At 44.1% G+C, this 70,920-nt stretch overlaps 3 protein-coding genes, 2 long non-coding RNA genes and 3 other non-coding genes across 9 annotated transcripts; 4 read left to right on the forward strand and 4 right to left on the reverse strand.

The window, feature by feature from the left end:
* Positions 1-5,584: 5,584 nt before the first annotated feature.
* On the forward strand, positions 5,585-7,000 carry LOC108704350. Its single transcript, XR_001933574.2, has 2 exons — positions 5,585-6,340; positions 6,835-7,000. It is a non-coding gene; the product is annotated as an uncharacterized LOC108704350 (long non-coding RNA).
* A 2,880-nt stretch (positions 7,001-9,880) lies between these two features.
* On the forward strand, positions 9,881-10,825 carry sp4-c (sperm-specific basic nuclear protein). Its single transcript, NM_001087761.2, is given in 2 exon segments — positions 9,881-10,173; positions 10,668-10,825. Coding segments are annotated over 2 exon segments (240 nt in total). The 5' UTR covers positions 9,881-9,947; the 3' UTR covers positions 10,682-10,825.
* Positions 10,826-13,679: 2,854 nt separating this feature from the next.
* Positions 13,680-15,115, forward strand: LOC108704372. The gene is made up of 2 exons (XR_001933578.2): positions 13,680-14,458; positions 14,953-15,115. It is a non-coding gene; the product is annotated as an uncharacterized LOC108704372 (long non-coding RNA).
* Positions 15,116-16,870: 1,755 nt separating this feature from the next.
* On the reverse strand, positions 16,871-27,739 carry parp12.L (poly(ADP-ribose) polymerase family member 12 L homeolog). Its single transcript, XM_018240842.2, has 12 exons — positions 26,685-27,739; positions 25,263-25,398; positions 23,539-23,830; positions 23,320-23,406; positions 22,558-22,678; positions 21,884-22,052; positions 21,619-21,739; positions 19,066-19,162; positions 18,874-18,952; positions 18,642-18,772; positions 18,358-18,509; positions 16,871-18,219 (listed from the first exon to the last, which is right to left on the reverse strand). The coding sequence occupies exons 1-12, from the start codon at positions 26,978-26,980 to the stop codon at positions 17,951-17,953; spliced, it is 1,950 nt and encodes a 649-aa protein (XP_018096331.1). The 5' UTR covers positions 26,981-27,739; the 3' UTR covers positions 16,871-17,950.
* Positions 27,740-31,527: 3,788 nt separating this feature from the next.
* LOC121401758 lies at positions 31,528-31,747 on the reverse strand. Its single transcript, XR_005966487.1, has one exon. It is a non-coding gene; the product is annotated as a small nucleolar RNA U3 (small nucleolar RNA).
* Positions 31,748-35,319: 3,572 nt separating this feature from the next.
* LOC121401752 lies at positions 35,320-35,541 on the reverse strand. Its single transcript, XR_005966482.1, has one exon. It is a non-coding gene; the product is annotated as a small nucleolar RNA U3 (small nucleolar RNA).
* A 2,669-nt stretch (positions 35,542-38,210) lies between these two features.
* LOC108704373 (protein mono-ADP-ribosyltransferase PARP12) lies at positions 38,211-58,399 on the forward strand. Of its 2 annotated transcripts, none has more exons than XM_018240879.2 (12): positions 38,211-39,201; positions 48,500-48,635; positions 48,721-49,036; positions 51,523-51,621; positions 51,867-51,987; positions 53,375-53,576; positions 53,864-53,990; positions 55,394-55,490; positions 55,641-55,719; positions 56,311-56,441; positions 57,780-57,931; positions 58,022-58,399. In XM_018240879.2, the coding sequence occupies exons 1-12, from the start codon at positions 38,333-38,335 to the stop codon at positions 58,282-58,284; spliced, it is 2,592 nt and encodes an 863-aa protein (XP_018096368.1). In that variant the 5' UTR covers positions 38,211-38,332; the 3' UTR covers positions 58,285-58,399. The 2 variants fall into 2 exon arrangements, with proteins under 2 accessions (XP_018096368.1, XP_018096369.1); XM_018240880.2 differs by having other exon boundaries at positions 38,212-39,201; positions 53,393-53,576.
* Positions 58,400-60,049: 1,650 nt separating this feature from the next.
* LOC121401750 lies at positions 60,050-60,269 on the reverse strand. The gene has a single exon (XR_005966480.1). It is a non-coding gene; the product is annotated as a small nucleolar RNA U3 (small nucleolar RNA).
* Between the last annotated feature and the right edge of the window lie 10,651 nt (positions 60,270-70,920).

Below are 70,920 nucleotides of genomic sequence, written 5' to 3' on the forward strand. Positions count from 1 at the left end.
TAATAAAAAAACACAGCTTTGTGCGTGGGACTAGAACTCTGATGGAAGCTGGCAGGGAAAGGGGCAATGAGTCTGTGACTCAAGCAGTGGGTGGGACTACAACACTGATGGACCAGTAGGAGGTGCAATGAATCTGACTCAAGCAGTGGGTGGCACTACTACACTCTGATGGTAAGCGGTAGTGCGTCTGCGACTCAAACAGTGGGTTGGACTAGCATATGCTGATGGGAAGGGGTAGGGACTCTGTGACTCTAGCAGTGGGTGGGATTAGCACACTGTGATGGGAAGGGGCAGGGAGTATCTGACTCAAGCACTGGGGGCGGGACTAGCACTCTGATGGGAAGGGCTAGGGAGTCTGTGACTCTAGAAGTGGGTGGGACTAGAACACTATGAAGGGGTATGGGCAGGAAGTCTGACTAGGAGTGGGTGGGACTAAAACACTATGAGGGGAAGGGGCAGGGAGTCTGCGACTCAAACAGTGGGTGGGATTAGCACACTGTGATGGGAAGGGGCAGGGAGTATCTGACTCAAGCAGTGGGCGGGACTAGAATTCTGATGGGCAGGGGTAGGGAGTCTGTGACTCTAGAAGTGGGTGGAACACTATGAAGGGGAATGGGCAGGAAGTCTGTGACTAGGAGTGGGTGGGACTAAAACACTATGAGGGGAAGGGGCAGGGAGTCTGTGACTCCAGCAGTGGGTGGGACTAGAACACTCTACAGCAGTTTACAGTGAAAGGGACAAGGAATCATTGGAAACAGCAAAGGGCTGAAATAAAACGAGGTGCATATAGAAAAAACTAATTTTATTTGCAGGAACTCATTGATGAAATACAGACCACACAGTGATATTTAGTACATTATTACCATTATAATACAAAGGAATCTCTTGCATGAATTGAACTTGTATTTAAACAATCTGTTCTCATTTGCAGCCCCCCAATAATGGCAGAGATTTACTGAACCCCCAAAACAAACAATGTTTTTTACTGGGTTACACAATTCTGCCTGAGCTCAGTAAAACCCAGACCACAGAAGTGATTTACAGTAGAACCCCCAGTTTAAGTTTTTCAGGGGACCAACATTAGGGAAATGCATTATGTATTATATATTGGAGGCACCGAGAAAAAAAGCTGCGTAAAATGAGGCGACAACTGAAAATCAGGGGGATGTAACTGAGGTTTCACTGAATATCCCCACAGTAGTCAGTTCTGAGCTCCAGCCACTAGATGGCGCATTATCACTCATCTGTATCACAATAACTACAATTCAGGGGTGTCCAAACTTTTTGCAACGAGGGCCAGATTTGGTGAGGTGAAAATGTGTGGGGGCCGACCATTGAGTCTGACATCCATTCCAAGGTAACTAACTTGTGATCAGGGTCATTCACTCCTGGAGATGGCGCTTACACGGCTTTAGGAAGTGGAGTCTGTTTGGACTTATTCTCCTCATTTAAACAAGGAATCGAGTAGCCGTAGCATTGATATTTGGGCACATTAGTGAAATGATCTGCCACTTGGTCTATACTGCTGCCTGTGAGCTGAAGGTGTTAATAATAGACACGTAGTGGAACGTAGAGACGCACCGCTCTCATATACTTCTTTAGGGCTGAAGGTGCAATAGACGTACTGACGTGCCAGTACAGTAAACTAAAGAAGTATATGAGAGTACGTGTCTGCGCGATTCCTGATTGCCCTGTGCTGGGGGCCTCATTATTATTCATTTTATAACAGAGGCTGAGGGCCTGTGTAAATTTGAAAAAGGGCCAATTGGCCTGCGGGCCGGACTTTGAACATGTCTGGACTACATGTATCTGAATGATTTGCCTTCTTTTTCTGATGCTGTCCAGTTTTCAAATGGGGGTCACTGACCCCAGCAACCAAAAATCAAATGCTCTGTGAGGCTACAATTTTATTGTTAGTGTTACTTTAAATTACTTACCTTTCTATTCAGACCTCTCCTATGCATTCAAATAACTCCTTAGTTGCTAGGGTAATTTGGACCCTAGCAACCTGATAGCTGCTGAAATCCCAAACTGAAAAGCTGCTGAACAAACAATGAAATTTAAAAACACACACACAAATAATAACTATGGGAAGCACAATTCATCAGGAACAGCCCCTAAATTTGCTTATTAACTGTACAGAGAGATCCCATAAAATTATGGCAGCATAGGTATTCCCTGTACTAAGCACAATTCAGCAGGAACAGCCCCTAAGTTTTCTCATAGTCTGTACAGAGAGTTCCCATAAAAGTATGGCAGCATAGGTATTCCCTGTACTAAGCACAATTCAGCAGGAACAGTCCCTAAATTTGCTCATAGCCTGTACAGAGAGATCCCATAAAAGTATGGGAGCATAGGTATTCCCTGTACTAAGCACAATTCAGCAGGAACAGTCCCTAAGTTTGCTCATAGTCTGTACAGAGAGATCCCATAAAACTATGGCAGCATTTACATTACAGTTATATTATGCAGTTTTGGTCTCCGGGCATTAAAGGGACATTACTGAAATAGAGGAGGGTGCTTTATGGGGGTACTGGAGGTGCTATAGACAAAACTCCCAGAGGGGATTTGCTGGGCACAAAAATGGAGGGGCTGAACTACAGCTCCCAGTATGCTTTAACCCTTTATAATATATTGGAGTAAGCAGGGAGTTTTCCAGATATATTTAGTAAGTCACAGTTGAGTAACAATATTATATAAGGTTTATATGCCCTTGAATCCAGTATCTTAATGACAAGACTAGGTGCTTTCACCCACATTTGGTACAGTCCAATATACACTCATTGGGCCCCATGTGACTTTAGTGTGGGTGACATCACTAACTGACAAGTGACACAACTGTTACAGAGGAGCATTTACCTGCCGAGCATTTCCAGCAACTCCCTCAGACCCAGAAGCCTCTTTGTCAGAACCAAAACCAGAAAATGAGCAAAGTGAGTGGCGGGTCCAGAAGAACCAGGGCAAGGAGGCCAATGAGCAACCGGAGAGGAAGGCGCAGCCAAAGTGCAGCTCACCGTAGCCGTGCTCAGCGCCGCAGGAGGAGAACCGGTACCACTAGACGGGCCAGAACCAGTACAGCCAGACGGGCCAGAACCAGAACAGCCAGAAGATCTGATCTCACCAGAATGATGGCAAGAGACTATGGCTCAGGTATGTTTCTTATAGACAGGTTTCTCCCTAGAGCTGCTTGTATTGCAGATACAGAAATCTCAGATCACAGCTATAGGATGTACCCAGTCTGTAGTGTAGGCTTTTTTCCCCTTTATTTAGGGTTTGAAGCCCATTTTTTGGTTGATTTTGGTGCTTTCCTGCAGCAGCCTCCTCATTGGTACCGTTTGTCAGTTGTACATTTGAAATGTCTGCCTCAATAGTGATGAGTCCCAGTCTCTCCCTTTTTATTCTCTGCACTGGTGGTTGTGACTCCTGAAAGAGTCATGCAGTCATGTTACAGTTTTCAGGAGTCAGAAATAAAATAAGGAAGGGGAGCTACAGTAGCAAGCATTATATATACATTTATAGCATAGAGACATAGATTGTAGCAAACAGCTCTGTCACTAGGGGGCGCTATTGTACAACTCTGGATTTACTTGTAGCTGTGACTGATTGAACTGAAGTCTCACACTGATTCTGGTTTCTTTCTTACAGATTATCGCAGTTAAACCACTGAGGAGCCTGCGGGGTCCCCACTCCCATGAGCCATGAGACACTGTGATCTGCTGCTGTGGCTGCTGCGCAACATCCAAAGTCCACATCAATGAAATCACCTCTGTTCCCCACCAAACAGCACAAATAAAACTGACAGCAAATGCAGCTTGTGTTACTCAGTCATTTCATACCCTAGGGGTAAGGTCACACTGGGCATTTTGGGGAGATTTAGTCGCCAGGCGCCCAGTGTGACCTTACCCTTCAGGGGAAAGTAAATCATATAATTTCTATTTAATAAAAAAACACAGCTTTGTGCGTGGGACTAGAACTCTGATGGAAGCTGGCAGGGAAAGGAGCAATGAGTTTGGGACTCCAGCAGTGGGTGGAACTAAAAAACTCTGATGGAAACTTACAGTAGGAGGGTCAAGGAGTCTGTGACTCAAGCAGTGGGTGGGACTACAACACTGATGGACCAGTAGGAAGTGCAATGAATCTGAATCAAGCAGTGGGTGGCACTACTACACTCTGATGGGAAGCGGTAGGGCGTCTGCGACTCAAACAGTGGGTTGGACTAGCATATGCTGATGGGAAGGGGTAGGGACTCTGTGACTCTAGCAGTGGGTGGGATTAGCACACTGTGATGGGAAGAGGCAGGGAGTATCTGACTCAAGCAGTGGGCGAGATTAGCACTCTGAAGGGAAGGGGTAGGGAGTCTGTGACTCTAGAAGTGGGTGGGACTAGAACACTATGAAGGGGAATGGGCAGGAAGTCTGACTAGGAGTGGGTGGGACTAAACAGTATGAGGGGAAGGGGCAGGGAGTCTGTGACTCCAGCAGTGGGTGGGACTAGAACACTCTACAGCAGTTTACAGTGAAAGGGACAAGGAATAATTGGAAACAGCAAAGGGCTGAAATAAAACGAGGTGCATATAGAAAAAACTATTTTATTTGCATGAACTCAATGATGAAATACAGACCACACAGTGATATTTAGTACATTATTACCATTATAATACAAAGGAATCTCTTGCATGAATTGAACTTGTATTAAGACTGACAAAGCAAATGCAGCTTGTGTTACTCATTTCATACCCTAAGGGTAAGGTCACACTTGGCATTTTGGGGAGATTTAGTCTCCTGGCGACACACGCGGTGATTCGTTTTCCGAAGTTGCCTCACGAGGAAACTTCGGGCGACTTCAGAAGACGAATCGCTGCAAGTGATTAGCGCCGGCGATTTCTAATTTTAGCCAACGCAGAGTGAGGGAAGGCGTTTGGGGAGATTGGCCGACGCAAAGACTAGTCGATTAGTCGCCAGGTGACTAAATCTCCCCTAAAACGCCCAGTGTGACCTTACCCTTCAGGGGAAAGTAAATCTAAAAATATTACTAACACCTTCAGCTCACAGGCAGCAGTATAGACCAAGTGGCAGATCATTTCACTAATGTGCCCAAATATTACTGCTACGGATACGCGATTCCTGATTGCACCGTGCTGGTGGGCCAAATTATTATTATTAATTTCATAACAGAGGCTAAGGGCCGTTGTAAATTGGAAAAAGGGCCACAATTGGCCAGCGGGATGGACTTTGGACATGCCTGGACTACATGTGTCTGAATGATTTGCCTTCTTCTTCTGATGCTGTCCAGTTTTCAAATGGGGGTCACTGACCCCAGCAACCGAAAAACAAATGCTCTGGGAGGCTACAATTTTATTGTTAGTGTTACTTTAAATTACTTACCTTTCTGTTCAGACCTCTCCTATGCATTCAAATCACTCCTTAGTTGCTAGGATAATATGGAGCCTAGCAACCTGAAATCCCAAACTGAAAAGCTGCTGAACAAACAATGAAATTTAAAGAACAAACACACACAAATAATAACTATGGCAGCATAGGTATTCCTATGTACTAAGCACAATTCAGCAGGAACAGCCCCCTTAGTTTGCTCATAGTCTGTACAGAGAGATACCATAAAACTATGGCAGCATTTACATTACAGTTATATTATGCATTTTTGGTCTCCGGGCAGTAAAGGGACATTACTGAAATAGAGGAGGGTGCTTTATAGAGGTACTAGAAGTGCTATAGACAAAAACCTTTGGCAGAGGGGATTTGCTGGGCACAAAAATGGAGGGGCTGATGTTGCTTAACTACAGCTCCCAGTATGCTTTAACCCTTCATAATATATTGGAGTACACAGGGAGTTATCCAGATATATTTAGTAAGTCACAGTTGAGTAACAATATTATATACGGTTTATATGCCCTTGAATCCAGTACCTTAATGACAAGACTAGGTGATTTTACCCACATTTGGTACAGTCCAATTGAGTCTCATTGAGCCCCATGTGACTTTAGTGTGGGTGACATCATTAACTGACAGAACTGTTACAGAGGAGCATTTACCTGCCAAGCATTTCCAGCAACTCCCTCAGACCCAGAAGCCTCTTTGTCAGAACCAAAACCAGAAAATGAGCAAAGTGAGTGGCGGGTCCAGAAGAACCAGGGCAAGGAGGCCAATGAGCAACCGGAGAGGAAGGCGCAGCCAAAGTGCAGCTCACCGTAGCCGTGCTCAGCGCCGCAGGAGGAGAACTGGTACCACTAGACGGGCCAGAACCAGTACAGCCAGACGGGCCAGAACCAGAACAGCCAGAAGATCTGATCTCGCAACAATGATGTCAAGAGCCTATGGCTCAGGTATGTTTCTTATAGACAGGTTTCTCCCTAGAGCTGCTTGTATTGCAGATACAGAAATCTCAGATCACAGCTATAGGATGTACCCAGTCTGTAGTGTAGATTTGTTTTCCCTTTATTTAGGGTTTGAAGCCCATTTTTGGTTGATTTCGGTGCTTTCCTGCAGCAGCCTCCTCATTGGTACCGTTTGTCAGTTGTACATTTGAAATGTCTGCCTCAATAGTGATGAGTCCCAGTCTCTCCCTTTTTATTCTCTGCACTGGTGGTTGTGACTCCTGAAAGAGTCATGCAGTCATGTTACATTTTTCAGGAGTAGGAAATAAATTAAGGAAGGGGAGCTACAGTAGCAAGCATTATATATACATTTATAGCATAGAGACATAGATTGTAGCAAACAGCTCTGTCACTAGGGGGCGCTATTGTACAACTCTGGATTTACTTGTAGCTGTGACTGATTGAACTGAAGTCTCACACTGATTCTGGTTTCTTTCTTACAGATTATCGCAGTTAAACCACTGAGGAGCCTGCGGGGTCCCCACTCCCATGAGCCATGAGACGCTGTGATCTGCTGCTGGGGCTGCTGCGCAACATCCAAAGTCCACATCAATGAAATCACCTCTGTTCTCCACCAAACAGCACAAATAAAACTGACAGCAAATGCAACTTGTGTTACTCAGTCATTTCATACCCTAAAGGGGAAAGTAAATCCAAAAATAAAGTTTTGCCTAATGAAAGAAAAATATATTTCTATTTAAGAAATAAACATCTTATAGAGGGCAATGGGTGGGACTAGAATGGAAGCTGGCAGGGAAAGGGGCAATGAGTTTGGGACTGTTGCAGTGGGTGGAACTAGAACACCCTAAGGGGGAGGGAGCCTGTGACTCCAGCAGTGGGTGGGACTAGAACACTCTGATGGAAACTTACAGTAGGAGGGGCAAGGAGTCTGTGACTCAAGCAGTGGGTGGGACTACTCAACTCTGTTGGAAAGGGCTAGGGAGTTTGTTACACAAGCAGTGGGTGGGACTAGACCACTGATGGGAAGGGGTAGGGAGTCTGACTCTATCAGTGGGTGGGACTAGTTGAGGGGAAGAGGTAAGAAGCCTGTGACTCTAGGAGTGGGTGGGACTAAAACACTCTAAGGGAAAGGGACAGGGAGTCTGTGACTCCAGCAGTGGGTGGGACTAGAACACTCTACAGCAGTTTACAGTGATAGGGACAAGGAATCATTGGAAATGGCAAAGGACTGAAATAAAACAAGGTGCATATAGAAAAAAATAATTTATTTGCAGGAACTCAATGATGAAATACAGACCACACAGTGATATTTAGTACATTATTACCATTATAATACAAAGGAATCTCTTGCATGAATTGAACTTGTATTAAGACACTGGGGTCCATTTATCAACACTGGGCAAATTTGCACATGGGCAGTAACCCATGGTAACCAATCAAATAGCTGCATTCATTGTTCTACTTGCAGCTGGCTTTAAAAAGCTACTCACTGATTGGTTACTATAGGTAACTGCCCATGGGCAAATTTGCCCAGTTTTGATAAATGAGCCCCAATTTGTTCTCATTTGCAGCCCCCCAATAATAGCAGAGATTTACTGAACCCCCTAAACAAACACTGTTTCTTACTGGGTTACACAATTCTGCCTGAGCTCAGTAAAAGCCAGACCACAGAAGTGATTTACAGTAGAACCCCCAGTTTAAGTTTTTCAGGGGACCAACATTAGGGAAATACATTATGTATTATATATTGGTGGCACCACAAAAAAAGCTGCGTAAAATGTGGTGAAAACTGAAAATCAGGGGATTTTAAATTGAGGTTTCACTGTATATCCACACAGTAGTCAGTTCTGAGCTCCAGCCACTAGATGGCGCATTATCACTCACCTGTATCACTATCTGAATGATTTGCCTTCTTCTTCTGATGCTGTGAAGCTTTCAAATGGGGGTCACTGACCCCAATGGCCAAAAAACAAATGCTCTGTGAGGCTACAATTTTATTATTAGTGTTACTTTTAGTTACTTACCTTTCTATTCAGACCTCTCCTATGCATTCAAATCACTCCTTAGTTGCTAGGGTAATTTGGACCCTAGCAACCTGATAGCTGCTGAACAAACTGGAAAGCTGCTGAACAAACAATGAAAATTATAAAACAAAATTATAAAAAAAAACCCCACACACACAAATAATAAAAAAAAAACGCAGAGCAATTGCAAACTGTTTCAGATTATCTCTCTGTACGTCATAATAAAAGTTAACTAAAAGGCCAGTCCCATCTGGAGTGTTTTTTTACAGATTATTTCCCCTTTGTCATATACATAACTGATGGAACAATTAAGCAAATATCAAAATACTTATAGGTAAACCCCACCATCATTGGACTATCTCTTGCTACATAGAGGCAAATGGATTCAGACCTGGGGTGGGGTATATATATATATAATTATTATAACTTAATTATAGGATTTATATTACAAAATATGCAAAACCTTCTGTGTCCCCCAGAGACTAAACTGTGGGAGGAGTCAAGCCCACAAGTAGGAATAAGAGCACAGCATAGGCATTCTCCTGTACTAAGCACAATTCAGCAGGAACAGTCCCCTAAGTTTGCTCATAGTCTGTACAGAGAGATCCCATAAAACTATGACAGAATAGGTATTCCCTGTACTAAGCACAATTCAGCAGGAACAGTCCCTAAGTTTGCTCATAGTCTGTACAGAGAGATCCCATAAAACTATGGCAGCATAGGTATTCCCCTGTACTAAGCACAATTCAGCAGGAACAGTCCCTAAGTTTGCTCATAGTCTGTACAGAGAGATCCCATAAAACTATGGCAGCATAGGTATTCCCTGTACTAAGCACAATTCAGCAGGAACAGTCCCTAAGTTTGCTCATAGTCTGTACAGAGAGATCCCATAACACACAATTCAGCAGGAACAGTGTAATTTCCTGTTGTTTCATAGAAACTGAGCATGTTAAGGATCTTCCTCTTAGTATTATGCCTTTTCAATGGTTCTGTCCCACTGTTCTGGGGCATTAATAGTAAATATGGAAATTACTTTGTGTGCATTTATAATACTATGTAAATAAAAATCTCTATACAGTGAGTGTGTTCTTGTGTATCTTCATGTGAAACTTGTAGTTCCATTGTACAGTTTTGGGCCCCCCGGGCACAATAGGGAACTTACTGAAATAGAGGATTTATGGGGGTGTTATATACAGAAGCCCTTTGGCAGAGAGGATTTGCTGGGTATGAAAGGGGAGGGACTGATGTTGCTGAACTACTCCTCCCAGTATGCTTTAACCTTTTATAATATATTGGAGTAAGCAGGGAGTTATCCAGATATATTTAGTAAGTCACAGTTGAGTAACAGTGTTATATACCCTTGAGTCCAGTACCTTAATGCCAAGACTAGGTGCTTTCACCCACATTTGGTACAGTCCAATATACACTCATTGGGCCCCATGTGACTTTAGTGTGGGTGACATCATTAACTGACAAGTGACACAACTGTTACAGAGGAGCATTTACCTGCCGAGCATTTCCAGCAACTCCCTCAGACCCAGAAGCCTCTTTGTCAGAACCAAAACCAGAAAATGAGCAAAGTGAGTGGCGGGTCCAGAAGAACCAGGGCAAGGAGGCCAATGAGCAACCGGAGAGGAAGGCGCAGCCAAAGTGCAGCTCACCGTAGCCGTGCTCAGCGCCGCAGGAGGAGAACCGGTACCACTAGACGGGCCAGAACCAGTACAGCCAGACGGGCCAGAACCAGAACAGCCAGAAGATCTGATCTCACCAGAATGATGGCAAGAGACTATGGCTCAGGTATGTTTCTTATAGACAGGTTTCTCCCTAGAGCTGCTTGTATTGCAGATACAGAAATCTCAGATCACAGCTATAGGATGTACCCAGACTGTAGTGTAGGTTTGTTTCCCCTTTATTTAGGGTTTGAGGCCCATTTTTGGTTGATTTTGGTGCTTTCCTGCCGCAGCCTCCTCATTGGTACCGTTTGTCAGTTGTACATTTGAAATGTCTGCCTCAATAGTGATGAGTCCCAGTCTCTCCCTTTTTATTCTCTGCACTGGTGGTTGTGACTCCTGAAAGAGTCATGCAGTCATGCTACATTTTTCAGGAGTAGGAAATAAAATAAGGAAGGGGAGCTACAGTAGCAAGCATTATATATACATTTATAGCATAGAGACATAGATTGTAGCAAACAGCTCTGTCACTAGGGGGCGCTATTGTACAACTCTGGATTTACTTGTAGCTGTGACTGATTGAACTGAAGTCTCACACTGATTCTGGTTTCTTTCTTACAGATTATCGCAGTTAAACCACTGAGGAGCCTGCGGGGTCCCCACTCCCATGAGCCATGAGACGCTGTGATCTGCTGCTGTGGCTGCTGCGCAACATCCAAAATCCACATCAATGAAATCACCTCTGTTCCCCACCAAACAGCACAAATAAAACTGACAAAGCAAATGTAGCTTGTGTTACTCAGTCATTTCATACCCTAAAGGGGAAAGTAAATCCAAAAATATAAATATAAAAATAAACATCTTATTGAGGGCAATGGGTGGGACTAGAACTCTGATGGAAGCTGGTAGGGAAAGGGGCAATGAGTTTGGGACTCCAGCAGTTGGTGGAACGAGAACACTCTGATGGAAACTTACAGTAGGAGGGGCAAGGAGTCTGTGACTCAAGCAGTGGGTGGGACTAAATCACTCTGGTGGAAACTTATAGTAGGAGGGGCAAAGAGTCTGTGACTCAAGCAGTGGGTGGGACTACTCAACTCTGATGGAAAGGGATAGGGAGTTTGTTACACAAGCAGTGAGTGGGACTAGAACACTGTTAGGCAAAGTGGCAGGGAGTCTGTGACTCTAGCAGTGGTTGGGACTAGCACAATGATGGGAAGGGGTAGGGAGTCTGACTCTTATCAGTGGGTGGGACTAGAACACTATGAGGGGGAAGGAGCAGGGAGTCTGTGACTCCAGAAGTGGATGGGACTAAAACAGTCGGAGGGGAAGGGACAGGGAGTCTGTGACTAGGAGTGGGTGGGACCTAAAACACTATGAGGGGGAAGGGGCAGGGAGTCTGTGACTCTAGAAGTGGGTGGGACTAAAACTCTCTGACGGGAAGGGACAGGGAGTCTGTGACTAGGAGTGGGTGGGACCAAAAACACTATGAGGGGGAAGGGACAGGGAGTCTGTGACTCTAGAAGTGGGTGGGACTAAAGCTCTCTGAGGGGAAGGGACAGGGAGTCTGTGACTCAGGCCCGGACTGGCAATCTTTCTCTTCCGGGCAAATGCACGAGGGGCCGCTCTATAGTTTGTTGAAATGGGCCGCTCCTCACCTGGAACACAGCACTGATTGCCTCCGAAGTTTTTTCATTACACCCGGCGGGCTCTAGGACCGGTCCTCCATCCTATATCCCATCCTGGCACTTCCCCTCCCACTCCTCACTTCTGTTCTTGTGCTGCTGCTGAGTGAGTGTCCCAGCTCAGCATGGAGTACTCAGTGAGGGAATTAAGGCCCCCGCAGTGGGGGTGGGGAGGAAGTTCTGTCCATTCCTGTCCTGAAGGGCCTGGGACCACCTCCGCACTGCAGAGTCACCAGGTGCCTTCTTTACGCCACTGCTCAGTGCCCAGGCTTCTCTGTGCCCGGCTCACACGACACCTATAATCTTCTAGCTCAGCCCAGGATACAAATAGTGTGCGGGAAAACTGCGGCTTCACTCCTCGTTATATATGTAATGTACCACTACTGTAACTGATACGGATATCAGAAGTCACTGAGAGGTTGTTCTGTGACCATATAAAGGCACAAGGCTGCAGGCTGAGTTATACAGGGAACTCTGAGTATCACTCATGTATTATAAGGGATAATGTACCCCCTACTGTAAATGATAAGGATATTAGAAGTCACTGAGGGGTTGTTCTGTGACCATATAAAGGCACAAGGCTGCAGGCTGAGTTATACAGGGAACTCTGAGTATCACTCATGTATTATAAGGGATAATGTACCCCCTACTGTAAATGATAAGGATATTAGAAGTCACTGAGGGGTTGTTCTGTGACCATATAAAGACACAAGGCTGCAGGCTGAGTTATACAGGGAACTCTGAGTATCACTCATGTATTATAAGGGATAATGTACCCCCTACTGTAAATGATAAGGATATTAGAAGTCACTGAGGGGTTGTTCTGTAACCATATAAAGGCACAAGGCTGCAGAATCTTTAACATATTTTACATGAATTCCACTTAAGTGAGAAAAGCAGCTCTTTAGGCGCATCATTTTTTTGCAGTTTTACCCCAATATATGAGTGGATCTGTACAAGATAATCACATGATTACATGTGGGCTGCTTTGATTTTTTTGCCCGGGCTGCTTTTTACCACCAGTCCAGTCCACAGTGACTCCAGCATTTTAAATTGAGGTTTCACTGTATATCCACACAGTAATCAGTTCTGAGCTCCAGCCACTAGATGGCGAAATATCACTAACTGTATCACAATGACTACATGTATCTGAATGATTTGCCTTCTTCTTCTGATGCTGTCCAGCTTTCAAATGGGGGTCACTGACCCCAGCAACCAAAAAAACAATTGCTCTGCAAGGCTACAATTTTATTGTTTTTCTTACTTTAAATTACTTAACTTTCTATTCAGACCTCTCCTATGCATTTAAATCACTCCTTAGTTGCTACGGTAATTTGGACCCTAGCAACCTGATAGCTGCTGAAATTCCAAACTGGAAAGCTGCTGAACAAACAATGAAATTTAAAAAAAAAAACACACACACACAAATAATAAAAAAAATGCAGACATATTGCATCAGATCAATCTCAGATCAATCCTCTGTACATCAAAATAAAAGTTAACTGAAAGGCCAGTCCCATCCGGAGTGTTTTTTTTTTTACAGATTATTTCCCGTTTGTCATATACATAACTGATAGAACAATTAAGCAAATATGGCGAAATATCACTAACTGTATCACAATGACTACATGTATCTGAATGATTTGCCTTCTTCTTCTGATGCTGTCCCGCTTCAAATGGGGGTCACTGACCCCAGCAACCAAAAAAACAAATGCTCTTTGAGGCTACAATTTTATTGTTAGTGTTACTTTTAGTTACTTACCTTCCAATTCAGACTTCTTCAATGCATTCAAATCACTCCTTAGTTACTAGGGTAATTTGGACCCTAGCAACCCGATAGCTGCTGAAATTCCAAACTGGAAAGCTGCTGAACAAACAATGAAATTTAAAAAAAAAAAACACACACAAATAATAACTATGGCAGCATAGGCATTCCCCTGTACTAAGCACAATTCAGCAGGAACAGTCCCCTAAATTTGCTCATAGTCTGTACAGAGAGATCCCATAAAACTATGGCAGCATATACATTACAGTTATATTATGCATTTTTGGTCTCCGGGCACTAAAGGGACATTACTGAAATAGAGGAGGGTGCTTTATAGGGGAACTGGGGGTGCTATAGACAAAAACCTTTGGCAGAGGGGATTTGCTTGGCACAAAAATGGAGGGGCTAATGTTGCTTAACTACAGCTGACAGCATGCTTTAAACCTTTATAAAATATTGGGGTACACAGGGAGTTGTCCAGATATATTTTAGTAAGTCATAGTAGAGTAATAGTAGGGTTATATGCCGTAGAATCCAGTACCTTAATGCCAAGACTAGGTGCTTTCACCCACATTTGGTACGGTCCAATATACACTTATTGGGCCCCATGTGACTTTAGTGTGGGTGACATCATTAACTGACAAGTGACACAACTGTTACAGAGGAGCATTTACCTGCCGAGCATTTCCAGCAACTCCCTCAGACCCAGAAGCCTCTTTGTCAGAACCAAAACCAGAAAATGAGCAAAGTGAGTGGCGGGTCCAGAAGAACCAGGGCAAGGAGGCCAATGAGCAACCGGAGAGGAAGGCGCAGCCAAAGTGCAGCTCACCGTAGCCGTGCTCAGCGCCGCAGGAGGAGAACTGGTACCACTAGACGGGCCAGAACCAGTACAGCCAGACGGGCCAGAACCAGAACAGCCAGAAGATCTGATCTCACCAGAATGATGGCAAGAGACTATGGCTCAGGTATGTTTCTTATAGACAGGTTTCTCCCTAGAGCTGCTTGTATTGCAGATACAGAAATCTCAGATCACAGCTATAGGATGTACCCAGTCTGTAGTGTAGATTTGTTTTCCCTTTATTTAGGGTTTGAAGCCCATTTTTGGTTGATTTCGGTGCTTTCCTGCAGCAGCCTCCTCATTGGTACCGTTTGTCAGTTGTACATTTGAAATGTCTGCCTCAATAGTGATGAGTCCCAGTCTCTCCCTTTTTATTCTCTGCACTGGTGGTTGTGACTCCTGAAAAAGTCATGCAGTCATGTTACATTTTTCAGGAGTCAGAAATAAAATAAGGAAGGGGAGCTACAGTAGCAAGCATTATATATACATTTATAGCATAGAGACATAGATTGTAGCAAACAGCTCTGTCACTAGGGGGCGCTATTGTACAACTCTGGATTTACTTGTAGCTGTGACTGATTGAACTGAAGTCTCACACTGATTCTGGTTTCTTTCTTACAGATTATCGCAGTTAAACCACTGAGGAGCCTGCGGGGTCCCCACTCCCATGAGCCATGAGACGCTGTGATCTGCTGCTGTGGCTGCTGCGCAACATCCAAAGTCCACATCAATGAAATCACCTCTGTTCCCCACCAAACAGCACAAATAAAACTGACAAAGCAAATGCAGCTTGTGTTACTCACTCATTTCATACCCTAAAGGGGAAAGTAAATCCAAAAATAAAATGTTTGGCTAATGAAATAAAACATATTTCCATTTAAGAAATAAACACAGCTTATAGGGGGCAATGGGTGGGACTAGAACTCTGATGGAAGCTGGTAGTTTGGGACTCCAGCAGTGGGTGAAACTTGAACACTATGAGGGGATTGGGAACAGAGTCTGGGACTCCAGCAGTGGGTGGCCCAGCCCGCCCTCAAACCTAATTGGCTCCGGCTTCCTCTGAACCCAATTGGCCCGCCCTCCCCCAAATCCGATTGGCCCAGCCCACCACTGAACCCTACTGGCCTATCCCCAAATGGGCAGCCATCATTCCAGCCTCCAGGACAGAGAGAGAGACTACTGCTGCTGCTGCTGTACTGCCCCACAGCACGACCCCTCTCCCCCCCTTAACTGGCTGGGGACTGTGTGTGCTTGTGTTGGTTGGAGACATCACACAGTTCATCAAGATCAGACTGACTGCTGCTCTGCTGCGCCTCCATCTATTTGGTAAAGTTTAACTCACTCACTGACTGCTCAGTGCTCACTCAAGTCAACTCTCAGTGAGTGTGTCTGTGAGTGTGTGTCTGTGAGTGTGTGTCTGTCTGAGTGTGTGTCTGTGAGTGTGTGTATGTGAGTGTGTGTCTGTGAGTGTGTGTCTGTCTGAGTGTGTGTCTGTCTGAGTGTGTCTGAGTGTGTCTGTGAGTGTGTGTCTGTGAGTGTGTCTGTGAGTGTGTGTCTGTGAGTGTGTGTCTGTGAGTGTGTGTCTGTCTGAGTGTGTCTGAGTGTGTCTGTGAGTGTGTGTCTGTGAGTGTGTCTGTGAGTGTGTGTCTGTGAGTGTGTGTCTGTGAGTGTGTGTCTGTGAGTGTGTGTCTGTGAGCGTGTGTCTGTCTGAGTGTGTCTGTCTGAGTGTGTGTCTGTCTGAGTGTGTGTCTGTCTGAGTATGTCTGTGAGTGTGTGTCTGTGAGTGTGTGTCTGTGAGTGTGTGTCTGACTGTCAAGTCAACTCTCAGTGTGTGTGTCTGTGAGTGTGTCTGTGTGTGTCTGTCTGAGTGTGTCTGTCTGAGTGTGTGTCTGTCTGAGTGTGTCTTCAAGCGTGTGTCTGTCTGTGTCTGTCTGAGTGTGTGTCTGTCTGAGTGTGTGTCTGTCTGAGTATGTCTGTGAGTGTGTGTCTGACTGTGTGTGTCTGACTGTGTGTGTCTGTCTGAGTGTGTGTCTGTCTGAGTGTGTGTCTGTCTGAGTATGTCTGTGAGTGTGTGTCTGACTGTGTGTGTCTGACTGTGTGTGTCTGTCTGAGTGTGTGTCTGTCTGTGAGTGTGTGTCTGAGTGTGTGTCTGTCTGAGTGTGTGTCACTCAAACACTGTGAGGGAAGTGGTAGGGTTTCTGTAACTCAAGGGGGCTCATTTATAAACACTGGGAAAATTTGCACCTGGGCAGTAACCCATAGCAACCAATCAGTGAGTGGCTTTTTTCAGCCAGCTGCAGCTTGAGCAATGTAAGCAGGCTTCTGATTGGTTGCCATGGGATACTGCCCAGGTGCAAATTAGCCCAGTGTTTATAAATGAGCCCCAAGGAGTGTGTGGGGTTAGAACACTTTGAGGGGGAAGGGACAGGAAGCCTGTGACTCAAGCAGTGGGTGGGACTAAACACTCTGATTGCAGCTTACAATGAAAGTGCCAGGAAATCATTGCAAATAACAAAGGACAGAAATATACAGAGGTACATATAGCACAAAAATGTTTATTAGCAAGAATTCAAAGCTGAAAAGCAAAGCGCACAATGCTATTTAGTATACTGGTTTAATAAACTTAAATCAGTATTACAGTAATATTATATTAAGGCAATTTGGCATACATTTACTAAATCAGTGCTTTTTTTTTTTTTTTATTGTGTTAAAGAATTCTCCCTGGGTTCAGTAAAGCCAGACCTCAAAAATGCTTTAAATCTACACAGTGCTCAGTGCTGACCTCCAGCCACTAGATGGCGCATTGTCAATAACCTGTATCACAATGACTACGTGTTCTGCCTATATTAGCAGTACCTCCGTTGTGCGCTACAAATGTTACACCTCCATCCTGGTGCTATTTATTGTCCTTGACTTTGTAGTGACTTAGAACGGGGCGGATTGCTCATCATTTGCACCAAAATCGAGTCAGTAAATGGTGAACAAATTAGACGAGGGTAGTTTGACCTGCACAGTCCAATAAAGCCTTAGTAGTTTAGAAAATTCTCCTGGCACTAAAAAACAAAATATAAACTTTAGCAAATATCATGGCACAGAGGCGCTGAGATGGAGAATCAAGCAGAATTGAACTTGAAATAATAGAAACTGAATGCAACATTGACCACACAGCAATAGGGTTTAGGTGCCACCAGCTAGAAAGCCAGGGCAGACCAGTCTGGTATGTTTGGGGTCCTTTAGGCTGATCTCTTGGGAACCTAGTAATATTACTGGATTTGGTTTAGGCCTGCAAATATTTTCAAGGAGAACTAAAGCTCACCTAAAAAAGTAGGGCATAAAAGTTGCACATTATGTTTTGGGGGTTCTGTACCACCACACGGCAACCATGGCCCTTTAGCAGGGAAGATCTGTGCCCTTGAATATGCCTTCTCCCCAGTAGTACCCCACTTTCATTTCACATTCATTTTCAAAGTTTAGTTCTCCTTTAACCTAAACTTCCAGCATCCCCCATGACACACAGCAAGTTCCCCCAAAAAAACATTGGTTACCATAGAACCTTAAAATGTAGGGATTGGGTTCAAAGGGGTGACAATCTAATCTGTCCGTGCTCAGAGATTAAATCTCATTTATCAGAGTACTTGATCAGGTATTCGGGGTAGATCTGGTGCTTCTCAAAAATCACAAAGATCGAGGGGTTACTCTTGCTGTCCACGCAGCTGTCATAGAAGGAGGTGGAGCGAAATTCAGATTTGGAAGGGGGTCGCAGGTAAGAGGAGTGTCCACGGGTGAAATTCCCCACTAGCACCCGGGCCACGAACATGATGTTTGCTTGGGAACTCGAGCGTTTGCAGTAGTTGTGGGAATACGAGGAATCTCGGGCGAAATAGCTGCCTGTAGGGGAGGAAACACTCAGTATCAGTAGATCAGTACAATTAAAGGGAACGTTGACCTCAGGCTCATGAAGATCAACAACTGTCTCTGCCTATGCTCCCTGCCTTTGAAATGTTGGGCACAGATGCTATTCCTCACCTTTCCCATACGCCGTTCCATGAACCCCGCAGATGCGCCAGTCAAAGTTCTGCTGACAAATGGCATCGATCAGTTTGACTTTGGTGCCGTGGAAAAGTTGACGCTCCTCTGGGTCTTTCCCCTCGTTTAATTTCTTCATCTGCTCCTTTTGCCTGTGTAGACAAACCCACCTTAGATATCTCCCCATGGTGGCATCTAACCTTTTCTGTATAATCGATAAACATCCAGTTCTTCTCCAGCAACTCCACCTTGAGTTGTTTTTATAGAAGTTGCGTCTCACTCACCACTGATAGACCTCCCAGAGTGCCAGGTTCTGAATGCGTTCGATGCTGTGGATGCGGATAGTCCTCAATGTACGACAAAACATGGCTTCTATCTTGCTGTACTCTTCAGACAACGGAGAGAGCAGAACCAACTGTGAAGGACACAGAGAAAATATCAAGATGGGACAACAAAGACTCAAGAGTCAATAGAGGAGGACAATTAGGATGGTCATGGGATCATCATGTGACTTACCTTGTATCCTAAGTCCGGCGTCTGCCCTTTGTCCCAATGTTCTGGTGTGTTTTTATCCTCCTTTGAGGGTTCTGATGTGCTGTAACACAGGAGGAATTGGATCACAACCCACAATTGAAGTCTAAGCTCAACCTATGACCCAATTCAGCAGGAAAGAGAGGTTATAAATCCACTTCCTCTATCCCAACCCACCTGGATCTCTTCTTCTTCACATCCTTGCCTGATACAAACACGGGCCTCCTGCAGACCCTCCTCTTCGTCTCATACTGCAAGTTCCTCTGCACCATATCTACAACAGACAGGTTGTATATGTAATATCTGGGAAATATGTATGAGCTTTTTATTGGTTTTTAAGCTGTTAAAGGTATGATTCACCTCAAAGTTAACTTTTACTATGTTATAGAATGGCTAATTCTAAGCAACTTTTCAAATGGCCTTCATTTTTTAATTTTTATAATTATTTGCCTTCTTCTTCCAACTGTTTCCAGCTTTCAAATGGGGGTCTGTGACCCCATCTAAAAAACAAGTGCTCTGTAAAGCTACAAATGTATCATTATTGCTATTTTTAATTACTCAGGCCCTCTTCTATTCATATGCCAGTGTCTTATTCAAATCAATGCATGGTTGCTAGGGTAATTTGGGCTATAACAACCAGATTGCTGAAATTACAAACTGGAGAGCTATTGAATAAAAAGCCAAATAACACAAATAGTAAAAAATGAAATCCAATCATACATGGTCTCATACATGAAGTCAAAGGTGAGCTGAAACCTAAAATAGAAAAGATTAGTTATAATGAAAAGATCATACCTTTAATTGCCCTTTAAAGTGGTGGTTCAGGTTAACTTTCAGTATGTCGTAGAATGGCTAATTCTAAGCAACTTTTCAATAGGCTTTCATTTTTTTCTTTTTTATTGTTTTTGAATTATTTGCCTTCTTCCGACTCTTTCCAGCTTTCCAATGGGGGTCGCCCACCCCCATCAAAAAACAAATACTATAATAAGTTACTGCTACTTTTTATTACTCATCTTTCTATCCAGGCCTCTCCTATTTCTTTTCCAGTCTTTTATTCAAACCAGTGCATGGTTGCTAGGGGAATTTGGACCCCAGCAACCAGATGGCTGAAATTGCAAACTGGGGAGCTGCTGAATAAAAAGCAAAATAACACGCTCTGCATCATACTAAAAGTTAATTTAAAGGTGTACAACCCCTTTTAAAGAGTAAATATAGCCCTAGATTAATAATTAATATTGAATTAGGGTGAAGAATGGTTTAATAAACTTGGACTGTTTTAGGACTATGGGAGGAGAGCAGTCTCAATGAGGCTTCTTTACAGAGGGGCTGGCGTTATATACCCATAACATGACTGGAAGCCCCTTGCAGTAGCATGGGTTCTTTTATAGATAGCAATAAGTGGGGTAGAAAATACAGAATTTAAATGGAAGACCTTGGAGGGTGCCGTCTGTCCATTCTTCAAATGTAAGAGCAGCCCTGTACAACTACAACCCCCCACTTAATGTTACTTTAAAGGGAAATCCCCATGGTGCTTCTCTGTACAGAAAAGGAAGAGCTCTCGTACACCCGTGCTTATCAAATAAGTGTAGAGGTAGAGTTGCTTGGTGCTCAGTGATAGAGATAACGACAATCTCTAATAATCCGTAGAAAGCAAGGCACTGGCACACAAGGCCGTTGTTGCAAGTAAAACCTTGCAAATTTTTTAATTGCACTTAAAACATTTGCAAGGTTTTACCTACAACAGCCTTGTGTGCCAGTGCCTTGCTTTCTACTGTTTCTCTGTACAGGCTATGAACAAATATTGGGGCTGTTCCTGCTGAATTGTGCTTAGTACAGGGGAATCCCTATGTTGCCATAGTTTTATGGGATCTCTCTGTACAGACTATGAGCAAACTTAGGGGGCTGTTCCTGCTGAATTGTGCTTAGTACAGGGGAATACCTATGTTCCATTGTTTTATGGGATCTCTTTGTACAGACTATGAGCAAATTTAGGGGGCTGTTCCTGCTGAATTGTGCTTAGTACAGGGGAATACCTATGCTGCCATAGTTTTATGGGATCTCTCTGTACATTCTATGAGCAAACTTAGGGGACTGTTCCTGCTGAATTGTGCTTAGTACAGGGAATACCTATGATGCCATAGTTTTATGGGATCTCTCTGTACAGACTATGAGCAAACGTAGGGGGCTGTTCCTGCTGAATTGTGCTTAGTACAGGGGAATACCTATGTTCCATTGTTTTATGGGGTCTCTTTGTACAGACTATGAGCAAATTTAGGGGGCTGTTCCTGCTGAATTGTGCTTAGTACAGGGGAATACCTATGTTCCATTGTTTTATGGGGTCTCTTTGTACAGACTATGAGCAAATTTAGGGGGCTGTTCCTGCTGAATTGTGCTTAGTACAGGGAATACCTATGTTCCATTGTTTTATGGGATCTCTTTGTACAGACTATGAGCAAATTTAGGGGGCTGTTCCTGCTGAATTGTGCTTAGTACAGGGGAATACCTATGCTGCCATAGTTTTATGGGATCTCTCTGTACAGACTATGAGCAAACTTAGGGGCTGTTCCTGCAGAAGCCATACCCATATGGTTTCATTTTGCCCCTTTCTAGATGGCGAGACCCAACTAAGTGACATCACTAGATGAGTGATGAAGTCATGTACCCTGATGTGTTAGCCAACTTAAGAACAATGTAGTTTCATGCAAGGCTGGATCTGCAAAGAGAACACACTTTTAAAACTCAGTGAATATTTGTGTTTTCCAGCCTTAAATTTGACATCCGCTGTTTGGTTAGACTGATAGAAGTTCTCCAGGTCACTGCTGCAGATGGTGGAATTAGCATGGCGGTCACTCTGTACGGAGAAAGAAACATTCGGATTAGTCTAATTTCTTGCTAGCAAGGCCCTTGGTGCACGGGATGAGAGGGGTCCCTGGGCCTACAAAAGAACAGCCACAAGTCTTAAGAAAGGTTTACTTTCCCTTTAAACGGGTCTCACCTCTGTCCCGTATTCGACCCACTTGTTGTATTCATCCATCCAGTACCATTTCCAGTCTGTGGTGAAGACAAAGTGCGGAGGTTTCGATGCTGAGGATGGAGTGGAAAGGCGTTTCACCTTATTGGACTGGTAAGTCATGGCTTCAAAGTCCAAATTCACCAACACAGCTCTGGGAAGAAACAATAGTGAGGTTGGTTTTGCCATATTGATTCCCTTAGACAGTACAGTATGAGGGTATAGCTTATTGTGTGCCCAGAACATTCCTTCTCTGTATATTTGTATTTATACATATGGGAGGAGGAGGTGCCATATTGATTCCCTTAGACAGTACAGTATGAGGGTATAGCTTATTGTGTGCCCAGAACATTCCTTCTCTGTATATTTGTATTTATACATATGGGAGGAGGTGCCATATTGATTCCCTTAGACAGTACAGTATGAGGGTATAGCTTATTGTGTGCCCAGAACATTCCTTCTCTGTATATTTGTATTTATACATATGGGAGGAGGTGCCATATTGATTCCCTTAGACAGTACAGTATGAGGGTATGGCTTATTGTGTGCCCAGAACACTCCTTATTTGCATTAATACATTTGGGTTGGAGCTAAAATGTATGCTTTTTCCAATAGTTCTATGATTGTTAATGGAGAATACTTTGGGGGTTCAGCAGTACCTGCTGTTGGGGTCACAATATGATTTCTCAATCATTTCCATGTTATCCAAGTCCTTCCAGGTGCCATTGGTATAGACTTGCCATCGGTAGGGCAGGTGGAAATGTTCCCGCACGCATTTTTCTGAAACAGAAATGCTTTCAGAACAAAGTACCCCCTACTGTAAATGATAAGGATATTAGAAGTCACTGAGGGGTTGTTCTGTGACCATATAAAGGCACAAGGCTGCAGACTGAGTTATACAGGGAATTCTGAGTATCACTCATGTATTATAAGGTATAATGTACCCCCTACTGTAAATGATAAGGATATTAGAAGTCACTGAGGGGTTGTTCTGTGACCATATAAAGACACAAGGCTGCAGGCTGAGTTATACAGGGAACTCTGAGTATCACTCATGTATTATAAGGGATAACGTACCCCCTACTGTAAATGATAAGGATATTAGAAGTCACTGAGGGGTTGTTCTGTGACCATATAAAGGCACAAGGCTGCAGGCTGAGTTATACAGGGATCTCTGAGTATAACTCATGTATTATAAGGGGTAATGTACCCCCTACTGTAAATGATAAGGATAAATATAGTTTATGGCTCTAATGTATTATAAAGAGGTGAAGTTCAGATAAAAGCTTAGATGGCAGAGAGGTAAAGGCTTTTAGAGTGGCTAATACTTATCTGTGGGCTGTGAGTGCAGTAGAGGTGTGGGACCCTGATACAGACATGCTGTAGGTAAGGGGGGTACAAAATGATCATAAAACTCTCACCTTTGAAGCTGCAGCTGTTGCGGATAAAGTACAGACAGATCTCCTCTATTTCCTGGGATGTTCCAGACTTAGAGGGTCCGGGTTTGGCTGCAGCGAGAGAGCAGAGGTCAGAACAGTCTAGTCTTGTGCTGTCACTGCTATAGGGAACCTGTTAAAGGACAGCGGGGAAGACTTTCTCATCAATACAAAGGATTCCAACTGACAACAAGCCAAACTTACTCTTTTTTTCTGCTGATTTTACAACATTTCGTGGGGGTCTATCACAGCTGCTCTTGAGGGTATGGGCATTCGTGTAGGTTTCTAGAAGCCCCGGCAAAAGGCTGTCGCTTAATTGCCACTTTGTCAGCTTCTTTAAAGTCTCCTCCTCGCTGAGGTCATGGCACCTCTTGCATTTCTCCCCAAACTTGCAGTCTCCCTGCAGGAAATGCTGACACACGTGCAGCTTGTTGCACTTGTTCTTATACGTGCAGGAACCGTGGGGCCCGTCTCCTCGATTATAATGTGAGCAGATCTGAGACACAGGAGGGAGAAATGGTTACACTTCTTATTAATCCCCAGCAAACTTAGGGGGCTGTTCCTGCTGAATTGTGCTTAGTACAGGGGAATACCTATGCTGTCATAGTTTTATGGGATCTCTCTGTACAGACTATGAGCAAACTTAGGGACTGTTCCTGCTGAATTGTGCTTAGTACAGGGAATACCTATGCTGCCATAGTTTTATGGGATCTTTCTATACAGACTATGAGCAAACTTAGGGGCTGTTCCTGCTGAATTGTGCTTAGCACAGGTAGGGTTGCCACCTTTTATAAAAAATTTTACCGGCTGCTGGGGGGCGGGGCCTCAAATGGGCGGGTGTGACATCAAAAGGGGCGGACGTGATGTCAAAAGGGGCGTGGCCACACAACAGAGACCCGCGGACGCTAGAAGAGGCAAAAAAAAAGGTAAATTGTAGGGGATTGGGGGCAGGCCGAGGGCTCCTTTTGATCGTATTACAAATTTACCGGCAGCTACATTGCCGGTAAATTTGTAAATCCGGCCCCGGCCTTGACAGGTATTTTACCGGCTAGGCCGGTAAAATACCGGCCGGGTGGCAACCCTAAGCACAGGGAATACCTATGCTGCCATAGTTTTATGAGATCTCTCTGTACAGACTATGAGCAAACTTTGGGGCTGTTCCTGCTGAATTGTGCTTAGTGCAGGGGAATACCTATGCTGCCATACTTTTATGGGACCTCTCTGTACAGAATATGAGCAAACTTAGGGGACTGTTCCTGCTGAATTGTGCTTAGTACAGAGGAATACCTATGCTGTCATAGATTTATGGGATCTCTCTGTACAGAATATGAGCAAACTTAGGGGCTGTTCCTGCTGAATTGTGCTTAGTACAGGGAATACTAATGCTGCCATAGTTTTATGGGATCTCTCTGTACAGACTATGAGCAAACTTAGGGGCTGTTCCTGCTGAATTGTGCTTAGTACAGAGGAATACCTATGCTGCCATAGTTTTATGGGATCTCTCTCTACAGAATATGAGCAAACTTAGGGGACTGTTCCTGCTGAATTGTGCTTAGTACAGGGAATACCTATGCTGTCATAGTTTTATGGGATCTCTCTGTACAGACTATGAGCAAACTTAGGGGCTGATCCTGCTGAATTGTGCTTAGTACAGGGAATACCTATGCTGCCATAGTTTTATGGGATCTCTCTGTACAGACTATGAGCAAACTTAGGGGACTGTTCCTGCTGAATTGTGCTTAGTACAGGGAATACCTATGCTGCCATAATTTTATGGGATCTCTCTGTATGAGAGATGAAACTAAGAGGGTGCTCTTTGTTAGGGGATTATATTGCATAAATTTTTTTTAAAAAAGAGAGACTTTATTTCCCCTTTAAACAATTTCAGGCAGAAATTGCCATAAAGTTCTTCCATGCAATGTACTTACATCAGGCAGCAGGTTGGGGTCATTCTGTAACAGAAGTTGCCGCAGCTCATCGATGGGCATAGAGTCCAGATGAAATTTCTGAAGCACCGAGAGGTTGTGGCCGTTTCGGATGCAGTGATTAAATTTACAAGGGGATCTGCAGAGGCAAAACAGTGATTACAAATATATTATGTTTCATGGAGCTGTGATCCTTCACTCTGCTTTATGCTTGTGGGCTTAATCCTTCCCCCAGCTGTTAGCTGGACAGTTTAGATTGGGGGATATTATTATCAGACATCAGAAGGGGGGGATATAGTGCTGTTTAGGGAGCTGGGCGATCACAGATTCTGATTGGAGGGGGAGGGTATTTTTAAACATAAACGTGTTTCGTAAATCAGTCCCATTGGGGCAGAACCGCACAGCTATTACAGGGCAGACATTGTTTTCAGCGGCACCTAGCAACTAACTGCAACTATAAACATCAAACAGTTTCGGTAAGAGATTTCCTTGTGGCCTTCGGCATTGGCAATGTGATTTTAAAGGGGAAATAACCCTAGTGAAAGAATAAGTCCATATAATATTCCAATATACAATCATTTAAAGATTTTAATGTCTCTCAAAGTTTTGCACTGCTGGTTCTGGCTCTTGGATCAATGTAGCAGAAGTTCATTTGCCTCTAGGTCTATTTATCAGCTGTTTTTTTTTTTTTTTTAGATCCACCAGGGCAGAGAAAATTAAAGTAGGCATACGCCGAATCCAGGTTTCGGTTCCGAATCTTTGTGCTTGTACGAATTGAAAATTCCATATGTAAATTAGGGGGGAAGGAATCACATGACTTTTCGTCACAAAACAAGAAAGTAAAAAAATGTTTTCCACTTTTTCCTTTCCCTCCTCTAATTTGCATATGCAAATTCGGGTTCAGTATTCGGCTGAATCTTTCACAAAGGATTCGGGGATTCAGCCGAATCCCAAATAGTGGATTCAGTGTATCCCTAATTTAAAGGTACCAGTGAAAGCTGAAGCAGTGGTACAGGCAGATACATTAGAAAGCTTTAAGAAAGGGTCGGATGCCTTTTTTGAAAAAAAAAAAAAAGAAATCGTAATTCTAAGCAAGTTCCAACATTGGTTCCACTGATTAATTAATATCATGTTCCTTCCTGCACTACTGGTTCTGACTGTTGAAGCAAAAGCCAGCTCCCGCCTTGTGCAAAGTAGAAATGCCAGGCCAGGCCCTTCAGTTGTTGTCGAGCTACAACTCCCAGCACTTCCACGGTTGTCAGTGGGTGCTGGGAGTTCTGATTCCACAACAGCAGCGGGTTGGGCATCACTTATGTAAAGTGTTACTGTTGCCGTTGGTAACACAGTTAGTGGCACATACAATTTAATACAAATAGAGGACTTGGCTGGCAGCAATCCAGTGCCCATAGCCCTGGCCCCACTCACCTGTTGCAGCTGCCCAGTATGTAGAAGCGGCACAGATGGAGTTGACCACAATCCCCGGCACATTTGGGGGTTTGGCATAAGCGCAAATCACTGCGATACACAGCCACTTTCTGGTCACCTTCCTGGACCCGCAACACCAAGCTGCGGCCTTCCTCCACCTCCACCAGTCTCTCCAGTTGCTGGCCATTTAGCCCCAGTGAGTGGCCCAGCTGCCCCAGCTCCATGCTGCCCCCTGCTGAACAAAGCCGGCGAGACAGTCGCGCAGTGTGGACCATGATCAACTGATTTGTCCACATGTGAAATGATGGTGATGCCCCCTGCAGCCTTGTTCCGTCTCTCTGTATAGCAGGTTTGTTTTTTTTTGTTTTTTAATTTCTTTTCTTTTTTTCTTTCTGTATTGGTTCCGTGGCTTTCCCTGGATTTCTCCAGATCTCCAGGACTCTCCTGTCCTTGATTCCTTTTTTACTTGTCTATGTTTGATCTTTCCTCCCTCCTCTTCTGTTCCTCCTCTCCCTGCATTCACTACTCGCTCTCTGCAGTTATTTCTTCTTTCCCTGCCACAATGTCTCTATTTCTGATCCGTTGATTCTTCCGTCCTTGCTCTGTATTATCCCCAGAGTAACTTTGCCCGTCTCTCTGCCCCTTGCCTGTCTCTTGCTTCCCAGCAGTCTATTCACTTATTATGATTCTGACTTCCGAGCTCTATCCATCTCCTCCTCCTCCCCCTCCTCCTGGGGAGTGAAAGAGAATAGAAACTGAAAGTAACAGGAGAAAAGAAACTTGGTATTTCCCACAAACCATGGGGCACAATTATTTATTCTTTATAAAAACACTGGTGCTTCTTTTCTGTTTTTTTTGTAAATTCTGTGTCCCACAATACTTATCCCCAGACCTAAGTTGGTAACAACTTCCCAAGAGCCATCAAACTTCATCAGTTTTTCCCAGACAGGCAGATCAGAGCCCTGGGATAGACTCCAACATATCCTTGGCCCTCGTCATCTGGTCCTTGGTTGGGCTTGACTCCCTCCAGTTGCTGATCCTTCACATCCCTGATCCCTTGATCTGAGATCTGGCTGGTCCTGGGTTGGGGACAGAAGCATAACTAGAGGGGGGAGGGCCCTGGCGCAGGACGCACAGCCGGGCCCCCGCCCCCCTCCGTACACCCGGAAACTGTCCGGGAATATGCACCGCACAGCGGCGTGCGGACTGCGTGGACTGCCGGGGGGCCCTGAGGGGGTGCGGGCCCTGGCCCACTCGCACCCCCTGCTCCCCCGGTAGTTCCACCACTGGTTGGGGATTCCTCTGATCCCTGCATTCTGATACTTTGTACTTAGCAACTTTTTTAGTTGGTCTTCATTTTTGAGTTTTGAAATTAGTTCTGCCTTATTCCAGCTTTCAAATGGGGGTCACTGACCCTGGCAGTCAAAAAAAGAAAAAAGATTGCTCTGTAAGGCTACAGTTTTGTTGTTGCATTTTATTCCATATATTTCGATTCAGCTCCTCTCCTGTTCATCTTCCAGTCTCATTCACATCACTGACTGAATTCCAGACTGAAGAGCTGCTAAACTTAAACAGGGTCAAACTGGACCAGCAGATACTAGAAGAAAACCTGATGGACCCCGGGGAGTCGGAAACAAGGGGCGGAGAGGGATGCAAGTGGGGGAGAGGGACTCAAGGAGGGGAGAGGGACGCAAGGGGAGGAGACGGACGCAAGGAGGCAAGAGGGATTCAAGGGGGGGAGAGGAACGCAAGTGGGGGAGAGGGACGCAAGGAGGGGATAGGGACTCAAGGAGGGGAGAGGGACGCAAGGGGAGGAGACGGACGCAAGGAGGCAAGAGGGATTCAAGGGGGGGAGAGGGACGCAAAGGGAGCCCTTCAGATTGCAGCCCTGGGGGGCCCAGGAGACACCAATTCAACACTGAACATAAAGCCAAATAATTTACCAAATAAAAATGAACACTTAATGACTAAGAGGCTGCATCATAATTAAAGTTAAAAGTTTTATTGGCAGATGAAGCTAATTAATATGAGCCGCTAGATTGAGACTGTTGATCACTCACTGTTTCCAAAATAATAAAACTGCCTTTATTGCACTTTACATTTGGCACAGCAACGTTTTCTGACAAAGCTTGAAAAAGGACCGGGAGGTCCGAAACGTTGCTGTGCCAAATGTAAAGGGCAATAAAGGCGGTTTTATTATTTGGAAGTGCTGCAATTCTCTATGGATTTTGTGCAACAGGATGTGAAGATGAAAACATATTCTGCGTGTACCCCTAGAAAACTAAGCAGCTACTACTAAAGTTCTGGATGACTGTTTGCAGATTACTCAGTGTTTCCCAAAGCTCCTGGACCCCCCGCAGTGGTGTAACCTGGGACCCACGACTGACACCCACTGACCTTTCTGCACAATAACCCGATGCAGGAACAATGTGGGTGTTTTTCAGGACGTCCTACTGTCTCGCTTACTGCTGTGAATGAGATGGATCATTCTAACAAGCTGCATTCATAACAATTTAGAATTGAGGGCCATAATTACTGAGATTTGCAGTTGGACTATTTTTTTTAAAGCTGTTAGATCTGGTTGCTAGCGTCCAATACCATAGCACCGGGCGGTGATGTGTGAATGAGAGACAAGGAGGTGAACTGGAGACATCGTAATAATTATTATCCCATAATTCTACTTTTTAAAATGAAAACCAATTGCAAATTGTCTCAGAATATCCCTTGCTACATCATAACTCTAATGGTTCACCTTCAATTGGTCTTTGTTATTTTTATATCGTTTTTTTTAATGATTTGCCTTTTTCTTCTGACTCTTTCCAGCTTTCAAATGTGGGTCACTGACCCAGTCTAAAAACAAATGTTCTGTAAGGCTACACGTTTTATTATTATTGCTTCTTTTTAATTGCTTATCTTTCTATGCAGGCCTCTCTTAATTATATTCTAGGCTTTTGTTCGTATCAATGCATGGTTGCTAGCTTAATTTGGACCCTAGCAACCAGATGGCTGAAATTGCAGACTGGAGAGCTGCCGAATAAAAAGCTAAATAACTCAAAAACCACAAGTAATGAAAAAAATTAAAATTGTCTCAGAATATCACTTTCTACATCATAATAAAAGTTATCTCAAAGCTGAACAACCTCTTTAAAAGCAGAGACACACGCTGCGATTCAGGCAGATTAGTAGACCGGCGACTAATCTCCAGTTCGGGCGACTTCTGAAAGTGCCATCCTGCCAGCAATTTTCATTCTAGCCTGCGGGAAGGCAGTTCAGGGAGATTAGTCTTCCCCAAAGAAGAGAAAATTTCCCGCTGGGCGACTAATCTACCCGAATCTGAGCGTGTACCTCTGCCCTTATACCCTAAAAGTGCTTTCTACAACACTAATCCAATGATAAAACAATTCGCGGTTGACCCCACCACAATTCTCAAACATGATCTGGGTCTCCAGAGCAAAAGGCAGGGTTGCCAGGTCTAATTTTCAAAACCAGCCCAAAGAGGCACTTGAAAAGTAGTCCGAAAATAGCACAATACAGTATGTGCCGTAAAAAAACTGAAAAATATATATATATATTTATAAAAATAAATGTGCATTTTTTTCAAATTTTACAGTTTTGCAAATTTTTTCATGAAGAAAAATGGGACAGATTCGAACATCACCAGGGGAGTAACTACAGAGGGGGGCCCAGGAGGTATAGGGTAGAGTCCTGCAGCGGGACGGTTACCCGCAAAAAACCTGCGGGATGTGCATAGAAGTTTCGGGTGCGGGTACAGACGCAGGTTGGCGGTTCTGCGGGTCGCGGGTCTTCTCAATAGCGATTTTTACTCCTTTTTTCTGATCATGTCTAATTCCTAAGATGATGTCCGGTTTACAATGACAACTCTTCCTGTTTTACTCCTTTTTTTCTGATCCCGCCTACTGCCGATGATGCCACTTCCAGTTTACAATGACAGCACTTCCTGTTTAATCCTTTCTTTTCTGATCCCGCCTACTGCCGATGATGTCACTTCCAGTTTACGTGCTTGATGCTTGACAAAGGGGATCACCCCAAAACGTTTCATCACGCAAATAAAAATACAGCAAGGGTTGTCCCTGCTTGCAACTAAAGACCTGTGTGCCGGTGGAATTATTTGGACTTCCAGTTTACAACAGCACTTCCTGATTGTTGATGGTCATCGGGTCCGGTTTGCGTATAAGGCACTTGCGGGTTGGGTACCGGGTCCAAGTGGGTAAGAATTCAGGTTGCGGATTGCAGGTTCCAAAAAATGGACCCGCGCAGGACTCTAATACAGGGGTCCCATAAGGCTCTAATACATATACAATTTCAATAAACACAGGTCAAGCACATTAAACCTGGCAGCAGTTGGCTTGTTAAACAAAAACTACATTACCCAACATGCATTGGGAGACGCAGGCTTGGCCACATTAGGGCAAGGAAAAACTTTGGCTGGTTTCCAAAGTACAAACCAGCCAAAGGCCCAAAAAGTAGCCCAAACCCGTACTTGGGCTAGTTTGTACTTTCAAAACCCGCCTGGGCTTTAGATTAGTAGCCCAATTTGGCTGGAAAACCGCCAACCTGGCAACCGTGAAGTTGAATAAACACTGCACCATAGTAACTCCCATTGTTGTATAAAAGAGGCAGATCAACTTTTTATAGTTGACTGATTATTCTGAGGCAATTTGCTATTAGCCTTCTTAATTTTAGATGTTTGTTCAGCAGCTAGCTGGTTTCTAGAGTCCAATACCCTAGCAACCGAAAAATATTGAGACCAAGTAACAAAATAACTGAACCAAACCAATTATAACATTTCCCATAATTCTATCTTTCAACCATCATAATGAAAACCACTCAGCCTGTGTTCTCTCCCTCCATCTCCCCAATAATAAAGGGGAGCAGAACGTTCATCAATAGCAAACAGCAGCCACAATGAAGCAGCACTGTGAGCTCACTTTACACTCAGGAGAGAACACTGACGCTCTTCCTCGTGGTTTGTGAGTTCAGACACTTTCGAGCACATTTCACCAGGTACAACCTATAGAAATGATCCCTGAAAGTATAGTCTTACTGATACTTTGTAACAAGCACCCACCACCCAGGGGGAAGTGTTCTTTACACTCATAGCGACAAATATTTCCCCCTAAAGGAAACTAAAAATAATGATTTTTCTTACTGAGTTTTACACTTGAGGGCTGCTGGTTATTTGCATAAATTAAGCTCAATAACCAATCAGAGTGCAGCTCTTATTCTACAAGGGGAGACAAGGAAAGCAAGAGGTAACGCCCACCTTCTGCTAGCTGCCTCTGATGTACTAGCGAATCAGAGTGCCTGCTGATAGGATAGTTAACCCTTTCATTACCAGGGTTAGGTGACAACAAGAACCAACATTTGGGAAAGTTCTATTTTAAAGGGGAATTAATTTATGATTTTTTTTTTATATCAAGCATACCTACGATTCTGGAGTCCTATGATGATGGTAATTTATGGCCACAGGGTGATATAAAAAGTGTTCTAGAATTATAGAGTCTTATTAATCCCCACATTGTTAAAATAGAATTTTCTAATCTCAGTTCCCTTATTTATACTTTTAATCCTGCTGACGGGCCCTTATATAGAGAAACTGTGGGGGGAGGGGTTGATGTCGAAACAGAAACCAGTTCTTGTGTTAGGGTGGTGGCACACAGGCAGATTAGTAGCTAAGCGACAAATATTCTCTGCTGCGGGCGACTAATCTCCCCTAATGCCTTTTTGGGCAGTCATTCAAAGCTGAAAAAGGAGAAAAGGCACAGGAGGCACAGCAGAAAACACATACCTCCCAACTGTCCCGTTTTTCGCCAGGACAGTCCCCATTTTGACAGCTCAGCCGGATTGTTACTGAAATGTCCTGACTTTCTCTTTGATCTCCTGCACTGAACAGCCAGAAAAAGATACAAAATTTCTAAAACTTAATTGGCTGTTGGCAGAGAGCCCAGCATACCTGACAGGTGTACTTGGATACTTTTGTAACCATTTATGGCCACAGGGTGATGTAAAAAGTAGGGATGCACTGAGGTGCACTTAGATATTTTTGTAACCATTTAAGATAAGCAAAGAAACAATTGTAACAATTTAAGATAAGCAGGTCTCTTGGGGAAACTGTGACTTGCAGCCTAAAGGGCAATTCACCTACATTAGCAAAACTGTAATAGCACACAGAAATGTGTTCAAACTTTCATAACCTAACAAATTTTATAAAATGAACATAAGGGGGTGTGGCCATAAAATGTTTTGTATTTGGGAGGTATGAAAACAGATAAGCTATGTAGTATACAATGGGATTCTTCAGAACTTATATGTTATCTACAGTGTATCCTGTGTTTGAATGGCTGCCCCCATGGCTACACAGCAGCTTATTTTTATAAGCTATAGTAGTACTTATCTGTTATCTACAGTGTATCCTGTGTTTGAATGGCTGCCCCCATGGCTACACAGCAGATTGTTTATTGATTGTTTATATAAACTATAGTAGTACTTATCTGTTATCTATTGTGTATCCTGTGCTTGAATGGCTGCCCCCATGGCTACACAGCAGCTTGTTTATATAAACTATAGTAGTACGTATCTGTTATCTATTGTGTATCCTGTGCTTGAATGGCTGCCCCCATGGCTACACAGAAGCTTGTTTATATAAACTATAGTAGTACTTATCTGTTATCTACTGTGTATCCTGTGCTTGAATGGCTGCCCCCATGGCTACACAGCAGCTTGTTTATATAAACTATAGTAGTACTTATCTGTTATCTACTGTGTATCCTGTGCTTGAATGGCTGCCCCCATGGCTACACAGCAGCTTGTTTATATAAACTATAGTAGTACTTATCTGTTATCTACTGTGTATCCTGTGCTTAAATGGCTGCCCCCATGGCTACACAGAAGCTTGTTTATATAAACTATAGTAGTACTTATCTGTTATCTACTGTGTATCCTGTGCTTGAATGGCTGCCCCCATGGCTACACAGCAGCTTGTTTATATAAACTACAGTAGTACTTATCTGTTATCTACTGTGTATCCTGTGCTTGAATGGCTGCCCCCATGGCTACACAGCAGCTTGTTTATATAAAATATAACTGTGTTTCTGAAGCAAATACACAGCTTTTACTAGTTCAAGGCAACAGTACATTATATTTTAATTACTTTAAAACTTTTATTTTTTTGTGCTACTGTTCCTTTAACTGCTGGGGACAGGTGGCTGTAAACAGGTTTGGACTGGAAGTCAAAATAGGCCCTGGCATTTCAAGTACCCAAAACATCATAATAATTATTATCCCATAATTCTACTTTCTTAAATGAAAACCAATTGCAAATTGTCTCAGAATATCGCTCTCTACATCATACTTGTTAAAGGGGTGGTTCACCTTCAAACAACTAGTTGTTTTCAGACAGATCTCCAGAAATAACTTTTTCCAATTACTTTCTATTTTCTATGTGTAACAGTTTTTTCAATATTGAAGTGTAAAGTAGCTCTGAGAAGGGGGTCGCCGACCCAGTAAATTGATCTAAATTGATACATTTCTTATCTGTGTCCCCGCTGAGCAGAATCTCTGGGTTTCATTACAGGCAGCTGTTAGAATTGATACAATAGTTGCTGATACTCCAGAGATGCTGCTGAGAAATGTATCAACTAAATGTTGTAAAATTGTAAAACCAGTTCAGAATCTGCACCTGAATTACTGAGCTGCCAGACTCAAACACCAGAGACAGGGACATTCAACTTTACACTTAGATTTTGGAAAAACAGTAAAAAATAAATAATGTAAAGTAATTGAAAAAATCTTTATTTCTGGGGAACAATCTGAAAACAATTGAACTGGAAAAAGCGTTTTGAAGGTCAACAACCCATTTAACGCTAACTTTAAAGTGATGTCTCAATCTTTAGTGTGTTATAGAATGGCCAATTCTAAGCAACTTTTCAAATGGTCTTCATTTATTTATTTTTTTATTATTTGCCTTTTTCTTCTGACACTTTCCAGCTTTCAAATGGGGGTCAACGACCCATCTAAAAACAAATGCTCTGTAAGGCTACACATTTTATCATTACTGCTTCTTGTTATTACTCACCTTTTCTATGCAGGCCCTCTCTTAATTCCAGTCTGTTATTCAAATCATGGTTGCTAGCTTAATTTGGACCCTAGCAACCCGATGGCTGAAATTGCAAACGGGAGAGCTGCTAAATAAGTCAAAAAGCACAAATAATAAAAAAATGAAATCCAATTGCAAATTGACTCAGAATATCCCTTTCTACGTCATACTAACAGTTAATTTAAAGGTGAACCTTCCTTTAACAGCAATCCAATAGTAAATAATTGATTCTTAAAACAATTTGTGGGTGACGCAGACCCCGATTCTTAAACTTGATCTGGGTGCAGTCTAACAAGACTAACTCCTATTGATGTATACAAGAGACAGATCATCTTTTTATAGTGGACTGATATTCTAATTTGCAATTGGTCTTCTTTTCATAGATGTCTGTTATAGATCTGGTTTCTAAAGTCCAATAGCCTAGCAACCTAACAACAGCGTGAGCAATTAACAAAACAACTGAATAAAACAATTATAGCAACTATAACAATATTCTTCTTTTTAACCATCATAATGAAAACCACTCAGCCTGTGTTCTCTCCCTCCATCTCCCCAATAATAAAGGGGGAGCAGAAACGTTCATCAATAGCAAACAGCAGCCACAATGAAGCAGCACTGTGAGCTCACTTCACGCTCAGGAGAGAACACTGACGCTCTTCCTCGTGGTTTGTGAGTTCAGACACTTTCGAGCACATTTCACCAGGTACAACCTATAGAAATGATCCCTGAAAGTATAGTCTTACTGATACATTGTAACAAGCGCCCACCACCCAGTAGAAAGTGCTTTTTACACTCATAGTGACAAATATTCCACCTTAATATGTAATTAAAAATAAAGTTGCACAAACAGCTTCAATGATTTAATCATAAATATTCATGTTTTTGAATTTTATGAATTCAATCCAAAGAGGAAAGTTTTACACTTGAGGGCTGCTGGTTATTTGAATAAATTAAGCTCAATAACCAATCGGAGTGCAGCTCTTATTCTACAGGGGGAGACAAGAAAAGCAAGAAGTAACGCCTGCCTTCTGCTATCTGCCTATGATGTACCTCTAGCGAATCAGAGCGCCTGCTGCTAGGATAGTTATTAACCCTTTACTTACCAGAATTAGGTGACAACAAAAACCAAAATTTACCCATTTGTGCTGCTGAAAAAGTTCTATTTTAAAGGAGAACTTATATATATATATATATATATATATACATATAATATATATTGAGCATACCTATGATCTGGAGTCCTACAATGAAGGTCATTTATGGCCACAGGGTGATGTAAAAAGTAGGGGTGCACTGAGTCCACTATTTTGGATCCGGCCGAACCCTTTGCGAAAGATTCGGGCGAATACTGAATCCGAATCCTAATTTGTATATGCAAATTAGGGGTGGGAAGGGGAAAACATATTTTACTTGCCTGTTTTGTGACAAAAAGTAATGCGATTTCCCTCCCCGCCCCTAATTTGCATATGTAAATTAGGATTCGGTTTGGCCTGGCCGAATCTGAATCCTGCTGAAAAAGGCAGAATCCTGGCCAAATCCCAAACCGAATCCGGGATTGTGTGCATCCCTAATAAAAAGAATTGTACATTAAAGAAAAGAGGTTTATTAATCCCCAATAGGGGGGGGGGGGAATTCCCTCATTTTACATTGTTGTTTTGTGGTCTCGTCTATATATTATGCATAATACATTTCCCTGATTTTGCATTTTCCTGGATTTTATACCATTTTTTTCTGGTCCCCTGAAAAATTTTAAATGGGGGTTCTACTGTACTTTTATATCAGGAGGGTTAATCCTGCCGAAGGGCCCTTATATAGAGAAATTGTTGTGCCACTGCTAGGGTTAATTCTGCTGCGTGGGGAGGATGATACAGAGAAACACCTAAGGAACTGTGAGTGATCATGTTGATGAAGGGGTTAATTAGAAACACAATGGGTGTACAGAGAGGGTTAATCCTGCTGCAAGGGACTGATACATAGAGGCAACTGTTGCACAGTGAGGGTTAATCCTGCTGCAGAGGGCTCATATGCAGAGGTAGTACTGGCATTGTGAGGGTTAATCCAGATGCAGGGGGCTGATATACAGAGGTAGTTGTGGCACTGTGAGGGTTAATCCAGCTGCAGGGGGCTGATATACAGAGGGTCAGGGAGCAAATTATTTTGTCCAGACCTGAGAAGACTTTCCTTTTACAAGAGTGGGGAATTCCCAGTGCAAATACATCTCAGTGCTGCAGGGTAAATGCTGTTTGTGCTACAGATTATTTTATTTTTTAGGGAGGGAAAGAGGAACGAGTTCTTGTGTCATAGGTGAGTCACAGGTTATTAATATCCAGGCGTTACGTGGAGAAACATGTTCAGAAACTGCCAGCCCGGGGCAATGGGATTTATTCATACCCCCCCCCCCCGTTATTTACACTGGATCTGGCCACATGGGGTGCAAGTGTCTCCCACAATGGCTGAGAATGTTCTGTAGGTTTATGTGTTAGTGACGCTCTTCTTAGATGTTGCTGGACTACAACTCCCAGTATTCTCTCATATATTTTTAGGAGGGAGCTGTAATCTGCCAACCATTGCGGCAGAATCACTACGCCATAAAACTAGCCATTCAAGTTAATTGGCCTTATTGATCATCCAATCAGACTCTTTTCTGCATTTTTTAGGTTTGACTATTTCGTATGATCAGAGACATATGGAATGTCCTTTTCTTTGCAACTTTTCAATTGGTCTTTGTTTTTTTCTTTTGTTTTTTTTCTTTCCAGCTTTCAAATGGGGCCACTGCAGCCAAAAAAAACGACTGCTCTGTTATACGGCAACTTTATTTTTATTATATTACAAAACCAAAAAACCCAACAGGACTTAATCCCCAGAAAGCCGCGTGACACTGTACTTAATCAATAATGCTAAATATAGTTAAAATGTTGATGTTTATTGTAAAAACCTCCCTATATTTTATTATAAATTTCCTTCTCTTCTATTCAGCCCATCTCCTATTCATCTTCCAGTCTCTCATTTACACCACTGCCTGGTTGCCAGGAGATATTGGACCCTAGCAACCAGCTGTTTCAGGTTGGTCACCCTAAATATTTGAAGTTTGATAAGATAACTGATGTAGAGCTGGTAGGGGTGCTTCTTATTGGATACTTTTCTTGCATTTGTAATTAAGGTTGCAGTATCCACTTTTGATGACTTGTATCCCCTTTAGGGCACTGGCACTACTAAGATATTTTACTCATACAGTGCTTGCAACATGGTGTTGGCTACAAAATATTATTTAAAAAAAAAAAAAACACCAAAATGACTCAAAATGTATTTAATGTGTAAAAATGTAGAGGAAAGAATCTTGAGCAGATTTAATACTATTTGAGGATTTATTTCCCCTTTAGGGATGTCTCTATGCCAGCCTCAGGGATCACATTGTTTGGTATCAGCTTCAGAGTAAAGCATTTGGTTTCGTTTCCTTGTTGCAGTGAAGTGGAGAAGAGCAGAAAGTTCATTCTTGTGTTTATGCTGCCGATAGAGGGAGGCTGGAGGCAGAATGTCCGACCGAGAGGGAATTTTGGACATGATCTGCATTGATAGCTGGGAACTGGAGGAAGGGGAGATTGAGGAAAATGAGGAGAAAAGCACAGAGACCATAACAGGGTGCAGTGAGGAGAGACAGAGAGAAAAGGGAGAGGAGACAAGGGAAGAGACAAAGAGAGAAATAAAAAGAGAGAAGTGTTTAGAGGAGGAGAGGCAAGAGATTGATAGGAAAAAAGAGAAGGGCTCAGAGGATGACAAGCAAGAGAGAGAAAGGAAAAGAGAGAAGTTCTCAAAAGAGGAGAGGAAACAGATTGAAAGGAAAAGAGTGAAGGGCTCGGAGGATGAAAGGCAAGAGAGAAAAAGGAAAAGAGAGGAGGAGACGCAGGAGAAAGAAAAGAAAAGAGAGAAGTGCTCAGAGGAGGAGACACAGGAGAGAGAAAAGAAAAGAGAGAAGCCCTCAGAGGAGGGAAAGCAAGAGAGAAAAAGGGACCATAAAAAGAGAAAGAGGAATGATAGCAACAAAGATAAACATAGGACCAACTGCAAGAGGCGAAAGCACCATCATTCCTCAGACGGCCATACCAGCAGAAAGGCAAATGGGAACAAGGAGATGGCCGCTCAGGTCCAAAAACGAATCTGCTCCGCCGGGGGCAACCTAGGGATGGAGAAGCTCTGCAGCAGCTTAGGTCTGAGTGTGGAGCAGGCAGAGAGTTTTGTGGCTGAGGAAGAAGGGAACAGTGTGATGATGAGGATGGAGGGGGGAGAGAAAATGTTGGTGACCCGAAGTGCCCTGCGCGTCTGCACCGATAAAATGCAGGAATGTGAGGGGGACTGTGGGAAACTGCACCTGTGCCGGTACCACGTGTTGGACAGCTGCACCAGGTAAGTGCTTTGGAATTTCAGCAGCTGTCTGGTTGCTAGGGTTCAGTATTCTCTAGCAACCAGGCAGTGATGTGACCGCTCGACTGGAGGATGAATAGTGGAGGGCCCAATTAGAACGATAAGGATAATTTTTTGGCTGTCGTGATCGGAAACCCCAATTTAAAAGAGGCAGAAGAGGAAGATTAGTCCTGTAGATTGTGAATTCTGTGGCATTGATACTCTGAGACCTAAGTGCCTGGCAACCAGCCCACACCTTGTTGGCAACGCAAGGTCAGTATTGGAAACACATTGATGACGCAGAAAAAGGTTCATAGTTCCATGGCCAATCCCATGATCAAAAACATTCAGAAATGAGGAGCCAGGAGGGCACAGAGCTAGTAGGGTAGCCATAGGGCAACAGCAGCCTTTTAAGATGTGTTTTTGGGGGGATGTTTGGGCCTATGTGTACTTGAAATGCCAGGGGCTACTTTAAAGCTCAGTCCAGACCTGTTGCCACACACTGTTATGGAACTATATAAGAGGGGTTTGGGGGGACCAGTCAGTGGCCCTGCGACAGAGAGGAACCCAGCAGGACACAAAGGTCCCATTTGAAGCCCCCCAATAGTGCTGTCAAGGTAGTGGGCATTTTTTTTTTTTGTGCATGCTCTGGGCATGTTCTGTCTAGGGTGGCTCAGGAATGTGGCCAGGAAGGGAAGCACGTTTTTTTAGTTGATAAGCCCCACCATGCAGACGGTCAAGAGCATTTGAGGGGCCCCCTGCATCTCTAGTGCAGATAATACAATACCTCTCTCTGCACTAGAAGTGCTGAAATTCTGATTTAAAAAGAGGGTAAACTTGTAACTTGGGCCCCTGGGAGGGGAGGGCCTTGCTTACTAAGAAGTACAGTCCCCCATCATTTCTGATAGCAGCCCCATACAGTCTTAGACTGGGGGTCTGGGGCCCACTGGTGTTGCCTCTTCACCGCAGCTACAACCAGAAACCCCCTTAAGGCCCATTCTGACCCCCAGCCAGTGCCGTGATAGAACTTGGTTTCTAGTGGTTCCTGAGCCTTGTGCATCTGTTCCTGTACCTGTTTGTCTTGATTATCCGGATTTGACTCCAGCCTGTTCCCTGACTACTCTGCATTCTGTATCCTGACCCTTGCCTGCCTACGGCAACTCTTCCAGCTCCTCCAATTACCACCGAAGCGCTTCGTACCACCTTGCTACAGCACTTGGAGGACCATGAGCCGTCAGCTGGAAAATCCGCAAGTTCCGCAGCAGCTGCCTGTTCCTCCTGTGGGTTCTTCTGCTATGTGGGGTAATACTATTAGGCCCCATGAACCCAAAATTGTGTTCCCCGAAAAGTTTAGTGGGGATCGCACCAAATTTTTTGTGTTTAAGGAGGCCTGCAAACTGTACCTTGGTTTCTTCCCTCACTCATTTTCATCTGGTGAGGAGAAAGTAAGGTTTGTTATGACCCTGTTTTGGGCAACCCCCAAATTTGGGCCCTAAGGCTGCCTATTTCTGACCCTGCACGCTATTCCCTTGAGTCATTTTTTAACAGCATGGCAATTCTTTACGATGACCCGCATCTTCTGCCGATTCCGCAATTCGTAAGTTGCGACAGGGGAGAAGGGATGCGGAGTTCCGCCGGTGGGCAGTAGAAACTGGGTGGAACAACATGGCTCTACGGAGTCAGTTCCGTTTGGGGTTAGCTGATCCTGTCAAGGACAGTCTTGTTAATTACCCCCTATCTTCCAACCTGGATGACCTTATGTCTCTGACCATCCAGGTAGATAGGAGACAAAGGGAGAGAAGGGCTGAGAGGGGTGTTTCTACTTATTCTGGGATTTCTAATTTTAAGTCTAATATGGTGACCAATGTTAAGTTTTCAAACCCCCCTGTGCCTCTGCCTTAGGAGGAACCTATGCAGTTAGGCATATCTCATCTATCTCCTGAGGAAAAGGCACGCAGGCGTTCCCAAGGTTTATGTATTTATTGTGGGGAAAAAGGTCATTTTTTGAACCTATGTCCTAGGAGGAAAGGGAGGCTCCCTAACCTAAATGGAGAAGGGGAGCACCATTTGGGTGCAGACGTTTCCTCTCCCCAATCTTCCTCTAAGGTTTTGTTACCGGTTAAACTAACCTGGCCTACAGGCTCTGTCAAGGTGTCTGCATTTGTGGATTCTGGGGTGGAGGGTAATTTTCTGGATACTGCTTTTGCAGCCAAATACAAGATTCCTTTGGTTTCCCTAACTAACCCCATGAGAATATGGGCAGTGGATAAAAGGCCCCTTAGGGTCAGGTGTGGTTTCCAAACAAACCGTTTCTCTTTCTATGTGTGTAAATAATCCGCACAGTGAGGAGATAGCCCTATACCTCATAGACTAGAGGGTGCTACTTCTCCTCTCATTTTGGGGTTACCATGGCTTCAGAGGCATAACCCTCTGATTGACTGGGTCACCAGGGAGGTGGTTCAATGGGGTTCTGAGTGTGGTGGTTTTTGCTTCCCCTCAGTAGTGGCAACTACATCTCTCGAGGGGGTTACCTGCTGCATATACAGAATATGCTGATGTATTTTCAAAAAAGGCAGCAGAGACTCTTCCTCCACATCGGCCGTATGACTGCCCAATTGATCTAATCCCCGGGTCAACTCCTCCTCGTGGTAGAACCTACCCTCTTTCCTTGCCTGAAGCCCAGGCCATGAAAGAGTATTTCAAGGAAAATCTTGAGAGGGGTTTTATCAGACCTTCTAGTTCCCCTGCAGGGGCAGGGTTTTTTTTCGTAGGGAAAAAAGATGGCGGTCTTCGTCCCTGTATCGATTATGGGGGCTTAAAGGAAAACTATACCCCCAAAATGAACACTTAAGCAACAGATAGTTCATACCATATTAAGTGGCATAATAAAGAATCTTACCAAACTGGAATATATATTTAAGTAAATCTTGCCCTTTTACATCTCTTGCCTTGAGCCACCATTTTGTGATGGTCTGTGTGCTGCCTCAGAGATCACCTGACCAGAAATACTTCAACTTTAACTGTAACAGGAAGAAGTGTTGAAGCAAAAGACACAACTCTGTCTGTTAATTGGCTCATGTGACCTAACATGTATGGTTTGTTGGTTTGTTTGTGAGTACAGTGAATCCTACGATTCCAGGGGGCGGCCCTTATTTTTTAAAATGGCAATTTTCTATTTAAGATTACCAAATGGCACATACTAATAGAAAAGTATATTATTATGAAAATGGTTTATTTACATGAATCAGGGTTTTACATATGAGCTGTTTTATGCAATATCTTTTTATAGAGACCTATATTGTTTGGGGGGTATAGTTTTCCTTTAATAAGATCACCATAAAAAAACGCTATCCTCTCCCTTTAATTTCTGAACTCTTTGATCAGGTCGAAAAATGCTAAAATCTTTTCCAAGCTAGATCTTAGGGGGGGGGCTTATAACCTGATCAGTATTAGAACTTTTACCCTGGGCAGAATTTGCGTACAATAATGCGACCCATTCCTCCTCAGGGGAGTCCCCTTTTTTTGTGGTTAATGGGTTGCACCCCAAAGCATTTCATTTTCTGGTTCAGGTTCCCCTGTTCCCTCGGCTAATTCTTGTATTGACCGTTTTTCTAAGGTTTGGTCGCAGGTTCACGACTCTCTGTCTGCAGCTTCCTCAGCTCAGAAAAAAACTGCTGACAGAACCCGTGGAGAAGCACCCCAATATAAAGTGGGAGACTCAGTGTGGCTCTCTACCAGGAATATTAAACTGAAGGTTCCCTCTCTCAAACTGGGGCCTAGATTCATTGGTCCATACCCCATTTCTTTTTTTTTTTTCTCAAATGTTTTTATTAGTTTTTCCAAAATACAAGTAAAAGAAATTAAAACAAAATCATGACCAAAAAAGTAAATAAGATAACAATGTTTTTGTCAAGGGTAGAACAAAGGAGTAGAAGGCAAGAGCTATAATCAGCATTCCGTGCCGTTGTCAAGTGACCAGGAAAGAATGGACCAGGGAAATATACTGCTATCTATATGAGGTGAAGAACGACCCAGCATGTCATTAACTACTAACAGTAGGGAGAAGTATGAAAAGGTTCGTACTCACAGAGTGCCTGTCAATATTCGATTAAGGGAATGGCTCCTGGGGGGTCCCGTTGAATTTGAGTGTTGTAGATCACCTCTATTCATCAGCTGTTGTTCCGCCTCACAGACAAGATCGGTCCCCAGCAGCAGCTCCCTTTCATACCATGTAGTATATTGAAAAGTTTGAATGGTCAGTAGTTTAGTATGCGGTGGGAGTGCGTTAATATGCGTCAGCCAGGTATCGAAAAATGTGTCCGTATGGCTTTCCTTATTCGTTAAGGTTTCTATCCAATCTAAGTGAAATATGTATTGCAGTTTCTGAAGTACCAAGGACATTGGTGGAGGAAGGTGGGACAACCAGGTATGTAAAACGGCTTTCCTGGCCGCTGCTGCCAGCCTTTCAGCCAGAGCCCGTTCTGGTTTGGAGATATATGAGGTAGGCTCCAGTTTGCAAAAGATGGCCCAAGTAGCGTGAATGTTTAGAGTTTTCCCCGACAGGTTTTCCCAGTAACTGGCGACTTCCCTCCAGAACTGTTGCATGAGTGGGCATGACCAGAGGCAGTGTATTATATCGGCTCTCGAATCCCCGCATTTCAAACAACTATCTGAGACCGCCGTGCCAATATGGAATCTCTTCAAAGGAGTCAAATAGGTATGATGCAATATTTGTAGGGACATTTCTTGGTATGTGCTAGCCGGTAGTAGTTTCATCAGTCGGGCGTGATAACGGAGGATATCTACATTATCTGAATGTGGGAGAACTGTTTTCCATCTCGTAAAGCTTATGGTGGTGATGTCTACTTCGATGGTTGTCCTGATTAGATTGTAAATATGTGCAGTTGATCTAATTGTGTCATGTTTTGGCCATATCAAGTCAATTGGGTTGGTCTTGTCTACATCTGTTAATTTAGCTAATTGAGTCGCGATGAAGTGTGTAAGTTGTAATAATGAGAATAGATGAGGTTGTAAAAATGGGTATGTTTGGACCAGGGTCGCAACTGGTTGAATTGTGTTGGTAATCGTAATCACATCCTTCATGTTTTTTAGACCTTTCGTCTGCCATGATTTAAAAGGAATACTGTTTAGGCCTGGGGGGAACGCTTTGTTATTTAGCCAAGTAAGATTTATCGAATTAAAGGGGGAAAGGTTAGCTTTTTTGCGGATGGAGTGCCAGGTTCTGTATGTGTGAATAAATAAAGGATTAGCCTGTGTATCTTTGGGGATTTCCTGAAGTGGCGTATGCAAAAGCGAGTTAAGTGAATTCCCCTCTGTTAAAGTTTCGTCGAAAAGGGCCGTGGTATATATGTTTCTATGGTGGAGCCAATCTCCCGCGTATCTAAGAAGAGCTGCGTCGTTATATTCCATTACGTTTGGAAGATTGAGTCCACCATCCTGCTTTTGTAGGTGGAGGGTTGCGACTCTTATTCTTGGACGTTTGTTGTTCCAGATAAAGGTTCTGAAAATGCGTTGCAGTCGCTTGTTGTCTGTGGAGGATATGCGATATGGTAACATTTGTAATTTGTAAAGTAATTTGGGGAAAATCACCATTTTAATAAAGTGAATTCTACCAGAGAATGTAAGATTTGTATTTATCCATTTGCGGGTGTCTTGTTCAATTTGATCTATGGTAAATCTAATGTTGGATTTATACATATCTGTGTGATGTTGTGTCAATCGGATTCCGAGAAATTTTATATGCGTTGTAGCTTTCTGAAAGGGAAATGGGTTCGCCCAATCTGATGGGGAGGTGTGTTGCAGACGTAGGGCTTCAGATTTCCCTAGATTGATTTTAAATCCCGCTATGGTTCCGAAAGTCTCTATTTTGTGTAGGATTGCGGGGAGTTCTGTTCGAGGTTTGTTTAGAAAAAGGAGGATGTCATCTCCATATGCTACTAGTTTCACTTGTTGCGTGCCAACTCGGATACCTGCAAAGGTGCCATACCCCATTTCTGAAATGATCAACCCTTCTTGTGTTCGTCTTAAGTTACCTGCTAATTTCAAGATTTCAGACTCATTTCATGTTTCTTTGTTAAAACCTGCTATCCATGTTCGTTTTGTTTCTGTTCCTCCCCCTGTGCTAGTTGAAGGTCAGCCTGAATTTGAGATCCAGGAGTTTCTTGATTCCCGGCTTGTGCGGGGTAAGTTACAATATCTTACCAGATGGAAGGGCTTTGGTCCTGAAGAGAACTCCTGGGTCTCAGTTGATGACATCAGGGCTGACCGTCTCAGGAAGCAATTCCACCAAAAGTTTCCTGGGAGGCCTGGGGGTCCAGTGGCCCCCCCCGGAGGGGGGTAATGTAATAAAATGACCTGCGCGGCAAGGGTTGTCACACGCCGCTCCACCGGCGGGGACGCCCGTCGCGTGTTTCCTAGGCGCCATTTTGATGATTAGGGCACGCGCCTCTTAAAGGTACAGGCGTGCTGGCGTAATTACGCCAGCGCGCATTGGTGCACGTTTTGGCGCGAACTTTGAGTGTATTTAAGGCCCATTCTGACCCCCAGCCAGTGCCCGTGATAGAACTTGGTTTCTAGTGGTTCCTGAGCCTTGTGCATCTGTTCCTGTACCTGTTTGTCTTGATTATCCGGTTTTGACTCCAGCCTGTTCCCCGACTATTCTGCATTCTGTATCCTGACCCTTCCCTGCCTACGACAACTCTTCCAGCTTAACCCCTTGATTGACAACCCGGTTTAACGGTTGCCTGCCTGACGATTCTGATATCCGCCTGCCTCGACCCAGCCTGTCTGACCATCCTTCTGCCTAATCCTTTGTACCGTGACCTTCGGCCCAAAAGACTCTGCTACTAGCCGTGCCCCTTTGCCAGCCAGAACATCTCCCCTTGCACCCCTCGTTAAGTCCAGGTGGCACCCAAGTAAGCTGAGGGCTCCTCCCGAAGCCCAACGGTGGTCACACTACTGGTGAAGCCGAGCCGAGACCAGGGTGCTTGGCACTTGTTCTGGTATTGGGTGCCAGTCGGGTCGTGACAATGTCATTCTCTATCTATTTATCCATTATCTATCATCTCTCTCTCTATCTTTCTATCATCTATCTATCATCTATGCATCTAGAAGAATATACAGTATATAGTGAATAAAGTACCCCTATTGTAAAATATAAGGATATTATAAGTCACCGATGAGTTCCATGACCATATAGAAGCACAAGGCCGAAACAGGTCACGGAACTCCAAGGTTACGTCTAATATCCTCATATTTTCCAACAGGGGGTACTTTATTTATTATAATACAAAAGTTTTAGTGAGTCATGTGACAAAAATGACATCATTACTCACCGTTTATAACTGATGACATCACTAGTCACCGTTTATAAGGACATAATTTACAAGATATTCATGGCTTTTGTGTATTTTATATATATATATACACACACACACACACACATCTAGAAGGAATCCACACGTCTCATGTTTTATCAGGCCCCACTCTAGTGCACTAACATACATTCATATTACACACACTCACAAGACAAGCATAAACAAAAGACAATGACGCAAATTGCAGTGCCTTTAGTTCCATCTCTCGATACAAGTTTCTTTTATTATGAAAGCCCGAGGTTGTGCTTTTATCCACCCTTTAAGTGCACAGCAAGAAAAGTGCATAGCGGGGGTACATCCATGAGTCCTACTCGAAGGCATGAGCTCCAAACTCCTGAGAGCTCTAGGCCAAAAGGCGTCTCAAGTCCATGGGCTCACTTTCACCAAAGCTAGGGTGAGCCCCATAATCCCCATTCCTCTCACCACAATAGGCACAGGTAGAGGGCAAGGGTCTTCAGACTCACGGCGAGTCCCTTTAACCCTGGGTTCTGTCGACGCTTCCAAAAAGAACTCAAGAGTTCCGGCCAAAAGGCGCAAAAAAAAAGGGAGTTTCTTCTGAACCACCGTCCCCCAAAGGCTAAAGTGGAACCCTTTATCTCAGCACAAAAGGCACTGGCTAGGGGCAAAGGACTTCAGATCCCCTTCGCTGCAAAGCCAGGGGGATCCCTTTTCCCAGTCCCCTACAGACAAAGCTTTAGGGAGAGAGAGAGAGGGCACCAATGACCTCAGAAGTGGTCCAAAGTCATTGCACCCACTCGGGCCGCATTCAGGGGGAGAAGGAACCTAATGGCCACACATCTCCCCTCTGGATTAGCGTAAACGCTAAGTGAGGAAGAAAAGTCTTCGTGGCACTTGGGGGTGCCAAATGTTAGGCACCCCCAAGTAATTGTACTGACTTACCTGAAACCTGGGGTCGGTGCTCCTATCAGCAGAAAACTGCACCGGCCCGGGGTTATTCTAGTGAGCACCATGGAGCGATCTTCTTCCGTCTTCCTCTTTCTTCGTGCGGTTGTGTATTTCATAAAAAGTGTAGGCCCCCAGCCCATGAGGATTCACACTAGAAAGTGTCAGTAGGAATCGAATACACAGGATTGAATCTCATTACTGAATATGTTTATGGCCAGTTAATTGCACTGTCCTGAATCCTCTCTGCTCTGGGTGGGGCATTGTCACTGCTGGGAAATTCCAGAGCTTCAGCTGACTCATCTGAGGTTAAAAACGAAGTTTGCCGACATTTATTGCCAGTATTTTATAGAAGGGACTGTTGTTTGGTGTGTTTTTTTTTAATCTTAATTATTCGTTTTCCTACTCTGCCTCCCAGGTCTGGACTCAGATTCAAAATAGGCCCTGGTATTTCTGGTACACAGAGGCCCAAACAGCCCCCCATAGACCCAATAAATAGTGAATGTCTATGGCATCTTACAGCGGCCCCTAAACCATAAATTGCCAGTCCGGGCCTGCTGCCTCCTTCCAGGCTCAACTGGCAATGCCAGGGTCACTGACCCATGGCAATAAAAAAACCACAATATATCCCTTTAAGGTTCTTACATATGGGCGGTTTTACGTGCGCTCTCCTGCATTGCATTTTCTTCCGTTCATCGACAGGGGAGCGCAGGAGTAGACGCACTCAATTATTGTGAAGGGGGCTGTACTCACACAGACGCATGTATGCACCGAACCCAGGGGAAATGCAACATGCTGCATCCCATCGCCGATTACATGCGCCTGTGTGAGTACAGCCCCCTTCACAATAATTGAGTGCGTCTATTCCTGCGCTCCCCTGCGGCTGAACGCAAGAAAGCGCAACGCAGGGGAGCGCAGGAAAAACCGCCTCTGTGTAAGAGCCCTTAGGGATCTGTTCCCTTATTATGCATTTTAACAAACGCTTTGGTGTTTTTACCCAGAACCCCTTGCAACTTTAGTCATGAAATTACAAGTGGTCAGAATCTGAGGGTGCTACAGGGGTACCACCTCGAGGCGCTGGATATAGAGGAACTGCGGCACCTTCTGCTCCAGAATGATCCAAGTTTTCTGCCTGAGGTGAGATACAACATTGTGGCAGCAAATAAACCAGCACCCTAATACTGATTTAACCTGATTTAATCTTCCCCCTATTCCTTGCCAGATCTGCAAGCATTATAATTGCGGTAACGGGCTCTACGGAGCCTGCAATTTCCAGACGGATTGCCAGAAGCTCCATATTTGCCAGTATTACCTGAAGGGGGAATGCCGATATCAGTTCCGCTGCAAGAGATCCCATCACCTTCAGGGCCTAGACACGTTGAGCAAACTCAAGAAATGGGGAATGGGCGACAGATGGCTCACCAGCCTCGAGCAAATTTACAGGAATGCCAGCGTGCTCAGGGACATCCAGCTGTCTGTCCCCAAAAAAAGGCCAATGCCTGTGGCTAAGAAAAGGTCGTTGCCTGTGGCTAAGAAAGGTAAGTGTAAGGAAAGTGTAAGGAAAGTATTAAATCAAGTGGGGTCATTGGGGTTTCTCCCTTTCAACTTGAACTGACACTATCTAATGGAGCTTAGACTGGCTCCTGGATGTTTCCTATTGGGCCCCAGGGGACCCAGCCCGACACTGCAAAATAGATTAGTTGTAATAAAAAGCTCATGCCCCCAGGGCCGGAACTAGGGGTAGGCAGAGTAGGCACGTGCCTAAGGCGCAAAGGTGGAGGGGCGCCAGGCACGTACTTACTCCTACCCCTAGTCCGGTCCCTTCACTGCCGACCGTGAGTATGCGAATGCATGCGTCGATTTGCGCATGCGCAGAAGCGTCTATGCGCTCGCGCGTCTATGCGCTGAAGCGTCTTTTCGTGCATGTGCAGAAGCGCGCAACTAGCCGGCGCAGCAGCCTCTGCATGCCCCTAATTGCACTTTAAAGGGGCGATTCAGGTTAACTTTTAGGATGTTGTAGAATGTCTAATTCTAAGCAACTTTTCAATTGGCTTTCATTTTTTATCATTTTTTTAAAAAAAAAAATAATTTCCCTTCTTTTTCTGACTCTTTCCAGCTTTCAAATTGGGGGGGGGGGGTCACTGACCCCATCTAAAACACAAATGCTCTGTAAGACCACAAAATGATAGTTATTGCTACTTTTTTTCACTCATCTTTCTATCCAGGCCCTCTTTTATGCAAATTCCAGTCTCTTATTCAAACCAATGCATGGTTGCTAGGGCAATTTGGGCCATGGCAACCAGAGGGCTGAAATTGCAAACTGGAGAGCTGCTGAATGAAAAGCCAAATAACTCAAATACCACAAATAGTAAACTGTTTTTTTGATGTGCTCCTTGCCAAGACCCCATCAATGTGATCCTCATATCATGTACAGTGGGCTCAGTAGCTCAGAACATGGAATATTAAAGCGGTGGTTCACCATCAATTTTAGTACGTTGTAGAATGGCTCATTCTAAGCAACTTTTCAATTGGCCTTCATTTTTTCTTTTTTTATAGTTTTTTTCGTGGAGGAAAAGTTATTCTTGGCCCATGGGGCCCTTCTAGAAACCGTTCCAAGGTTATGTGTAACATCTGCTGAGTCGGTTCTTATCAGTATTCTGTTTTTATATCCTTGTGCCTCCTTCAGCACAGTCACAGTTACTCCTTTATTTTCTCATACGAGATAAGTGGACTCAGAAACGTATCCCTCATATCACCCCTATCCTCCCTTTTCACTCCCTTTACATAGCTTTCTCATGAAGTTTCGTACCAGAGAGTATATACTGTAATGTCTGGTCTATAGTGATGGAATTTCCCGCAAAATTCGTGAAACGGCTAAAAATTTGCGAAAGATCGTGAAATTGGAACGTTCACAAAAAAATTTGGGAAATTCGATTGTTTTCACAAAAAAACGGTGAAATTCAAATTGCTTCACCAAAAAATTCGTGAAATTTGAAGGTTTTCACAAAAAAATATTGAAAATCGGACACTTTCACAAAAATCATGAAAATCAGAAATTGACGCCGGCGAATTTTCGTGGGAGATTCACAAATTTATTTGCCGGCGGTGATACGCGGAAAATTGCCGCAAATTCGTGCCAGGCGAATTTATTCGCCCATCACTACTGGTCAATTCTTTGTTCTGTATTCTGTCTCTCTCAAGTACAGGATCCACGTAGCTCGTGTATGTTTATTATATAAATAATAAACTTGGATTAACCTTTCACCTCAAGTGATCTCTGGTCTTTGGATTTTTCCCCAATGCCAGCTTTCAAAATGGGGGGTCACTGACCCATTCTATAGAACAAATGCTCGGAAAGGCTACACATTTATTGTTATTTCTACTTTTGTATTACTCCTCTTTCTATTCAGCCCCTCTCCTATTCATATTCTAGTCTCTAATCAATGCATGGTACGGAGGGGAATTTGGACCCTAGCAACCAGATTGCTGAAATTGCCAACTGGAGAGCTGCTGAATAAAAAGCCAAATAAGTCAAAAAGCAGGTTTATTTTTCCTTTAAAGGGGTGCTTTACCTTCAAGTCAGTATGCTATAGAATTGCCAATTCTAAGAAATGTTTCAACTGGTCTTCATTTTTTATTTTTTTATAGTTTTTGAATTATTTGCCTTCTTCTTTCAAAGCTTTCAAAGGGGGGTCACTGACCCCATCCAAAAACAAATGCTCTGTACGGCTACTGCTACTTTTTTATTACTCATCTTTCTGTTCTGGCCTCTCCTATTCATATTGCTGTCTCTAATTCAAATCAATGCATGGTTGCTAGGGGAATTTGGACCCTAGCAACCAGATGGCTGAAATTGCAAACTGGAGAGCTGCTGAATAAAAAGCCAAATAACTCAAAAACCACAAATAATATAAAATGAAAATCAATTGCAAATAGTCTCGGAATATCACTCTCAACATCATACTGAAAGTTAACTCAAAGGTGAACAACCCATTTAAGAGCTAAACCCTTTCCTATTTCACAGAGGTCCCATTTGCCGGCTCCACTGACCAGTCTCCTAACACCCTCGACCAATCGGAGGAGATCTGTCTCTACTACATAAGGAAAAACTGCATTTTTAAAGGTGAGGAAAACAAATGTTAAACTCTGGTCAGCTGCCCAGGTCATAAAAAGGCTTTCCCTAATTGATCCAGGGGTAACCTGTACCCCAATATGTCATGCAGCCAATATTAGGGATACATAAAGCTTCAAGTCTTTAACTCATTGTCTAGAGACCTGGAAGCACAAAACTCTCTTCTAGTGAATACACCATGGAAACAAGGAGAGGGCAAGGAAATAACTGACCATATTCTGATTTTATTCTCCTAGACAAGTGCATGAAGGATCACTATCACTTACCGTACAGATGGCAGGTACAAAGGGCAGGAGGTTGGGAAGATATGGACGACATGGAGTCTATCGAAGAGGCCTACTGCAATATCAGCAGTGTGTAAGTAAACAGGGGGTGCGCCAAGTTCAGGGGTGTAACTACAGAGGAAGCAGACCCTGAGGCTGCAGGGGGCCCAGGAGGTATAGGGGGCCCCATGAGGCCCAAATAAAGAGCAATTTCAACATATATTGGTAAAACAGGACAACCAATGGATATGTTGGGGACTTTAAACAGTGGCAAAGCTATACAAGGAGCAGACCCCGCTGTTGCAGGGGGGCCCAGGGAAAACAGTGGCCCGGACTGCTGGGTCTGCTTCCTCTATAGTTAATAAGAAACCCCCCCATCCCCATCCGCTATCTTACCTGCGGCAAAGAAGCAGAGACATGGGGCAGAGGGTGGGTGGAGTCTTGGCAGAGAGTGGGTGGGATCCAGGGAGAATGGGTGGAGTCAGGGCAGGAAGTGGGCGGGAGGATGGGGATCGGAGTGCGCTGAGCCTAGGGTTGCCATCTTTTTTCCCCCGTGGAATCCAGGCTGGGGCGTGATGTGGCGGTGGAGGGGCAGTGACGCTCCATCAGGAGCAGGGGGTATGACGCGGCGATCAGCCGTTCAGCTAGGGTTGCCACCCGGCCTGTATTTTACCGGCCTGGCCGGGGCAGGTATTACAATTTTACCAGCAATGTAGCTGCCAGTAATTTTGTAATACCCCAAAAAAAGCCCTTGGCCCCAATCCACTCAAAATCTACCTTTTTGCCACCCTCTGGCCACCGCGTGATGTGGCTCCGCCCCTTTTTAAATCACAGCCCGCCCTTTTTTACATCACGACCCACCCCATTCACGGACCACCCTTTTGTTCCAGCCCCCACCACCGGCCGGTGGAAATTATATTAAAAGGTGGAAACCTACGATTGGTGCGTCAATTATAGGCAATCCTGCCCGGTCTTCTGCAGTTTTAACCCGGGCAGCCCTTCAAAAAACGGGCTGTCCCGGTCAAAACTGATCAGGTGGCAACCCTAGCTGGGCCCCTATGAAGATTTTTTTGCTCGGGAGCCCAGCGCATTCTAGTTACGCCCCTGGCCCTAAAATTAAAAAAAACTAGTTACACCGCTGGCCAAATTCAGAGGATTTTATCAATGGCGGGTCCATTTGGGTATCAGCGTCCAAGCATTACAGTTGGAGAGTCACTTCTGTGGTTCAGACTATATGCACTAATGGTATTGCTATGTGGGTGAGGCTACAACAATCTCATAGCCAATCAGGATACTAGCAATAATGCAAAAGCTGCGGGAGCTACCACATGGCACTTAAAGCTCTTAAACTGAGCTTGTTAAATGGCTTTATTATATATAATACATATATTATAAAGTCACAGGGGTATATATATATATATATATATATATATATATATATATATATATATATATATATATATATATCCCTGTGACTGTAGGTCTGACTGTTTGCTTAGATATCATCTATTCAAGCCCTGGGCAGTGGACCTGAATTTTGATGCCATGATCTACAAATCCTGCAAAGTGAGGCGCCTCTCCACTCCGTCTTTGGCGTCAAAACCGCCCCATTATATACTCACCACCGATTGGCTTTGGTACTGGAAGGATGAATATAACAGGTGGAACGAGTATGGGAAGCAGGTAAGGGGGTTCGGGACGGAAGAAGAGAATAGGGGGGAGTAGTGACACATGGGGATATAAGGCCGTTGCTCTGATGTTATCTATATACTAAGGGCCCCTGGGTGCAACTGCAGGGGTGCTAAATCATGGCGCGCATTAATGGGTGGCACCTCACCCCTTGCAATGCCACTTTTTCTCTGTCCAGCTGCCAGTAATTTCTATGGGCAACATTAAAACAGCACATGTAATGTAATGGAAAGTATATACTGTATTCATACATGACATTTTTTTTCGTTTGCCCTCACCAGGGCAGCAGCAGCACGCAGGCGGTTTCTGATATCTGCAGCAGCGACATGGAAAAAGCATTTTTGTTGGATAAAAATGCAACAATAAACTTCAAAGCAGGGAGCCAAACCTATGAGCTGCGTCTAAAAGGTGGGGGCCTCTCTGTTGTTCCCTGTTGTGCATTCATAGAGGCTGAACAGAACACAAGCCTGCAGGTCTGATTATTGGAGGACAGTAGTCCTGCTATGTGTTTGGTTTCCATAAAACTGTGGCAGCATAGGTATTCCCATGTACTAAGCACAATTCAGCAGGAACAGCCCCCTAAATTTGGTCATAGTCTGTACAGAGAAATCCCATAAAACTATGGCAGCATAGGTATTCCCTGTACTAAGCACAATTCAGCAGGAACAGCCCCCTAAATTTGCTCATAGTCTGTACAGAGAGATCCCATAAAACTATGGCAGCATAGGTATTCCCTTGTACTAAGCACAATTCAGCAGGAACAGCCCCCTAAGTTTGTTCATAGTCTGTACAGAGAGATCCCATAAAACTATGACAACATAGGAATTCCCCTGTAATAAGCACAATTCAGCAGGAACAGTCCCCTAAATTTGCTCATAGTCTGTACAGAGGGATCCCATAAAACTATGGCAGCATAGGTATTCCCCTGTACTAAGCACAATTCAGCAGGAACAGCCCCTAAGTTTGCTCATAGTCTGTACAGAGAGATCCCATAAAATTATGGCAGCATAGGTATTCCCTTGTACTAAGCACAATTCAGCAGGAACAGCCCCCTAAGTTTGTTCATAGTCTGTACAGAGAGATCCCATAAAACTATGACAACATAGGAATTCCCCTGTAATAAGCACAATTCAGCAGGAACAGTCCCCTAAATTTGCTCATAGTCTGTACAGAGGGATCCCATAAAACTATGGCAGCATAGGTATTCCCCTGTACTAAGCACAATTCAGCAGGAACAGCCCCTAAGTTTGCTCATAGTCTGTACAGAGAGATCCCATAAAACTATGGCAGCATAGGTATTCCCCTGTACTAAGCACAATTCAGCAGGAACAGTCCCTAAGTTTGCTCATAGTCTGTACAGAGAGATCCCATAAAACTATGGCAGCATAGGTATTCCCCTGTAATAAGCACAATTCAGCAGGAACAGTCCCTAAATTTGCTCATAGTCTGTACAGAGGGATCCCATAAAACTATGGCAGCATAGGTATTCCCTGTACTAAGCACAATTCAGCAGGAACAGCCCCCTAAGTTTGTTTATAGTCTGTACAGAGAGATCCCATAAAACTATGGCAGAATAGGTATTCCCCTGTACTAAGCACAATTCAGCAGGAACAGTCCCTAAGTTTGCTCATAGTCTGTACAGAGAGATCCCATAAAACTATGGCAGAATAGGTATTCCCTGTACTAAGCACAATTCAGCAGGAACAGTCCCTAAGTTTGCTCATAGTCTGTAAAACTATGCCAGTATTCACTGGGAAAAAATTCAAGGTGAATAAAAATAATTTAAAGAAAAATGTTATGCTGTATTTTAGACATGGTGCAGAAGAACTTGGGGTCCAGCACAGAAAGGAAGGTTTGCCGGAGGCCAAAATTTGTCTCGAAAGAGGAAGTGAAGAACAAAAAATCTGGGTGAGTTGTGGCAGAGGAGCCAGTTGTAAGGCAGCAGCAAAGGTGCAGAGTGCGAGTTAAAATGGCAAAGCACTGATTATGGGTGGGAATTCTTGCAGCTTTCAGCCGTATTAAGAATTGACCAGTATTAACCAAACTTTCACCCCCCAGGAAAACTAAATCTCAGGCAGAAACAACACTCATCCCCTCTCACTGGGACACAGATCAGCTGCCAGACCTGGGATTCAAGGTATGACGGCTCCAAAACAAGCAACACCTTGTGTTTTGTATTTTTCCCTTGGCTGTTCCCTTGCCCACACAGGCAACCCATCAGTTTAATTGGGAATTTAGCCTTAAGGTGGCCATACACGGATAGATCCGCTCGTTTGGCGATGTCGCCAAACGAGCGGATCTCCCTCCGATATGCCCACCTTGAGGTGGGCAATATCGGGCTGATCCGATCGTGGCCCAACGATCGGATCCTATCGTTCGCCAAACGTGCGGTCGGATCGCGGGACCGCATCAACGAACAGATGCGGCCGCGATCCGACGGGATTTTTAATCCCATCCGATCGAGATCTGGCCGACTTTCGGCCAGATCTCGATCGGGGAAGCCCATCGGGGGCCCCCATACACGGGCCAATAAGCTGCCGACTCGGTCTGTCGGCAGCTTTTATCGGCCGTGTATGGCCACCTTTAGACTCTTTAGTTCCCAGTAAGATTAGTTATTCTGGTGCTGGTACTGGCACACCTATTGGGACCACAACACAAACCAATTGAATGTACAAGCTCCTCCATATTCCAAAGCAGATCTCTCATTATCTTCTCTGAATGTTTTCAGCTGGTCAAACTGGACTCAACGTCGGCCGAATACACGAAAGTGAAGGATTTATTCCACAATACCCTTCGAACAGTGTCGATTCTCAGCATCGAGCGCATTCAGAACCTTTCCCTGTGGGAGGTCTTCCTATGGTGAGACACGGGTGGTGGAACGTATGGATTGGGGTTTTAGGTTTCCTCAAGGACATGTTAGAAAGGATGGTCCTGGTCCAAGGATAACTCTCCCCCCCTCAGAATGCTGAATTCTGGGAAAAAACATGGTGAATACCAGACCAAGCTCAATGAAGTAAAGGTGGTGATACCCAGGGCTGAATTTAGTTTATTATAGTTCTACATCCACCTGCAGAGTCAACCATTGCTAGAAGACCTAAACTTCCACTTGTAGATGAATGACTCCTTGAATGACAGTTCTAGTCTCCTGATAAAGTGTCCATGTGTACTAAAGAAAAAAAATGGTTACTCACGGGGTTTAAACCAGGCAACCAACGAGGGAGACAGCTTGGATCTGACCTCTTTACATGGTGCGGTTGCTAATTTCTTCTTGGGGTTCAGTGGAGATCAGGAGGATCCATTGAGGTCAGGGACACTCAACACTGAAGATGAGGGTGAGATGCGTTTGCTAAGATTAAGTGTTAAAGCAACATGTGACCTTATTTTGAGATTGAGATGTCCCACCAGCCCATAGAAGGGTAGAGAAATGGGTGGCATATGTACAGGGGTCAGGAAGTGCTTTGGCACAGATTGTGGCATCAATCAGATGGCTTAGGTTTGCCTTGAAGAAAGATATGGCCTTATACTGAAATCCGGGTCACCTTCCAGCCCGTGACGAATAAAACTTTGACTTGGGGATGTTTTGGGGTTTTAAAGGGATACTGTCACAGAAAGACATGTTGTTTTTTCAAAATACATGTTGTTTTTTCAATCAGTTAATAGTGCTGCTCCAGCAGAATTCTGCACTGAAATCCACTTTTCAAAAGAGCAAACAGATTTTTGGCATGTTGGCAGTTTCTCAGGTGCCCCCAGTTATGTGACTTGTGCTCTGATAAATTTCAGTCACTCTTTACTGCTGTACTGCAAGTTGAAGTGATATCACTTCCCTTCCTAGCCCCATTAGCCCCCCAGCCCATTAGCCCATCAGCAGCTAAGCCAAGTCCCACTGCGACTCCTTCAGTTACATTGAGAAGGAGAAACAATAACTTATCTGAAAGCAGCTCCATCCTAAAGTGCTGGCTCTTTCTGAAAGCACATGACCAGGCAAAATGACCTGAGATGCACCTACGCACCACTACACTGCAGATTAAATATAGTTTTATAGCTTGCACTATTGTGGCTAAACTATTTTCTAGAAACTGTTTTTGTAGCTTTCCTTCTCCTTTAACCCTAGATCCCCAATGCCATAGGGATCTATAGGAAGAACATGAAAGTATAAATAATATACGGTATTATATACATCCGAGTCTTTCCCTACAGGCAGAGAGAGCAGATGAAGAAGCAAAATGGGGGTAAAGACGTAGAGGAGCGGCAGTTATTCCATGGTACCAGTGATACATTCATTGATGCCATCTGCCAACAGAATTTTGACTGGCGTATCTGCGGGGCGCATGGTACCATGTATGGGAAAGGTGAGAGGCATGGGTAATATTTAAATCACTTTGCTCTTAAAAGAACAGTAACACTCGTTAATGAGCATTGCTCTCTTTATCCCCCTCCAGGCAGTTACTTTGCCCGAGAGGCCTCCTACTCTCACACATACACCAACTACAGAGTCAATCAGTCCCGGGTTATGTTCTTGGCCCGTGTTCTTGTTGGGGATTTTACAGCTGGAAACCCTTCGCATCTACGTCCGCCGGCCAAGAACCCCCTGACTCCTTCCTGCTTCTACGACAGCTGCGTGGATTCCATATCCTGCCCCTCGATTTTTGTTATTTTTGAGAAGCATCAGATTTACCCAGAATATCTCATCAAATACCTGTAGCCTCACTGGCACCTCTCTAAATCACCAACTGCCTGCTGACCTGACTGAAACCAAGATGGCTGAAAGCAACGCAACCGGTTCCAGCTTCTTCCGACATTAAACTCTCCAAAACCAACAACATTTTGTCTGGATTTATTTGTGTGTAAAGTTTATATTTACTACCTGTGACCCTGTACATCTAGCTACCTTTGTCAGTTGGCCACATTGAAAAAATACAATGCTTCTTTTCCTTATTCCACTTATACTCCACCCCCTTCAGTAAACTGAAACCCTGCGGTTTCCGAGAGCCTGAAGGCCAGTTAGGCTGAGATTTGGGGTGAGTGCTTATTTGTACCCTGGGTACCCCTGGAACTATAGCAGGGTGACTGTTACCCCAATATTTCTATATATCTGTAACCTTGTTATGAGCTAAGTGGGCCCAGTCTGAAGGCCAGTTAGGGGAAGATTTGGGGTGAGTGCTAATTTGTACCCTGGGTACCCCTGGAACTATAGCAGGGTGACTGTTACCCCAATGTTTCTATATATCTGTAACCTTGTTATGAGCTAAGGTGGCCCAGTCTGAAGGCCAGTTAGGGGGAGATTTGGGGTGAGTGCTTATTTGTGCCCTGGGTACCCCTGGAACAATAGCAGGGTGACACCCCAATGTTTCTATATAACTGTAACCTTGTTATGAGCTAAGGGGGCCCAGTCTGAAGGTCAGTTAGGGGGAGATTTGGGGTGAGTGCTTATTTGTGCCCTGGGTACCCCTGGAACTATAGCAGGATGACACCCCAATGTTTCTATATATCTGTAACCTTGTTATGAGCTAAGGTGGCCCAGCCTGAAGGTCAATTAGGGTAGATTTGGGGTGAGTGCTTATTTGTGCCCTGGGTACCCCTGGAACTATAGCAGGATGACTGCTACCCCAATATTTCTATGTATCTGTAACCCTGTTATGAGCTAAGGGGGCCCAGTCTGAAGGTCAGTTAGGGGGAGATTTGGGGTGAGTGCTTATTTGTGCCCTGGGTACCCCAGGGACTATAGCAGGGTGACTGTTACCCCAATATTTCTATATATCTGTAACCTTGTTATGAGCTAAGGGGGCCCAGTCTTGAAGGCCAGTTAGGGGGAGATTTGGGGTGAGTGTTTATTTGTACCCTGGGTACCCCTGGACATAGCAGGGTGACACCCCAATGTTTCTATATATCTGTAACCTTGTTATGAGCTAAGGGGGCCCAGTCTTGAAGGCCAGTTAGGGGGAGATTTGGGGTGAGTGTTTATTTGTACCCTGGGTACCCCTGGACATAGCAGGGTGACACCCCAATGTTTCTACACATCTGGAACCTTGTTATGAGCTAAGGGGGCCCAGCTTGAAGATTTGGGGGTGAGCACTTATTTGTTGCCCTGTGTACATTTGCTGGACAGGCAGAAAATAGAGCCGGTGTTGATGCATAGTTTGCCGTCAGACAATATGATCATTGAGAATTAGGTTTATTTTAATCCAGTGGTAAATAATTGATTCTTAAAACAATTTGAGGGTGTCCCCACCCTGATTCTCAAACATGATCTGGTTCTCCAGAACTAAAGTTGAATAAACACTACATCATACTGACTATTACTTATCTTTTTAGAGACAATTTGGTATTTTTTTAGATGTTTGTTTAGCAACAATCTGGTTGCTAGAGTACAACTCCCACACACTGGTGTTTTCTAGAGACATTAGACTGAACATACTCAATCTTAATAATCATCCCTTAATACTATCATATTAACCATAATAATGAAAACCACTCAGCCTGTGTTCTCTCCCTCCATCTCCCCAATAATAAAGGGGAGCAGAACGTTCATCAATAGCAAACAGCAGCCACAATGAAGCAGCACTGTGAGCTCACTTCACGCTCAGGAGAGAACACTGACGCTCTTCCTCGTGGTTTGTGAGTTCAGACACTTTCGAGCACATTTCACCAGGTACAACCTATAGAAATGATCCCTGAAAGTATAGTCTTAATGATACATTGTAACAAGCGGCCAACGGGCTGCACACGAAAATCTTTCAGATTATGGAGAGCAAGTTAAATCAGTGGAAAGGAATCTCCCAGCATGCACCAGGAGCTATTTAGTAAAACGATCCCCACTAAAGCAATGTGCAGAGGACAGCTCATTTGCATATCCCAACCCCTGTGCTATTCGTGTATAGGCAGGGAGAGCCATGGGGGTGGAGCTACAGAGGTTGATTTAGGAAACAGGGATCTATTTTTACAGCGAGACAACAAAAAGGGACTATTAGCTCAGTATGATGTCACACAGTGACACGCTGGGCTGTTTCTGTGCAACGAAGAGGGTGCAACAAAATTTGCACATACAGTAGAATTCCTTTTTTATGTTTTTCAGGGGACCAGTAAAAAATGATGGAAACTCATTCTGCATTATATATCGGTGGGACCACACACAAAAAAAAACCTTAAAATCAGGGGGTGCATGTGCCCCAGAACCTGCCACTATAATCCAATCTTCCCAATTGCCGTTCTCAGTGGATCATTGTGGGACTCATTTACAAACACTGCACCTGGGCAGTAACCCATAGGGATGTAGCGAACGTCGGAAAAAAAGTTCGCGAACATATTCGCGAACTTGCGCAAAAACGCGAGCGGTTCGCGAACGGTTCGCGAACCCCATAGACTTCAATGGGAAGGCGAACTTTAACATCTAGAAAAGACATTTCTGGCCAGAAAAATGATTTTAAAGTTGTTTAAAGGGTGCAACGACCTGGACAGTGGCATGCCAGAGGGGGATCAAGGGCAAAAATGTATCTGAAAAATCTGCCTGTGTGTGCTTGGAAGAGATAGTGTAGGGGGAGAGCTGTTAGTGATTTCAGGGACAGATGATAGTAAGTTTGCTGGCTAGTAATCTGCTTGATACTGCTCTGTATTGGAGGGACAGAAGTCTGCAGGGATTTGAGGGACATTTTAGCTTAGGTAGCTTTGCTGGCTAGTAATCTACTGTTCTCTTTAAACAACTGCCATACGTTGACCTTGTAGGCATTGTTTGCCCAGTTTTTTTGGACGCAGCCACTGAAGCACAGTTGCCAGAAAAAATATGCCATATAAATGCTGAAAATAGTCATTTTTCGCCATACGTTGACCTTGTAGACATTGTTTGCCCAGTTTTTTTGGACGCAGCCACTGAAGCACAGTTGCCAGAAAAATTATGCCATATAAATGCTGAAAATATAAATTTTTTTGGTTGCAGCCACTGAAGCACAGAGGCCAGAAAAATTATGCCATATAAATGCAGAAAATATGCATTTTTTTGGTCGCAGCCACTGAAGCACAGTTGACAGAAAAATTATGCCATATAAATGCTGAAAATATAAACTTTTTTGGTTGCAGCCACTGAAGCACAGAGGCCAGAAAAATTATGCCATATAAATGCAGAAAACATGCATTTTTTTGGTCGCAGCCACTGAAGCACAGTTGACAGAAAAATTATGCCATATAAATGCTGAAAATATAAATTTTTTTGGTTGCAGCCACTGAAGCACAGAGGCCAGAAAAATTATGCCATATAAATGCAGAAAATATGCATTTTTTTGGTCGCAGCCACTGAAGCACAGTTGCCAGAAAAAATATGCCATATAAATGCTGAAAATAGTCATTTTTTGCCATATACGTTGAGTCAACGTATGGCAAAAAATGACTATTTTCAGCATTTATATGGCATATTTTTTCTGGCCTCTGTGCTTCAGTGGCTGCGGCCAAAAAAACTGGGCAAACAATGCCTACAAGGTCAACGTCGTTGACCTTGTAGGCATTGTTTGCCCAGTTTTTTTTGGCCGCAGCCACTGAAGCACAGAGGCCAGAAAAAATATGCCATATAAATGCTGAAAATAGTCATTTTTTTGGTCGCAGCCACTGAAGCACAGTTGCCAGAAAAATTATGCCATATAAATGCTGAAAATATAAATTTTTTTGGTTGCAGCCACTGAAGCACAGAGGCCAGAAAAATTATGCCATATAAATGCAGAAAATATGCATTTTTTTGGTTGCAGCCACTGAAGCACAGAGGCCAGAAAAATTATGCCATATAAATGCAGAAAATATGCATTTTTTTGGATGCAGCCACTGAAGCACAGTTGCCAGAAAAAATATGCCATATAAATGCTGAAAATAGTCATTTTTTGCCATACGTTGACCTTGTAGACATTGTTTGCCCAGTTTTTTTGGTTGCAGCCACTGAAGCACAGAGGCCAGAAAAAATTAAACCAGTAGGGTTTGCACCCTAGTTTGTAACGGTGGCGGAGGGAGGAGGAGGACGCTAAAGGACAGCTGTGTGTGGAGTCATGAGGCTTGAAGAGAAGGACAGCTGCATAGAAGTCAGAACAAGTCTTCCGGCGTGCAGTAACCCTCCGAGATCCACCCCTCATTCATTTTAATAAAGGTCAGGTAATCGACACTTTTGTGACCTAGGCGAGTTCTCTTCTCAGTTACAATCCCTCCTGCTGCACTGAAGGTCCTTTCTGAGAGCACACTTGAGGCTGGGCAAGACAAGAGGTTCATGGCAAATTGTGACAGCTCTGGCCACAGATCAAGCCTGCGCACCCAGTAGTCCAGGGGTTCATCGCTCCTCAGAGTGTCGATATCTGCAGTTAATGCCAGGTAGTCCGCTACCTGCCGGTCGAGGCGTTCTTTGAGGGTGGATCCAGAAGGGTTGTGGCGCTGCCTTGGACAGAAAAACATTTGCATGTCTGACGTTACAGACTGGCCAAAGGGCTTTGTCCTTGCAGGTGTGCTCGTGGCAGGATTACTGGCACCTCTGCCCCTGGAATGTTGATGAGTTCCTGAAGTGACATCACCCTTAAAAGCATTGTACAACATGTTTTGCAGGCTGGTTTGTAAATGCCGCATCTTTTCGGACTTGTGGTATGTTGGTAACATTTCTGACACTTTATGCTTGTACCGAGGGTCTAGTAGCGTTGCGACCCAGTACAGGTCCTTCTCCTTAAGCCTCTTGATACGGGGGTCCTTCAACAGGCATGACAGCATGAAAGACCCCATTCTCACAAGGTTGGATGCAGAGCTATCCATCTCCGCTTCCTCATTATCAAGGACTGCATCATCCACGGTCTCCTCCCCCCAGCCACGTACAAGACCAGGGGTCCCCAAAAGGTCACCACTAGCCCCCTGGGAAGCCTGCTCCTGTTGGTCCTCCTCCTCCTCCTCCACAAAGCCACCTTCCTCCTCTGACTCCACTTCTGGCACCTCTCCCTGCGTTGCAGCAGGTGCCTGGGTTCGTTCTGGTGATTCCGACCAGAAATCGTGCGCTTCCAGCTCCTCGTCACGCTGGTCTACAGCCTCATCTGTCACTCGTCGCACGGCACGCTCCAGGAAGAAAGCGAAGGGTATTAGGTCGCTGATGGTGCCTTCGGTGCGACTGACCATATTTGTCACCTCTTCAAAAGGTCGCATGAGCCTGCAGGCATCGCGCATAAGCACCCAGTAACGGGGGAAAAAAATCCCCAGCTGTGCAGATCCAGTCCTACCACCCAGTTCAAAAAGGTACTCGTTGACGGCCCTTTGTTGTTGCAGCAGACGTTCCAACATAAGGAGCGTTGAATTCCAGCGAGTCTGGCTGTCAGAAATCAAACGCCTGACTGGCATGTTGTAGCGCTGCTGAATGTCAGCAAGGCGTGCCATGGCTGTGTAGGAACGTCTGAAATGGGCCGACACCTTTCTGGACTGGGTGAGAACGTCCTGGAATCCTGGGTACTTGGAGACAAAACGTTGGACTATTAAATTTAACACATGTGCCATGCAGGGCACATGTGTTAAATTGCCTAGTCTCAACGCTGCCAACAGATTGCTTCCATTGTCACACACCACTTTTCCGATCTGCAGTTGGTGTGGGGTCAGCCACCGATCGGCCTGTGACTGCAGAGATGACAGGAGTACAGATCCGGTATGGTTTTTGCTTTCCAGGCACGTCATCCCCAAGACAGCGTGACAACGGCGTACCTGGCACGTCGAATAGCCTAGGGGAGCTGGGGTGCACAGGTGTGGAGGAGGAGAAGGAGGACCCAGCAGCAGAGTAAGAAGAAGAAGAAGACGAGGTAGAGAGCGATGGAGGAGTAGAGGTGGTGGCAGAACCGCGTGCAATCCGTGGCGGTGACACCAACTCCACTGTTGTTGTTGAGCTACCCATTCCCTGCTTCCCAGCCATTACCAAGTTCACCCAGTGGGCAGTGTAGGTGACATACCTGCCCTGACCATGCTTGGAGGACCATGCGTCAGTAGTCATATGGACCTTTGGCCCAACACTAAGTGACAGAGATGCGGTAACTTGGCTCTGCACATGTTGGTACAGGTGTGGTATTCCCTTTTTAGAAAAAAAATTGCGGCTGGGTACCTTCCACTGCGGTGTCCCAATTGCTACAAATTTGCGGAAGGCCTCAGAGTCCACCAGCTGGTATGGTAAAAGCTGGCGGGCTAAGAGTGCAGACAAGCCAGCTGTCAGACGCCGGGCAAGGGGGTGACAGTCAGACATTGGCTTCTTACGCTCAAACATGGCCTTCACAGAAACTTGGCTGGTGGCAGATGACTGGGAATGGGAACAGGTGGTCAAGGTGGAAGGCGGAGTGGAGGGTGGTTCAGACGGGTCAAGGAGAGCAGAGGTAGAGCAGTAAGATGCTGGACCAGAAGGAGTGTGGCTTTTAGTTTGCCTGTTGCCTTTGAGGTGTTGCTCCCAAAGTGCTTTGTGCTTGCCGCTCATGTGCCTTCGCATAGAAGTTGTACCTATGTGGCTGTTGGGCTTACCAAGGCTCAGTTTCTGACTGCACTCATTGCAAATTACAATGCTTTTGTCAGAGGCACACACATTAAAAAAATCCCACACTGCTGACTTTTTGGAAGTGTGCGATCTGGCGGTAACAGTAGAAGTTGGCGGAGTTGGCGGTATTGGCGGCAATGGCGGGTGCGTTGGCCGGCTGAACACAGGTGCCGATACATGTTGTTGCCCTGCTGATCCCTGCGGGCTGTCCTCCCTGCTTCTTCTAAGTCTTATTCTCCTACTGCCTCTCTGACTCTCCGTCTCTCCATCTGAACTACCCTCCTCTTGCTCTCTTCTACTAGGCACCCACAAAACATCAATCTCCTCATCATCATTCTCCTCAGATGCATCAATTTCTTCTGACACATCACAGAAGGAAGCAGCAGCGGGGACCTCCTCCTCATCACTCATTATGTCCATCTCTATCGTGTTCTCTGCCAGAATTAAATCTGGTGTAAGGTCCTCATCTCCTTCATCTTCTTCTGGCAATAATGGTTGCGCATTACTCAGTTCAAGAAACTCATTGGAAAATAACTCCTCTGACCCCAGTGAAGAAGGGGCACCGGTGGTGGAGGAAGTGTTACGTGGGGTGGCCATAGCAGTGGAGGATGAGGAGGATGTTGTGGTAAAGTTAGAAACGGTAGAGGATGGGGTGTGCTGTGTAAGCCAGTCAACTACCTCTTCAGCATTTTGGGAGTTCAGGGTCATTGGCTTTTTAAAACTGGGCAATTTGCTAGGGCCACAGGATTGCATAGCAGCACGGCCCCTAGCACGGCCTCTGCGTGGCGGCCTGCCTTTGCCTGGCATTATTTTTAAAAAAACAACAACAACAACAAAAACTCAGTTGGTTTTTCTGGAAACGATAATACACACAGCTAGATGGCGGGTTGAAGAAAACACTGTGCAAATAATGCCTACAAGGCCAACGTATACACTACTACAGCGGTGGATACGGATTACGTAAAATATATGAATGCTGCTTGAAAAAAGTGACTCCGGTGTTTTTTCTGGAGACGGTAATATTATGGATATTTAGACAGAATGGGAACAAGGTCACACAGCTCGATGGCGGGTTGAAGAAAACAGTGTGCAAATAATGCCTACAAGGCCAACGTATACACTACTACAGCAGTGGATACGGATTACGTAAAATATATGAATGCTGCTTGAAAAAAGTGACTCCGGTGTTTTTTCTGGAGACGGTAATATTATGGATATTTAGACAGAATGGGAACAAGGTCACACAGCTCGATGGCGGGTTGAAGAAAACAGTGTGCAAATAATGCCTACAAGGTCAACGTATACACTACTACAGCGGTGGATACGGATTACGTAAAATATATGAATGCTGCTTGAAAAAAAGTAACTCAAGTGGTTTTTCTAGAGACGATAATATTATCAATATTTAGACAAAATGTGAACAAGGTCACACAGCTCGATGGCGGGTTGAAGAAAACAGTGTGCAAATAATGCCTACAAGGTCAACGTATACACTACTACAGCGGTGGATACGGATTACGTAAAATATATGAATGCTGCTTGAAAAAAAGTAACTCAAGTGGTTTTTCTAGAGACGATAATATTATGAATATTTAGACAAAATGTGAACAAGCTCACACAGCTCGATGGCGGGTTGAAGAAAACACTGTGCAAATAATGCCTACAAGGCCAACGTATACACTACTACAGCGGTGGATACGGATTACGTAAAATATATGAATGCTGCTTGAAAAAAGTGACTCCGGTGTTTTTTCTGGAGACGGTAATATTATGGATATTTAGACAGAATGGGAACAAGGTCACACAGCTCGATGGCGGGTTGAAGAAAACAGTGTGCAAATAATGCCTACAAGGTCAACGTATACACTACTACAGCGGTGGATACGGATTACGTAAAATATATGAATGCTGCTTGAAAAAAAGTAACTCAAGTGGTTTTTCTAGAGACGATAATATTATCAATATTTAGACAAAATGTGAACAAGGTCACACAGCTCGATGGCGGGTTGAAGAAAACAGTGTGCAAATAATGCCTACAAGGTCAACGTATACACTACTACAGCGGTGGATACGGATTACGTAAAATATATGAATGCTGCTTGAAAAAAAGTAACTCAAGTGGTTTTTCTAGAGACGATAATATTATCAATATTTAGACAAAATGTGAACAAGCTCACACAGCTCGATGGCGGGTTGAAGAAAACACTGTGCAAATAATGCCTACAAGGCCAACGTATACACTACTACAGCGGTGGATACGGATTACGTAAAATATATGAATGCTGCTTGAAAAAAGTGACTCCGGTGTTTTTTCTGGAGACGGTAATATTATGGATATTTAGACAGAATGGGAACAAGGTCACACAGCTCGATGGCGGGTTGAAGAAAACAGTGTGCAAATAATGCCTACAAGGCCAACGTATACACTACTACAGCGGTGGATACGGATTACGTAAAATATATGAATGCTGCTTGAAAAAAGTGACTCCGGTGTTTTTTCTGGAGACGGTAATATTATGGATATTTAGACAGAATGGGAACAAGGTCACACAGCTCGATGGCGGGTTGAAGAAAACAGTGTGCAAATAATGCCTACAAGGTCAACGTATACACTACTACAGCGGTGGATACGGATTACGTAAAATATATGAATGCTGCTTGAAAAAAGTAACTCAAGTGGTTTTTCTAGAGACGATAATATTATCAATATTTAGACAAAATGTGAACAAGGTCACACAGCTCGATGGCGGGTTGAAGAAAACAGTGTGCAAATAATGCCTACAAGGTCAACGTATACACTACTACAGCGGTGGATACGGATTACGTAAAATATATGAATGCTGCTTGAAAAAAAGTAACTCAAGTGGTTTTTCTAGAGACGATAATATTATCAATATTTAGACAAAATGTGAACAAGCTCACACAGCTCGATGGCGGGTTGAAGAAAACACTGTGCAAATAATGCCTACAAGGCCAACGTATACACTACTACAGCGGTGGATACGGATTACGTAAAATATATGAATGCTGCTTGAAAAAAGTGACTCCGGTGTTTTTTCTGGAGACGGTAATATTATGGATATTTAGACAGAATGGGAACAAGGTCACACAGCTCGATGGCGGGTTGAAGAAAACAGTGTGCAAATAATGCCTACAAGGCCAACGTATACACTACTACAGCGGTGGATACGGATTACGTAAAATATATGAATGCTGCTTGAAAAAAGTGACTCCGGTGTTTTTTCTGGAGACGGTAATATTATGGATATTTAGACAGAATGGGAACAAGGTCACACAGCTCGATGGCGGGTTGAAGAAAACAGTGTGCAAATAATGCCTACAGGGCAAATAATGCCTAAAAGGTCAACTTATACACTACTACAGCGGTAGTAAAATAAAAAAAAGTAAAATAAAAAAAAATGAATATTAAAAAAAAAAAATTAAAGTTGGTGCTGCTGAACTACTAGGAGCAGCAGATTAGCACACCAGTCCCACTCCCCAACACTGCTAGACTAATAGCACTGGGCTCTTATAGTAGTAGTAGTAGTAGTAGTAGTAAAACAACAAAAAAATAAATAAAAGCAGTCCTTACAAGGACTACTGTTATTGCAGCAGTCAGCAGATGAGATCAGAAGCAGGACAGCTGCCCACTGCAGCTACATACAGAGCACTGCAGTAGAAGGTAGATTACTAGCCAGCAAAGCTACCTAAGCTTAAATGTCCCTCAAACCCCTGCAGACTTCTGTCCCTCCAATAACAGAGCAGTATCAAAACGATTACTAGCCAGCAAACTTTCAACTGTCCCTGAAATCACTAACAGGCAGCAGCTCTCTCCCTACACTATCTCTTCAGCACACACAGGCAGAGTGAAAAAACGCTGCAGGGCTTCGGTTTTTATAGGGAAGGGGAGTGGTCCAGGGGAGAGCTTCCTGATTGGCTGCCATGTACCTGCTGGTCTGGGGTGAGAGGGCAAAAAAAAGCGCCAACAATGGCGAACCCAAAATGGCGAACGTCGCGCGACGTTCGCGAACTTCCGGCGAGCGCGAACACCCGATGTTCGCGCGAACAAGTTCGCCGGCGAACAGTTCGCGACATCTCTAGTAACCCATAGCAACCAATCAATGATTACATTTTTTTTCAGTCAGCTGCAGGGTGAAAACCATTGTCTGATTGGTTGCTATGGGTTACTGCCCAGTGTTTATAAATGAGCCCCACTGATACTTCTCGGTGGCCTGGGTGCTGCAGCCCTGAGTCCATGGCAAGGGGAGAATCCCAGATCCGAACCAAAGGGAAACGGGCTCCGGCTGCTTGTATCCAATTCAAATGCTGATCTTTATTGGAACACGAGTAAAACTCAGATTGACACGTTTCGCATCTCACACCTAGGGGCAGATTTACTAAGGGTCGAATATCGAGGGTTAATTAACCCTCGATATTCGACCAGGAACTAAAATCGTTCGACTTCGAATATCGAAGTCGAACGATTTAGCGCAAATCCTGCGATCGAACGATCGAAGGATTATTCGTTCGATCGAACGATTAAATCCTTCGAATCGAACGATACGAAGGATTTTAATCCAACGATCGAAGGAATATCCTTCGATCAAAAAAACGCAGGCAAGCCTATGGGGACCTTCCCCATAGGCTAACATTGAGTTTGGTAGCTTTTAGCTGCCGAACTAGGGGGTCGAAGTTTTTCTTAAAGAGACAGTACTTCGATTATCGAATGGTCGAATAGTCGAACGATTTTTAGTTCGAATCGTTCGATTCGTAGTCGAAGTCGTAGTCGAAGGTCGAAGTAGCCCATTCGCTGGTCGAAGTAGCCAAAAAAACACTTCGAAATTCGAAGTTTTTTTAATTTGAATCCTTCACTCGAGCTTTGTAAATGTGCCCCCTAGTAATAATAGAGAGGAAAGGCAAGAACCCCTCTTCTATCCGATAATCCTATGGTCCATTTCTAATAATCAAATTCATCAATCAACTTGCTTAATTAATATAATTGAACGTGAACACACCTTAACTGTATGATTACGCGATCTTAGAAATATAAATATATTAGTGGATATATCAATTCATTAAAATGTCATTATTAGATTACAGTGTTTATAGCTTTTAAATTAAAGTGCTAATTCATTGAATTTTTTTAAAAAAAGGCAGACTAAATCAATTTAAATCTATTAGGGCTGCCATTCATTAACAATTGATTCAATTGCAATTGATCCACTTCCTAAAGTGCATAAGTGTTATGAATAAATTAATTATAATACCTAAAGTGCAAGTGCATTAGTCCAATTTAGGGCTCTTACACATGAGCGGTTTTGCCTGCGCTCCCCTGCGTTCCGTTTTTCGGCGTTCAGCCGCAGGGGAGCGCAGGAATAGACGCATTTAATTATTTCAAATGGGGCTGTACTCACACAGGCGCATGTAGGCGCCGAACGCAGGTTGAGACCCAACATGCTGCATTTTTCCTGCGTTCGGCGCCTACATGCGCCTGTGTGAGTACAGCCCCATTTGAAATAATTAAATGCGTCTATTCCTGCGCTCCCCTGCGGCTGAACGCCGAAAAACGGAACGCAGGGGAGCGCAGGCAAAAACGCTCATGTGTAAGACCCCTTAGGGCTTAGAAGAAAATAAGAAGAATTAATTTATGAACCAAATGAATTGAGATAAATGAATTGCCCAGCAACTCAAACCCGGAAAATTGATATACAAGAAGGTGGAGTTGTTCCAAAACTTTCTACCTATTGCATTTACTATCCCTGGGACACCACAAAGCAAAGAAAGGCAGGAAAACCAGGACTGGGGTCTCGATTTTTTTAAAACTGGCCCTATCTG

This window comes from Xenopus laevis, chromosome 3L (genome assembly GCF_017654675.1).
Source record: "Xenopus laevis strain J_2021 chromosome 3L, Xenopus_laevis_v10.1, whole genome shotgun sequence".
Taxonomy (NCBI): Eukaryota; Metazoa; Chordata; class Amphibia; order Anura; family Pipidae; genus Xenopus; species Xenopus laevis.

Bases quoted from the DNA above. Each gene is read 5' to 3' on its own strand.
- parp12.L (XM_018240842.2), bottom strand. From the start codon at position 26,980: ATGTGGACAAATCAGTTGATCATGGTCCACACTGCGCGACTGTCTCGC. The intron at 18,773-18,873 runs GTAAGTCACATG...TGTCCTTCACAG, and splicing joins CGCCGGACTTAGGATACAAG to TTGGTTCTGCTCTCTCCGTT. The intron at 18,510-18,641 runs GTGAGTGAGACG...TTGTCTACACAG, and splicing joins CTCTGGGAGGTCTATCAGTG to GCAAAAGGAGCAGATGAAGA.
- LOC108704373 (XM_018240879.2), top strand. From the start codon at position 38,333: ATGTCCGACCGAGAGGGAATTTTGGACATGATCTGCATTGATAGCTGG. The intron at 51,622-51,866 runs GTGAGGAAAACA...TTATTCTCCTAG, and splicing joins GAAAAACTGCATTTTTAAAG to ACAAGTGCATGAAGGATCAC. The intron at 55,491-55,640 runs GTGAGTTGTGGC...TTCACCCCCCAG, and splicing joins GTGAAGAACAAAAAATCTGG to GAAAACTAAATCTCAGGCAG.